Below are 72,089 nucleotides of genomic sequence, written 5' to 3' on the forward strand. Positions count from 1 at the left end.
ACTGTGGTTCTATACTGTCCCTTCAAAAAAAAGTCCATGTCTTTGGAGCAGATGAGCCAAGGTTTGTGTTTTTTCTTCATGGCAGTCACCTCCTTCAACAAGGAAACCCCTCTCTATTACCATTCAACTCCATGTGATAGATATGGACGTATATGTTGTGTCTAAACCCCAAGGTCACCTTCCACCCTGGAAAGATCTATCTTTGAGATTGATGTTTGGAAACCTATTCTGGAAGGAAAACAGAAAACACTTCAGATACCCAATCTTATGGTCACCCAGTTGAGTTCCTCTGCTCTAGCTGGAAGCAATTGATCTGCTGCAGGGATGAGGGAAAGAGCAACATCACTCCATTACCTCGGTATGGGGAATTTAATAAAAGAGGTACTTGTCACATGAGAGAGCTAAAGGAAGAGAAGGCCAAAAGCAGAGTCGTTCCATTTTTTCAAAGTCTCCTGAGTCATCAGCTCTTCCTACTCAGGGGCCAATAAGAGGGCTGCTTCATTATCCCTAAATTGCCCAAATGATGATCTAGCATATGTGGGTTCACTGGAAGCCAGCAAGGAAACTCTGTGCAACCCCCAGGAACACAGGTCATCTCCAAGTCTTCTCTTCTCCATATGATTCATCACCACTAATTCAGTAGATCTACATTTAACAAGGTTTCCAGTCTGTCAAATTAAGGGGAGTTAAATTCCTCAGAATATCACATACATGATAGTCAGAATATGAAATGAAGGCATCTCTGCATAGATGATGTGATTTTGTTGTTAGAAAGGTTTTTAAAAAACTCTTTTAAAGGACTAAAGCTCAAACTGTATAGTTATTCCACCTACCTATGGTTTAGAAGGAAAATCAATGAGTGTGTGGTAGGTATAGAGTGCTGTCTATGGGGTGGGAGGACATGGGTTCAAATTCTAACTCTGACACTACCTGTATGACACTGAATGAGGCCCTTAACCTCTTAAGGCCTCATTTTCCTCATCTATAATAGGGTTAAACGAGATGAATTCTGTGCTCTCTTTCAGCCCCATATCTGCAATCATGGACAGCCCTGTGACAGGGAGTGCTGCATGTACTAGGAGGGGGATATGATTTCCTACTAACTGAGAGGCATATGAGCATACCAAATCCATGTCTGGAGAAACTGAGGAGAGAGAGAATCAATTAGAGAGAGAGAAGTGAGAACTTTTGAATGGCTTTTGGAAGTCCAAGAGTAGCAATCATCCTTCTGGTGCTTTCAAAAGGCTCTCCTTTCCCAGAGCAGCTTTTCAGGTGACTCACCCACCTGGAGAGGGAGCGAGGTGTTCTATTTCAATGATCTGAGAAGCAAGGAACCCTAAGTCTGAAACCCAAGTCTATCACCACTTAGCTGTGTCCCCGTGAGAAAATCACCACCTGTTTCTAGGAGTCAGTTTTCCCTTCCGTAAAATGGCAGAATTCAACTGAAAGAACTCTAGGCTTCCTTCTAACCCTGATATTTGTAATTCTGTGGCTGTATGATTCTAAGTAGCCTGCACTAAGCTAGCAGATTCATCAAATCGCCTTTGGTCTTTCCTGTCCTTTTTACACACACACACACACACACACACACACACACACACACACACACACACACACACTTCCCAACACCCTGCATAACACCCACATATCACAATGCCTCACTTTGCCAAAGGCTGCGCAGATGTTCTCGCCAACACACTTTAGCTTGTCTATAAATATTACTGATGTGCATTCTCGATAATAATAAAGTTCCCAATGATGTAGCACTTCATAGTTTGGAAAGTGCTTTCCTCAGGAAAGCTTTGGGAACAGAGTTTTGTAAAACTTTATGATTCCCATTTTAGAGATGAGGAAATGGAGACTTAGAAGCACTGTGTCTTTCTAGGCTTGTGAGAGTGTAAGGATTCAAATCCAGCCCTCCTGACTCCAGGGCAAATACTTCCAAGGACACTTGGTACCATACTATGGCATGCCGGGATTCCTATAATGCAGTCAAGTTGTCTTTTGCTTTCTCCCCATGTCCTACTGCAGGACATCTTGTGGAAAGTACATGGGATCTGGAGTCAGGTGGCCTGGATTTGAATTCCTTTTGTGAATGGGTTGCTTTACCTTTACCTGAGCCTGAGTTTCTCTGTAAAATGGAGGTCTTGGATTAAATGCCCTTTGAGGTCCCCTCCCAGTTCTAAATCTCTGGTCCAATGAAATCGGGCTCTATCCCAAGGCCCCCGCCCACCCCCCAGCCCCCAGGTCATCATGTCACATGGTAATGATCTGGCTGGCAGCTACAGTGGGACTAACAGTGTCATTCCTTAAGCCGTTTCTATTTTTCCTCAGCCTGATTATTTTAAGCTGCCTAGGAAGCCCCACTGGCCAAACCTAATGTTATCTCCTGTGCACAGTCACTGCCTTGTTAAAAGGCAATCAGAGGAGCTGACTTTAATAAATGTTAACACTCTCAGTACGAAATCTGCCAATTAAAACTCCTGGCCCAGCCCTTTGAAAGCACCATATGGAAAATCCCCTCTGTCTTAATAAGCTCCTGTCATCAGAGCAGAGTAAGGGGTGGGAGGGTCTGGGGGAAGGGAGGGAAGAGACATTGCAACTTTCAGAGAAAAGGAAGGGAGGCAAGTTCCTCCACCTCTCATCTTCATACCAAGCCTACAGCAGGTGACTTAGAGAAGGAGTAATAATGGCCATCCAATGCAGCTGAGGAAGTCTCCAGGTGTAACAACTTTTCATGCCAATGGACCCAGGCTTCCAACGCCGAGAGAGTGGGACTGTCTCTGTTCATCAGCTTTTCCACTTAAATCTCCTTCACGCACAAGTGTCTTTGTGCACACTCATCTATCATAGATGAAAATGCACAGACAATCGTCATCCTCAGTTATTGAGAGACTACTACTATACTATAATAAGGAGGTCAGTGGGCAAAACAGAAAAGAGAGAAGGCCCTAGAATTCAAGGGGAAGCCGGACTTTATTAGACTTATTCCCAAATATATTTACTACGTTTTTCTTGCCCAATTGTCGTCCCAATGCATTATTGCTATCAATAATAATGCCCATCATCTTTGCCCTAAGTGAGGTCTTTGGCAACCTAGGCAATGGGGATTTGTCCCAGTAGCATGCCAATGAGCTCCTGTATCTGTCTAATTAATCACAATATTGAGTTGAATTGAGGGCAGGAGAGCAAAGTCTCTCCTAAATGATCATTTTGATGCTTGGATGTGAAGAAATGTTCCTCAGTTGTCCTTCTCACCAATATTCCCTTTACTTTGGCCTGGCTACAGCAGGAAGGTGACCCTGACTCTGCCTAAATCCTAAATGGCAAGTTGGGAAGACTTTGAACTATGCCATTTAAGAAGCAAATGAAGAGATTTATCTTGCAGGGGCCAATTGGGAAGGGAGAGGAAGAGGAAGTGGAAATGACCCCTGCCTTAAATACCTGAAAGCTGTCATATGTTAGAGAAATTAGATTTGTTTATCTTGGACCTAGGGGACAGAACTAGGACTGATGAGAAGTTAAAAGGAGTCTCCTTTCAGCCCAATATAAAGGAGAAGTTCCTAAAAAGAAAGCTATTCTCACCAGTGGAATAGATTGCCTCAGGAAGTAGTGAGATTTCCATGCCCTGAAGGAAGATTGTTTAAAGTAGGATAATCATTTGTTGGGAGGATGGACTACATGCTATCTGACATCCTTTTTAGCTAAGAGATTCTATGACTCTGTGTTTCCACTTTGGGGAATCCTAGGTTACTGATGGCTGGGAAAGGAGAGAGATTAGATACAGGAAAAACATCTTGGGGGTTAGTTTAGTAGTTCACATGAGTGATAATAAAGACAGGAGCTAAAGTTGTAACTGTGAATGTTAAAAAAGAATATCAGTTATAGAGATGTTATAGAGGTAAACTCAATTAGACTTGGCAATTGATTGGATGGGACAAGGTTAGGGGATGAAGAGGACTCAGTTAGGCACTCAGGGATGTTGAAAGCAGTTAATGCTGAATGTAATGAAATATAATTGTGCCACAAGAAATGACAAGAGTCATGGTTTGAGAGAGACATGTGAAAGAAGAGTTGTATGATCTGATATAGAGTGAAGTGAGCAGAACCAAATGGACAATTGAAAAAGCAACATCGTAAAGACAAATAACTTTGAAAGGACTCTGATCAATGAAATGAACACCCACAATTCTAGAGGACTGGTGGTGAGGCGTACTCCTCACCTCTGGATAGAGAGCCAATATACAATATACAAAAATGTCAATGCTTTAAAATTGCTCTAAGACTTTGGGGACTCTATTTCTGGATAGAGCCAAGGATGGAATTCTTTTAATTGACTATGATTATTTGTTATAAGGGGTTTGTGTTTCTTTTTCTTTTCTAATGAGATCAAAGGAAGAGAAAATACATTTTACCAGGTAAATTTTATAGAATTCAGTTCAATCTCATGCATAGTAACAAACCTACTAAACTCCAGCCACTGGAGTCACAAAGACAAAAAACAATGTAGTTCCTGACCTTCTGGAGGAAATCATCATGTGCACAAATGATTACGGTTTAAAGTAAATTGAGGAGGGCTCAGTCACCCCAAATTAGTGGGGTAAGAAGAAAATGTGCCAGAGAAGGTTTGGCCTGAGTTCAATGCTAAAGGAAGAACAGGACTCTACAACATGATGGAGAGGAAATGCCATCCAAGCCTTATGGCAGGTTTTAAAGAATGCATGAAGTCATGAAATAGAGGATTGAGTTTGGAAAAGAGCTAGCAGTACATTTGAATTAGACTGTAGAATTTGTGAATGGGAGTAATATGAAATAAGGCTGGAAGTGGAAGTGGAAAAATATTCTGGTGGGCCTTTAATGCCAGACTGAAGAGTTTCTACTTTATCCAACACTTAGTACAATGCCTGGCATGTAGTAGGTACTTAATAAATGTTTATTGAATGATTATTCTATAGTCAATAAGAAACCACTGATGGTTTTTGAGCAACAAATAACATGATGAGAGTAATACCTTACAAAAATTATCTTGGCAAATAGGAAAAAAAACACATACAGGGTTATTTCAGTAGTCCAAATGAGTGAGGATTGAAACCTGAGCTATAGTAGGAACTGTGCAAATTTTAAAAAGAGTATTGATTATAGATATGTGGAAGTTAACCCAACAAGCCTTAGCAGTTGATTGGATGCCAAAGGTTGGGATATAAGGAAGAGTAAGTAAATCATTAAGGATGACTCCAATTTTATGAACCTAAGGGATTGTCATAGGGATGATGGTGTCTTTAACAAAAAAACAAAAACAAAAATGGTAGGTTTGGATAAGATTTACAGTGAAAGTTAAACCTTGCCTTCTGCTCTTATAATATTTCAGGCACTATGTTAGAGGATGAGAATACAAAGATAAAAGGTCCCTGAACTCAATGAATTTACATTCTATTTGAGTAAAACAAAATAAACACCAATAATATAATAACATAAAAAATATAGTTTCCAGAAAGGAGGACACTAAAGCCAAAAAAGAGATTATGGAGATTAAAGAGATTAAGAAAGAACCAGATGTTGATCCAGCAAGAGAACCTGGGAAAAAGAAGAAGAGAGTAGCCACTGTTGTGTCAAAAGCTCCAGAGGGGTTAAGGAAACTAAGAATTAATGAGAAAAGGCCATTGGAATTGAGTTTAATAAAACATTGGTTACTCTTGAAAGAATACTTTCATTCAAAAAGTGGGGTCAGAAGCCAGACAGCAAAGTTTGGAGAAGTGACTCAAATAAATGGTTATGCAACACTGATTTTGAGCACACCTCTGTGAGAACCAGCACAGATGTCAAAGATATGTTCTCGGCCCTTGAAGAGTTTATAATTGGGAAGGATATTCTACTCATAGGTAAGCCTGTGACATGGTATATATATAGGATTTTGTGCTGGAGGGCAGTGGCCAGCCTCGAGTTTCTGTATCTTCAACTAAAAAGTCCAGATATTGAGGCTGAAACTCAGGTTCTGACACACACATTTGGATATCTTGGGAAGGGAATGAGACAAAGGGACAAGCCTTTATATAGTGTTTCCAGTATATTAGGTGCTATGCTAAATGATTTCCAAAATACTGTCATTGGATCTTCCCAACAGCCCCATTTTATGGTCCAGGAAGCTGAGGATTCCATAGCACTGTTCTCTTTTGATCCTGGTTCTCTTATTTACATGATCATTTCTTCTCAGACTCTTGCTGGATCAGCATCCATCTGCTGCCTCCTTGTGTGTGGATGTCCCCAGGGATTTACTCTGGGCCTTCCCTAATCTGTCTCTATAATCTCTTTCTTGGTTTTAGTGCCTTCCTTTCTGGAAATCACATTTATTTGGGTTCATTTTGTTTTACTCCAATAGAATGTAAACTCATGGACCTATCCTTTCCCTTCATACTTCCCACATTCTGCCTTGGGTTATAGTTATTTTCTTATATGTCATATATATATAAATTATTTTCCCTACTAGAAATATAAGTACCTGGAGGGCAGTGCCTGACTTATTCATCACTATATTTTTTCAGGTGCCTTGGAAAGAAAAACTTAAGTATTTCAGATGCTTAAAAAATGTTTGTTAAATTGACTTGTTGAAACCAATATTTGACATCACTTTCAATAGACCTGGGGTACCTCAAAATTTTTCTTCTTATCTGAGGGAGAGGTTTGGTAATGTCTCATAGGACAGGGTTGTAGAGTTGAAAGATATTTAATATTTATGTAGTCTAGGAGTTCTTAACCTTTTCTGTATTATGGAACCCTATGATAATCTGGGGGACATGATGAGATAATAGATTAAATATATATATATATATGTTCATATATATATATATTGCTTAGCATAATGCCTGGCACATAGTAAGCACTCTCTCTCTCTCTAAAAAAAATTATATATATATATATACATTTTATTTAATATATATAATATATAGGTGTAGTTTAAATATACATATATAAATATATGCATTGTGTTTATGTATGTGCTATATATGTTTATTCTAATATATATATATATATGTTTATTCCCTTCCTTTTGCTATGGACTCCTTTTCACAATAATGTTTTCAAGTGCACAAAACAAAACACAGAGGCTTATAAAGTAAATAATTATATTGAAATGCAATTAAAATATACACATATATTTGTGTGTGTACTTTTTAAAACTCTTACTTTCTGTCTTAGCAGCAATTTTAAGGCAGAAGAGTGGTAAGGGCTAGACAATTAGGATGAAGTGATTTTTCAGGGTCACATAACTAAGAAGTATCTGAGGCTGGATTGGAACCCAGATCCTCTTGACTGTGGCCCTGGTGCTCTATCCAATGTACTACCTAGCTACCCCAAAGTATATTTTTAAAACACAAATTCCTAGACCCCAAGTTAAGAATCCCCTGGTCTAGACCAAGCACCCCCATTTTACAGAGAGAAAACTGAGGCCCAGGAGAGAAGTGACTTGCTCACTGTTACACAGTGGCAGAGTAGAGAATAAAACCCAGATTTCCTGGTATCTAATCCAGAGACTCTTTTTCAGATTAAGATTCTCAAAGGTTAGAAAGATAAGAAAGCATCGGAGGTAAAGGAAGGGGATGGAAGAAAGCAGGAGAAAGGATGGCAGGACAAATTAAGGGGGGAGGGCACCATCCAGGGTGCTCACTCTCTTGCTAACAATCCTATCGCTGCAATCAAGCAGCAGGAGGGAACCCAGCTGAAAGTATAATCTGTTCCTTTCCCTCTGCCCTGATGAGCCGCCAAGTCCCAAATCAGATCCATCGCTTCCTGGAGTTTTTCCTTTGTTCGGTGGAAATAAATAGGGTTGGCTCACGGGCACCTGGCTGGTTTCCAGCCATGCCAGGAGGAGAAAGGTTGCCTCTGGGAGAAAACACAGCTGTGGAAGAGCTGGCCCCAAGGCTAGAAACCAGGGCCCTGGGATGATCCCTGCAAGTCCAGCCCCTCATTATCTCCAGGAGGCTCGGTGGACCTCCCCAGTGTGACTGGAGCAGAAAGGGCACCGGACTTGGATTTGCAGAGAACCTTGGAGTTGGAGGGGGCCCCAGAGGTCAGAGTCTAACTCACGCCTGAGCAAAGATGTCTCTTCAACAACGTTTCTGTCATCTAGCCTCCAGCTGAATATTCCGAGGAACAGGTAACTCATTACCTCATGAGCAGCCCTTTCCAATTTTGGACAGCTTTAATTGTTAACAAGTTTTCCTTTTTATTGAGTTAAAATCTGCCTCTTGGCAACTTCTATCCATTATTACTAGTTTTGCCCTTTGGGGTCAAACAGAACAATTTCGAATTCCTCTTGCAGGAGGCATCCCATCGGATATTTGAAGACAGTGATCAGGCTTATTTTCCAGGAACCTCCCCCCACTCCAAGTTTTTTTCTCTCCTATAAAGAATAGCATTGACTTTGGAGTCAAAAGGCATCTCAAATGCTCCTCGGATGCTGACTGCTTTTGGGAAGTTAAGCAACCCCTTTATGCCTCAGTTTCCTCATGTGTCAAATGAGGAGATTGCACTAGATGACCTCTGAGGTTCCTTTCAGCTCTAAATCTGTGATTCATGAGTCTATGACTCCAGCTCCTTCCTTGGATCATGGCGTGGCTTGGAGTAGCCCCACCATCCAGGTCATGTTCTTCTAACAATTCCAGTTTGTCAATGGACTCCTTTAAGTGTGGTTTTCCAAACTGAAGACCATACTCCAGATGGGAGATGACCAAGGAAGATGGCAATGGGCCTGTGATTTCCTTTGTTTCAAATGTTCTGGTCCAGTTCATGAAGTTAAGGTTCCCATAAACTCTTTTGACTGCCATGTCACACATTTAACTCACGTTGACCTTGAAATCCACTAGAATCCTCTCATCTCTCTCCTACAAACTGTGCTGGCTTCCTCACTTACTAGGCTTTTTACTCTGGGGACATCACTTCATCTTCTGAGCCTCAGTTTAAAAAAGTGGGAGGAGGGAGAAGAAGAATAGCAAAAACAGTAATAATTTCCCTACTTACCTCAAAGGGTTGTCACGAAGAAGGAAAGAAATTAAATGCTTTATAATCACAATACTGACATAAATATGAACTATTCCTATTATTAATAAGTTGCACAGTGGGAAAAGAGGGCCTTGGAGCTGTGGGAAAGTGATATAAGGCATCTCCAGAGAAGAAATGGGGAGAGACTGTTCTTTCCCAGATGGATGCATTCTTTCAAAGCCGTTTTCTACAAAGCTTGGTTCCAGCAAGAAGTGACAGCAGGAAAGACCACCCCCGTTACTCTTTCTCCATCTCCCTCCTGCCTCCCCATCCCACCCTCCACATGCACCCTGGCTCTGGTTTTCTTGGCTCCCTCTCATTATCAGGAGCAATATCTCTGACTGCAGGGAGGAGGCCCCTGAAGGCAGCCAGCCCCTGCCCCAGTTCTGAAACTCCCAAGCACCATGGAAACAGTGTCACTGAGCACAGTCAAGAGAGGAGGAGGCGGGAGAAGATGAGGAATAAGACTCTTTTCCTAGAGCACCATGCAGGCTCTTTGGAAACAACTATTGCATTATTCCCAGGGTAGGCCAATCTGGTCTGAGTATCAGGGATCAGGGATACAGAACCAAGACTTCAGACTCCTCTGAAAAATGAAGAGTGCACCTTCCCTTCTGCTCCCCACACCACTATTCCCTTCATCAGCAACATAGAATATAGACTATAAACCAGAACGGTGCCTAGGGCATAGAACATTAATGGTACCTTTGAATATAGAAAAGAAGGTTAAAGCTGGAAAGAACAACAAAATTTTAAAGTTGAAAGAGACATAGAAGGTTAGGGATAAAGAAGAACCTTGGAGATCAATTGTCTGGTCCAACCTATTTCAGGGGACCAACATTGCATTTTATTATTTGAAACACAAATGAGACAACCACTCCAGACCTTGATGTTGAGGAAAGAGAACATTCAACATTTAATTCAGTGAAAAGAATTCCAGCTCTCAAGACTCAGCTAGGCTTGCATTCTGCTTCTGCAACTTGCTTCCTGCATGTTCTTCAATATCTCTCTTCCTTCACCAGGGTCTTAGCATCCCCACCTTTAAGATGAGGTGATCTACTGTGTCTCTTCTAGTTCTAAGGTTTTGGTATTCTAAGATTCTAACTAGTATTCTATGATTAGGCTATCTGGGGAACAGGAAATGTGGTACTGGAAGGGATTTGTTTATTCAATTAACTAATTTAACCATCTGTTATTTCTTTATTCAAAGCAAAATTCACGTGGAATAGCATTTAGCTGAGTTAAATTTTGATGAATAAGAGGAGGAATGAGAGAAAATCCAGAGCAAAAGTTACTAGACTGCGTCAGAAGATGCAAGTTTCAGTCATAGCTCTGCTATTTATCAGTTGTGTGACCTTAGGAAAGTCACTTAACTTTTCTGAGATTTGATTTCCTTCCAAGTGAAATAGGACTAATGATAACTCCCTAATGATAACCTCTAGTGGGTTGTAAGGAACAAGTAATGAATGCGAAAGAGCTTTGTAATAAATTAGTATGCAAGCATTCTGTGTATATATAAGTACATAGATTTAAGAATGAGACCATAGAAGTCACCTAATCCAACTAGCTCATTGTGCAGAATAGGAAACTGAATAAGATCCAGTCACATGAAGTGACTTGCTCAGGGTCACACAGGTAGTAAGATGATAGAGCTGAAATTCAAATCCACATCCTCTGACTCCAAATCCATTATTCTTTCCACCTGTCACTATTTATTAAGAGAGCTAGATGTCAGAGTAGAGAAGGATGCTATCTGAATCCTGATTCTAATACCTTCTAGCTATGTGACACTGGGCAAAAGACCTCTTCTCCCAGCCTTAGTTTCCTCATCTTGAAATGTGGAAAATAATAGCACCTACCACACAGGACTGTTTTGAGTATCAAGTGAGATTACAAACGAATAGTGCTTTGAAATCTTAAATTGCTATTTTATATATCAGTCTAGGTACCTATTAGCTATTATCATCATAGACCCATTGGGGCTAAGAAGTGACAGTGGCGCAGTGCTACCAAAAGGGGCACTTGATAGCCAAGCAGCTCTCCCCAAGTCCAATCATGGCCTCACAAGACTCCCTGCTCCTTGTGTGGTAGACAGTCAGACCATGCAAATTATCATGAGATCCCAGAAAAGGGGAAAGATCATTCTTCACAATTACTATGCAAGAGCTCTCATTGAGCACCTGCTGAGAGAGAGAAGGCAGAACAGAAGGCTTATTAAATTATCTACTGCATCACTTAAATGATCGCTAGGATTTGTGGAAGAGTATGTACAGAGCTTTTTAAATTGAAGATCTCTACTCTTCTCTGTTTGGGGTTCCCTTTGGGACCTTTTGAATTCTTTTCTCCCTACATTGATCTATTATAACCTGTCCTGTCTCCACACACATTGTGTGCTGCCAGAAACTGTTGAAAATGCATATTTTGATTACTTTTATGCAGAATAAAACAAACAGATGAGATAGATAAACCAAGAATTAGCTATTCATCATGAAGATCACAGAAGCATAAAATGTAGAAGGTTAGAGTCAGAAGAAGATTTTAAAACATAAGCTGTTAAAGCTGGAAGGGATTTGAGAACAGATAGAGTTGGAAGAATCCTTAAAGTACAAATAGTTCTACCACAATTTGACACTGGACTTAGAGTCAGGAAGTCCTGGCTTTAAATCTTGCCTCAGTTATCTACTAACTGGGTGACCCAAGACAAATTATTTAACATTTCTTAGTCTAAATGCCCTCATTTGTAAAATGGGCATAATAATACCTACCTCACATGGTTGTAAGGATCAAATTAGAATATATATATATATGATGCTTTGTAAATATTAAAACTCTTTACGAAGTTAACTATTTTTAGATATAAGATATTAACAATTACATAAAATAATTATGCATTAGATATAAGAATTATTACATAATAATTATTACTATCTAAGAATTATTTTATAATTCAAGTTCTACCTTTGTTAATTTAGCCATTTGATGTTGATCACTTCCTCTCTTAGATATTCAATTTCATAGAGTCTTGGAGTTGGTATAGACCTCAAAGAGCATTAAGTCCAACAAATACGCAGATAGTAACAAGAAATCTAATTATATAGTAATTATTACCTTTGCATTTTAGAAAAGAAAACTATGCTCTAGAGAAAGAAAGCAACTTATCTAAAAGATCACACTCTTTGTGACAGAACTAAGAATAGATCCGAGGTCTCACATTGTCTATAGCACTTGATACCAAGTTACCGATAGCTGTACACTTTTTGAGGGGCCAGAAATTCCCTTCACCACCATCCTACTTTAAATTACACTGGAGGAATTAATACATGAATCCAGATGGTCAATTGTATCTCTGGAAAGATTTATATCTATAAAAATGCCATAATAAAAATAGTGAGGTGGCTAGGAGGCACAGTAAACAGACTGCTAGGCTCTAGTCAGAGAGACTCATCTTCCCAAGTTCAAATCTGGGTTCAAACACCTACCTGTTTTGCCTCAGTTTCCTCATCTGTAAAAATAATATGAAGAAGGATATGGCAAACTACTCCATTGTCTTTGAGGGCAGGGTCTTTCTTTTTGCTTATATTCCCCCCCCCCCAGCACTTAAAACACAGTACCTGACACATAATAAGGGTTTAATTGACGCTTGTTACCTTGTTTTACCTGGCACTGATGGAACTTCTCATGGTTTTGTGTACTCAGGAGGCCATTCCAAATGCCTGAACCTTAGTTTTCTGAGCCAATAAAATAGCAAGGATAGCTTCAATGCCATTTAAAGACAAGAAGTGGAGCAGCTAGGTGGCTTTGTGTATTAGAGAGTTAGTTTGGGTGTTATGGAGGAAGGGAGAAAAAATGGAGTCTTTTCTCCCCTCAAGTTTAGGACAAGGGATAGAAGGAGTTGATGTTATATGCCCAGAACGTAGAAGGAAGGTGAGATGAATTATTCCCTCCTTCAGTCCTCTCCAAATATGTCTCCTCACTAAACCTGCCTTTTACTCCCCTCTATTAACTGTTTTTGTAGATGCACTTCTTCCCTTGGGGAAAGAGAGATAAATCAGCTCTCTCTCTCTCTTCCACTGTGACTATTTCCTTCACTCACAATGAAGTCATTTGAGGATAGATTACACTCTTTATTCAAAACAATTATTGTCAGCAGTAAACAGGAAGTCTGAAGGGTTAGGGTCTAGAGGAAGGAGGGGAAAGGCCGTCCCTGTCTATCTAAATCTTCCTTCCCTCCCTCCAAAGTTGAGAGACCCGGGCTTGACAGCCTGGCCTCTGAGAGGTTCAGGTTTGGTGAACCCGGGTCTTTGTCACAGCCAAGCAATGTCCAGACCCAGGGTGTCAAGTTTCTGCCACACTTCTTGGGATCTTTGGGGGTATGGGTGGTGATCTGGTTTAAGGAGGGATTTAGTCTTGTGCTCAGGATTCAGTCTCAGACAAGACTTTCCCCTTTGCTAGAGAGAGGGGAGAGAGAGAGAAGAGAGGAGAGAGAGAGGAGAGAGGAGAGAGAGAGAGAGAGAGAGAGAGAGAGAGAGAGAGAGAGAGAGAGAGAGAGAGAGAGAGAGAGAGAGAGAGAACAGTTTCCACTCTTAGTATCTCCTCCTCCCTCCAGATTCTAATCCTCTTGAGCCAGGACTAGAAATGGGAGGACCTGGATTCAAATGTGACCTCAGATACTTCTTAGCTATGGGACCCAAGTCACTTAATCCCAATTGTCTAGTCCTTACTGGTCTTCTGCCTTGGAAGTGACACTATAAGTCAGAAGGTAAGGGTCTAAAAAAAAAGAAGAGATCTCTAAGAATATGTAGTCTTGCCCATACTCAACTAGTAAACAAGAACCTTTCCTAGAGCATCCCTGAGGTATTACCTACTTACTTCACAGGATGGTTGTGATCAAGAATATTTTCTATATTTTTAAGTGATCAGAAATGCCAGTTGTAATGATAAGGATGATGATACTGCTTTGGAACCTTCTCATTGTGGACCAAGGCTTTCATCTCTTGTTTAAATTAGATATGAGGAGAAGGGTCAGAACTTATTACTAGATGGAAAAAATCAATCTACTGCTTCATCCTTTCCTTGTACTTCCTAACCTTAAAGAGATTGATATTGCAAACATCTAATGTCAATGTGCTGAGGGGAGCAAATAAGATAGCCATATTTTTTTGTTTGTTTTCTTTTCTTTTTTAAAACTTTACCTTCCATCTTAGCATCAATGCCAAGGCTCAATTCCAAGGTACAAGAGTAATTAGGGCTAGGCAATTGGGGTAAAGTGACTTGCCTAGGGTTACTCAGCTAGGAAGTATCCAAGATCAAATTTGAACTCAGGACTTCCTGACTCCAGGCCCAGCACTCTAACCCCTGTACAACTTAGCTGACCTACTGACTTAGGTCTTCATGTCAATATAATATGCTATTATCATGATATAAGAAATTATTATTACAGAGAGGCATGACTTACATGAACTAACACAAAGTGAATGAGAATCAGGAAAGCCATGTGCACAATAATTATGACAATATAAAGAGAAAGAATAACAAACTAATCAAAACTAAATGCTGCAAAATTATCATGACCAAAGTTGGTCCCAAAGAAGATACGTGAGAAGATACCATCTTCTTCCACTTCTGTGCAGAAGTAGGGGATTATGGATATAGAACACTGAGTGCAATGTCAGATTTTTTTAATATGTTGTTTGTTTTGCTGAACTTTCTTTTCTCTTTTTTATTTTTCATCATAAGGAATGATTCTCTAGGATAGGGAGAGGGAGGAATACTTGGAAAATGCAGAAGAAGTAAAAACAAAAAAATGTCAACAGCATTTATTATTTTCAAAATTTAAAGTGTACCAGTTGTGGAAAGGCAGGGACATTTGTCTCAGAGAAGAGTTAGATCACTGTAAGAGTTGCCTTGGTAAAAAGAATTTGACTTGCTTTGCTGGGCCTCAAATGGCATGCTAGGACTAAAGGACTAGAGAGACAGATTTCTCTTCCCCTTGTGAAAAACAAATCTCCTAACTAAAGTTTCCCCAAAGTAGAAAGACTATCAAAGTCACTGTCATCGATTTTCAAATAGAGGCTACAAAACCACTTGTCCAAAATATTGGAGAGGAGAATTCCGGTGGGATTAGATTTTCATTATCACTAGCTCTGGGATTCTAGGACCCTTTCTGCATTCTATCAGACCAAGGTTCACTCCCCATCCATGACCTATAGGTGGGGGGAAGCAAGAAATATAATCTCGTCTTAAAGAAGGAAAAGATTTCCCCACTTAAAAGTTGAAGTATTTAAAATCAAAACAAACAAATGAAGTGATACCATGTATAGAAAAAGGCCATTGCTTTTTTTGAGTTGTATTCATGATTTTTAATTTTTTAATAACATTATTTAATATAATACAAAGTAAATAATGTCTTAACTTAGTCAACATTTACTATACAAATATTTATTTTCTCCAAATCTGAACCCGCCAAAAGCCCTCTGAATATATTGTTAGCAGCATAAAATAATTTTAGAAGTAGTAATATATCTGACAAAGTGGAAAGAGCTAGATTTACTTAGGAAATAAAAAGTCATAATTGATTTTTGGAATTATTACTATCAATATTACCCAGTTTGAGTATGTGAATGATTGTGACTGTGGATATGAATGTTTGAAAGTGGTTTATTTGTATGCATTGTTTTTGGTCTTTCTTCAATTCAGTTAAAAAATGTGTGTCTGCCATGGTCAGCACACTATACCAGTTGTTATACATTCAGGGTCAAAATTTAAAAGTACTTGCCCTGAAGAAGCTCACATTCTACAAGAATGACAATATGCATGTGGATAAGATCAAGAAAAGGAGGAAGAAAAAGTAGAAGAAACAATAGCAACTGGGGGGGGGGATTGAGGAAGACTTTACAGAGGAAATAATGCTTAAAGGGGAAAAAAAAAGAACTCAGAGGTAAAGATGACAAAGGAATAGGTTCCAGCCATCTAGGGTTTACATGAAGATACAGAAATGACAGATAGAACATTGAGTTCAAAGAACAACCATGGAGACAATTTGGCTGGAACACAGAATTTCTGGAGAAGAAGAAAATGAAATAAGTCTGGAAAAGTAGATTGGTTCTAAGTTGTGTGCAGGGTTTTAAATGCAGAACAAGATAACTAGTATCTTATTCCTGAGGAAATAGGAAATCATTAAGGTTTCTTGAGCAAAGTATATACATGGTCAGACTAGTGTTTCAGGAATATTAATTTGTCAACTGTGTGGAGAGTGGATTAGAGTAGGGGGAGACTATAAGAAAAAAGACCAATTAAGAGGCCATTGCAATTATCTGATAATGGGATGATCAGGACTCTAGTAAGTAAAAAGTAAGTAAGTAATAAGTAAGGGAATATATGTCAAAGTAAGTAATAAGAAGGGAATATATGAGAGGATCAAGACTTATTGATGAATTGGATATGGAGAATGAAGAGTAAAAGATGGACTTTAAGGTTATGAACTTGAATGAGGGAGGTTGTTGGTGCCCCAAAGAAAAGAAGAGGTTATGTTTGAGTATTTAGAAGGGAAGATAACAACTTCATTTGGGAAATGAGTTTGAAATTGTGAAATATCCAGGTAGAAACATACAACAGGCAATTGGTGGTACATGCCTAGACTTCAGAAAAGAAGCTGGGGACAAAGATGTGGGAGTCAGGTAACTGCATTGATCCCACTCAAGTTAACAGAACAGCTGTTATTTCTGTAGGGTCTAAAGAAAGAGAAGAAGTGAGGCTGAACCTTGTGACCACTGGGATTTAGGATCAGCTGTGAAAATTGAACTATTTGTTTAGGAATTAGAATTGACCCCATATCTGATGACTTATCAACCCCCCTATATACAGAGAAGTTCCTAGCTATCCAGTAACTGGTTTAGTCAGTTTCATTTAGCCAAGGAGAATCTAATCCAAGAAGGCAAAATTATCAAACTTTCCTTATCCTAATGCCATTGTGGTCAATAATAGGGGAGGAACGTAACTTAAGGGCAGGGGAGCTCCATGCTTCCATGTCTCTGAGTAATAAATATCTGATTTATGACCCTTTGGGTATTCTCTATGAGAGCAGACTCTCTAGGGAGAATTTATTAAAAATAGTCATGATAAGAGGAATGATGGCATAGTGAATAGAGAGTCTCCCTCAAAACCAGGAAGTCTCACCTTTAAAATCTATTGATTATGTGACTCTGGGTAGGTCACATAACTAACTTCTCAAGGTTCTAGATAATCCTCTGAGATTATAAATTGCAGAAAAGTGCCAATATGCATGAGTACAAGGGCTTTCCTTCCCCTGGAATCCTCCCAATGAAATCACAGATCTAGTCCCTAATCTCTAATGATGATAATATAATTATATATTTAATATTAATTATTATTTATATGATAATTATCCTCTTAGCTAGCATTTGGTAGTGCTTTAATGTTTGCTCACAGCTTTTCCCATATTATCTCATTGGATTCTTGTGAGAAAGGTTCTACAAATGTTATTATGTCCAATTTACAAATGGAGATACTGAGATTCAGAAAAGCTAAGTGATGACTTACCCAGGGTCATACAGTTTTGTTGTAATCCTAGGTCTGCAGTATAGCAAATAACTAGGGAAAGACTCACATGAGAAAGAGAAAGGAAGGAGAAATGAGCATTGATAGAGCTCCTTCTATGTGCCAGGCATTGTGCTAAAGGCTTTACAAGTATTATCTCCTTTGATCCTCACAACAACCCTAGGAAGTATAATACCTCCATTGAGGCAAAAAGGGATTAAGTGACTTGCCCAGGGACACACTCAGCTAGTAAGTGTCTGAGGCAGTATTTAGGCTCAAGATAAAAAAGACATTCCTAATTAATGATCTGTATTGGTGGAAAGCCTACCTACACTGATGGGTAGATTGATAGGTCAAATTATCAAAGTAGATGCTTCTGTATTAGGGTTGACAAAGAACTTTCACCTCCCTACAATCCTTGATCCTCTTCATAATCCTGTGAGACTAGATGGCTGCTTTATTATTATTATTATTATTATTATTATTATTATTATTATCCTCAGTTTACATTTGGGAAAATTGAAATTCAGAATGAAGTGACTTGAAGTGTCTTGACCAAGGTCATAGAGTCGTGAATGTCAGAATTAGGAGTAAAAGCCAAGACTCTTAAGTTCTCTTTTTACTCCCCAGGGCTGCCTCTCTACAAGTCACATTACAAACCCAAGACAGAAACCTGGGGAACTTAGAGAAAATAATCTTGGTTGTTGCCCAGCTTAACCAAATATGGTGGGAGCTGGGTGGGAGTGGTGAATCATCTTGGGTTCCTAGTTTGAAATGTCTACATTCCTCTTCCCACATCCTTCCTTCCACCTCCAGTATTTTTCAAACAAACAGGCATTAAAAAGTCACCATTGATTTCCAATGCTTGCTACCCCTTTGTGACCACTGGGGGAGGTGTACCTATTAATTATGTACTTGATAAAACAGACAGCTACCCTCACTCTAGCAGGGCTTAGCTAAACAGTTGTAGTAGATACAACTGGGTCATTGGCAGTTGGCAGGGAGAAAGGGCAAGTGGTGGGAAATTATAGGATTTAAGACCTTAGAGATCATCTAGCACAAGCTAGATGATTTTACAGATGGGAAAACTGAGGTCCAGAGAAGGAAAGGTGATTTCCCCAAGCCTGTGCTCAAAAGATTGGGACTAGGAAGAACTTTAGAGATCAGTATGATCATCGTATTTTAATCAAGTGATTGAGAACATCTTGCTTAAACATAGACTCATAGAATTTCAGAACCACAAAAATATAACATTTTAAAATATTATAATTGTTGAAACAGAGGATTTAGAATCTTAGTATCCATGAATTTTTAATTGTATAATCATGTAGTATTAAAGTTGGAGGTGATCTTAAGAATAAGGCTCGAGCCACATTTTTTGAGTTAAGACTTGTTTTGATAAAAATGAAGGGAAACTGAGTTTAAAAAAATAATAATAGTTGAGGGGTGTGTTAAGAGGCTAAAGCTCCTCTAGACTTGTTTAGATTGTTCTTATTTCATTTCTAATGTAGTGTCAATCTATGAAGATAATAGTACTGGCCCACCAAGTGTTAGAAAACATAATTGTAGTTACCACTTCAAAGGTACTTTATGGATCCACAGCACTTTAAACACAATATCTCCTTTGCCAAGTACTTACCCATGCTTAAACAACTAGTGAGAGACAAAACTATTACTAAAATGTAAGCTTTGTGGCTTTCCCTACACCTCTTACCAAGGCATCCAATTTGAGTTGCATTTCCTTGGAGGAGAAGCTATGTTGAGCCATCCAACTTCCTAGTCCTAGTGAGGTCATGCCTTATTAGTCCCTAACATTTGCAAAGTGAATGCCCATGGGTTACAGGTACATTCCAACTGTGGCAAGACTCTGCAGTCTTGGTAGAAGCAAGTGGATCTCACAGGAATCAAATTCCAAAATTTTGTCTTATTTGCTTCTAATCTCACATCACAGGATCCTCCCTTTCCTCCCCCTGGCCCTGACACCTTTTAAGAGTACTTCCAGAACTCTACCAGACTTACGATTCCAAATCTGAGAGTGAGAAACAGTGAGAGAGAGAAAGAAATAGAGAGACAGAGAGACATAAAGACAGAGGCAGAGACAAAGAGAGAGAGAGGGAGGGAAGGAGAGAGAGAGAAAGGACAAAGACAGAGACAGAGACAGACAAACAGAGGAAATCAAGGGCCCAAGGCCAAAAACACAAGATGGCATTATTTTCTGACTCAACCAGCCATCCCTATTGTTCTACCAAACCAGAAGGCACAAAAACCTGGTAGAAAATCATGGGGCAGAAGAGAGCTTGGAGCCAAAGAAACAAGAGGACTATTTAATAAATGTGAAGTTCAAGTCCTCCCACAGCTCCAGGGTTCACTGACACTCATGAGAAGTGGAGAACCATTAGGAGTTTGCATTTGTTTATTATTGTTTATTGATTGATTTTTGCCTCCCAAGAAGAAAGAGGGATTAGAAGAAGAGTTAATTTCTTGTGATGGCTAGTGCCAAGAGCATGGTATAGAACACAAGTGAAAGGAAATAAACACACAAAAGGAAACGAAATGAGAAAAAGAAATTAGTTTATGTCTGACTAAGACTAGGACTAAGGTGACCTTGGGCAAAGCAACGATGTAGGTGAAAAATTGGTATAGTAGAAAGAGTGTTGAGTATCCTGTGTGACCTTGGCTAAATGATTTAACCTCTGTGAGCCTTGGTTTCCTTGTTGATAAACTAAGAGAAAGAAGTAGATTACCATGGCTCATGTCCCTTCCAGCTCTAAAACTAAGCTTGATTTTAGAGTGCTACAGCATATCCAGGTCTTCTGCCTCCAAAGTCACTCCTGTTTTCACTATTTCCTTCCTTCCTATGAGGAGACTGCTCTCCATTTAGAATTTCCTACTTGGGAGGCATTCGAATATCTGGATATAAGGAAAAGAAATTCAATCAGTGCTAACTGCAATTTCTCAGGCACGTCACTTTCTAAAGAGGTCCTTCCTTCCCAGAGTGGGCTTGGAATCATCCCACAGGTTTGAAGTCTGCTTGCAAAGATAAGGTGCATAGGGGAAGGGGATTATATAAAACACATGCAAGTTGCCTGGAGTGATGTCAGAGCCCTTAGATTAATCAGTGTTAAAAATCTAGAAACAACAAGTTCTGGTCAGTAATTATCTGAATCATTGATGATTGTTCTCTGCTACCACCCAACGAATGGCATTTACCTCCACTGAGCAGGGTCGAATGATAGCAGTCACAGCTTCCAGCAAAAAAAAAAAAAAGTCTGGGTTTCCAGAACATCCTTCTGAAAATTCTCCCATTGCAGTTGGTAATGGGAAGGGAGCTGAAAGGCAGCCTCTCCCAGGTCCTACAAACAGCCTGGAAGGGTTTTCCTTTACCTCAAACACAGGTTGCTCTCTCTCCCCATCCTCTGCATCCACCCAAAAGTGTGATGGATTTTACAAATCAAGCTACACTTCCTCCATGAAGTTTCCCCTGACTCCTCTTATCCAGTGATGATTCCCTTTTCTTCAAGCCTTACCAGACTTATAGTTTATACCCCAGTTTGTCCATCTCATTGTCCTCTCAGTTGTGTCCTATCAGTGAGTCCTGATACCATGATTATAGTGTAAACTCCTAAAAGGCAGAGACATCATCTTATATATCTATATTATTCAAGGGACCTGGAACATGGGAAATCATTGGTTCATTAATGGATCTCTGAACACAGGACTGGGAAGCATTGGAAATCTTCTGAAATTGCCAGGTCTACCAAAATTCAGGAGACACACTAATGGCGTAGTGGAGAAAGCACTCACACCAGGAGTGAGGAGACCTGGATTTTAATCCTAGTTTTGCCAGTAACTTTTCATCTGATCTACAAGCTCATTTTCCTCATCTATAAATTGAATTGGTTGGACTTCTCCCCTAAGATTACTTCCAATTCTATTTTTTACATCTTAGGGTTCTTCGCTCTCTGTTAGCCTATGCTTTCTAAACTAAGGTCTCTTCTAGCATTAACATTCTAGACTCTTTGTCTAAGCCCCTTCTTGCTGTGATGCTTTAAAATTTTAATATTCTCTGTCAGCTGTGAAAAGAGTGCTGGACTAGCAGGTAGGAGATCTTGTTTCAGAGCCTGGGTTGGAAACTTACTACCCATATCCCCTTGGGCAAATCATTTATTTCTCTGAGCCTTATTTTCCTCAGATGCAAAATTGAGGTGGAAATAATTGCTCTACTTACAAATTATTTTCAGAAAAGTACTATTCAAGACAAAGTGTTAATCTCTCTATTAGATAGTTTACTTAACTATTTTCAGGAAACATTCTATAGATTGGTATTTGGGTATTTGTTGGCATATATATGCAGTTATACCTAACACTGGAAAGAACTGAGCTTTTTGCCCCAGAGCACTGATACCACATCCCTCTCCCTCCCAACTCTCCCATCCATTTACCTGTGCTGGAGAGCTCTCCCTATACCTTGCCCTCCAATCCTCCAGAGACCCAGGGTACAAATTCTCCCAGCTACCACACTCAAGATTCTATCACCACAATCACTCCATACCTGTCACACTTCCTCCTCCTTTTAACAACAGCTGGGCAAGGACCATGACTTTTTGAGGGATGAAACTCCCCCTCCTGGCACAATTACATTCATGGTTAGATTGTCCTCTGTGATATCTTGCCCTGCCTCCCAAATAAATTTTCCCCAGGTGCAATTTTGGCTAGTTATGATTCTTTGTCAAAGCAAAAGGATCAAAGTTTGTTTTTAAGTAAAATCTTTTAAAACCTCAAAGTGTTATATAAATGATAATAATATAGTAGTATTCATTATAATATTCCTTTCAGCGTTAACATTCTATGTCCTAAAGCTTTGGAAGGCATGTACTTTGCTTAACCCAACTGTGATCCTTACTTGCTTTTAAGATAACCTAATATCCCAGTCTCAGTTTCCTCATCTGCAAAGTGAGCATAATAGCACTTTTCCTACCTGCCTTACAAATATAGTTGTGAGGAAAGCATTTTGCAGGTGTTAAAGTACTATGAAAATGTGAGTTATTATTATTACTGAAGAAGATGACAAATATTCATATTAATAATAATAATCCATTCCAGCTCTTACATTCTGTGAAAACTGAAAATTCAAAGTTTCAGGCTCTTTTAGCCCAAACCATTCACTCAGTTTACATTTCTGGGTTATCAATCCCTGCTGGCTTTTTTACAAAAGCCTTGTCTTACAACAAGCTGAATGCCAAGGTTTTATTTATTGACTTCTAGGGAGATTAGGGGGTAGTAGGAACGTTTTAAGTCAAATTACTTTATATTTTCAGAAGATGTCAGCTAAAGGGATGGTCACAGTAATCCAAATGTAGAAATGTTTAGTTATTAAGAAGCTGCTTCAAATTAATCTGTGGATATTTGCAGCATAGAAATACCCCCTCCCAACACACTTATCTTTGGAGGCACACCTGGCCCTGGAGAAGATTTACACTTGCAAATCCAAAGCTCAAACATGGTAAATGTTTCTGGTTCACTCAAGCTGTCCCCAAAAAAGTGGGGAGGAGGGTGCTCCCTCTTCCCTTCCTAGGGATTTGTTGTCCGCATGAGGGAAGGGGACATTAATGAAGGATTTCTGTAAAAGCCCAGGACTGGTTTGTCATATCTATGAGCCTAATATATAGGAATAGTCACTAATAAGAAAGAGGATTTTTCTGGTCTTGAAAATTTTGAGTTAATGTCATTCTTCAAAGGCATCTTTACAGAATCTCTAGAATTGAAAAGTACCTTAGAGGACATCAATGTTAACCCCTGCTAGAAGACTTCTAGGAATGAGAGCCTACTGCCCCTGAAGACTATAAGATCACAGATTTATAGGTGGAAAAGAATTTAGAGATCATTGATTGATCCAGCTGCCTTATTTGCTTATTAGGAAATGGAGGCATCAAGAGGGTAATTGATTTGCCCAAGTTACACTATTCCCTAGTACTACAGTCCTGGCCAGTCCCTATCATAGTTTGCAGAGCTTCCTGTCTATCTGCATTAACTGCCCTGGGTTGGAAAAAAAATTACTCACTGTTACTTTTTTGTCGCTTTCTGAATCAGCATTCAGTCTGGCACACTTTTCTATGCTGTTGTGGAGAAAACTGTAGAGGAATTAAGGCAAAAATGCTACATCTCATTTGGCCATCTTGACTCTGCCCTGGTAATGCAATTTGGAACTACATTAAAAGAGGCATAGCTTCTAGGGCTGATGTGAAAGTCCAAATGTAATCTATCTTCATCAAACCTCATTTAGGGTATTGTTCATATATCTTATTTTTATATAATCCTTTGTATATTGTCTCTCCCCCATACCATTAAACCATGAGCTCCTGAAGAGCAAGGATTGGGGGGGGGGGGGGCATTGGTTTTATTTTACTTTATTTACTTTTCTTTGAGTACCCAGTACACAGTGCCTGGCACTTATTGGTGCTTAGCATGTGTTTGTTGAGTGGGCTTCTGTAGTCCGTAGTTTAAGAAAGACATTGATGATCTGGAAAGGGTACAAAAGAAAGAAACCAAGGTAGCGAAGGGCCTTCAGTCCTTGTCAAATAAAGTTAGTTCCTAGGAACTGGGGATGTTTAACCTGAATAAAAGAAGACCCTAGAGGTATGTATGATAGCTGTCTTCAGGTAGTTGAAGAGCATTCATGTGAAGGAGAAAAATTAGATTTGTTCTATTTGTCCCCAGAAGGCAGAACCAGAAATAATATGTAGAATTTGCAAAAAAGGCCATTTTAGGCTTGATGTCAGGAAAAACTTCCCAATAATTAGTGATGTCCGAAAGTGGAACTGGCTGCCTTGGGAAGTGATTGGCTCTTCCTCTGTGTAGGTGGGGAGGGAGTCTTCATGCAGAAGAAGCTGGATGATCACACTAAATCAGCTAAATTAATTATTCCTTTGAATTCGATAATCACAGAGGTAACTTCCAAATGTCAAATTATGTGACTCCCCAGTCACTAGTACCTTCCCCAACTCCTTGTTAAAGACTCCCATTTATTTTGTATATACTTATATATGAAAATCAAATAGCCAATCAACAAGCATTTAACAAACTCTAGGTACCTGGAACTGTCCTTCGTGCTGAAGACACAAAGCCAAACAAAAATGAAAAATTTCCAGACTTCAAGGAATTTACATTCTTTTGGGGAGAGTCAATATGTGTGTATAGAATATATATATATATATGTATATATATATATATATAGAATGAATAGATGGATCATGTATATACATACACATATATATTTATATACACATGTGTATATATAGTTATACATACATAGTATGTGAATAATGCAAAATATATTCAAAATAATTCAAAGTAAAATGGGAGGTGGAATAGCCCCTAACAGCTGAAAGAATTAGGAAAGTCTCTTGTAGAATATGGCACTTGAGCTGATTCCAAGGAAAATAAGGTATTTTAAGAAGTAAAAGCTCTCAGCTTTCTCTTTCATAGGATATAATAGCCTTGAGAGTGAGGACTGCCATTTTGGTCTTAGTCAGCCATCTCCTACCACTCTTCCCAGCATATAGTAGGCTTAATAAGTGTGTTAAATGATCAGTTAAATGATCTCAAGGTCCTAAACTATCCAGAATATCCTCCTCTAGATATTCTATGTTTTATTATTATTCTTATAATGTTGCACCCTAACTAAATACTGCAGATAAGATCAGACCAGGACAGAGTATAGTAAGACGGTTGTCAGGCTAGCCATAGGCACAATGCCTCTCTTAATGCAACAGAAGATCACTTTAGTTTGTTTGGCTGGTATATCATGCTTTCAACTCATATTAAACTTGTAGCCTACTAAAATCCTTAGATCTTTTTTTGGAAAACATGTTTCCATCTTGTACTTCTACAATTTAAATTAGTTGCAAAACACACACACTCATACATCCTCTAATGGATTTCCCTTGCATATGAATATAGTATATTAAAAAGATAGAATTTAAGAGATCTGGATTCTGACCCCTATTTCTTTCTTTCTTTCTTTAAACCCTTACCTTCCATCTTAGAATCAATACAATGTATTAGTTCCAAAGCATAATAGTGGAAAGAAGTGGTAATGGAAGTTAAATGACTTGACCAAGGTCATCCAACTAGGAAGTAGCTGAAGCCAGCATTGGAGCCCAAGACTTTCCATCTCTAGGCTTGGCTCTTAATCCACTGAGCTACCTAGCTTCCCTGTTCCATTTGTTTCTGTATGACTTTGAGTAAGTCTCTTCACCCTTTCCAGTTCTTAATTTCCACATCTCTGAAATTTTGATATTTAATTTGATGATTTCTTTGCCCCTTTGACCACTCATATTCTATATTCTGTAATCTAAGGTAACTTCTATGGTTCTATGATGTCACAGTGCCCAAGTGGTCTCTTTAAGTGAGCTGCCATCAGTGTTGATTTGGATCAACAAGGACTATCAGGAAATCAGGCCGTGCCTCATTGAGGGACTCCATGTCGGGCAGAGTTAATCCCAGCTCCATATTTGACTGTGTCTCCAGTAAAAGGTTAGCGGCAAACAATTATGCTCTTGGGGACTCTGTTTCAGGGCAAAGCAAAAAGATCGGTGTCTGCAGTTAGGAAACGAAGTCCCATAAGAGCTCCTTGCCTCCGGCCGCATTTGCCAGAGTCAAAGCAGTTTTGAATTCTATGCCAAGCTCTGTTGCACATTTTCAGCAGTGGTAGCAGGCAGATAGATAAGACTTCAGCCACTCATGGTCGGTCCCCTGTGCCCCAAAGGATCCAGGGACTTTGTTTCCTGGCCTATCTTTGGGCTGTCAGGCTGCAGGAGCCCGCAGGAACCTCTCTGTTAAATGTTTTTATGTGGGATATGAGGAGGAAAAGTAGGAGGCAGGATTTAAAACCAGAGGCAAAAAGAACCTGACCCTTGTTCAAAACTATTTGAGTGGAAGAGAGGGGAAGGAGATACTGGGCCCCTAGGAAAGTAAATGAGGTGGTGCAGTGGATTGGATAGCCAGAGTTAGAGTCAGGAATACCTAATTTCAAATCCTGCCCCAGACACCTACCTACTGGCTGAGTTGCCTTAACTTCCCTGAATCTCAATTTTTTCTGTAAAATGAGGGTTTAAACCCAGTCACCTCCAAACTCTTTTTCAGTTCAAAATCTATCTCCCCGTGATAAGTAGAACAGGGGCCAGGGTGTACTTCAGTGAAAAGACTATTGGATTTGGAATTGGAATTTAAAAGGAACCTGGATTCAAAAACCAGCTCTGTCACCTATTAGCTATGTGACCCTGGACAAGTCACTTAACCCTAATTGCCTAGCCTTTTAACTGCTCTTCTGTCTTGGAATCAATACACAATATTGATCCTAACATGGAAAGTAAGGGTTTAAAGAAACATTGACCAGAGCTAGAGCAACTGAATTCAAATCCTACCTCTGTCACTTCCTACCTGCAACTTTGAACAAGTCACTTCATTTCTCTAGCCTTCAGTTTCCACATGAATATGTTAATTGAGAGGACTGGACTAGATTTGTATTGGCAAACCTATAGCATGCGTGCCAGAATATGTCAGAGGAGACTGCTCCCTTCCCCCTTTCCAAGTGCACCTGAGGATATTTCTCACAGGACCCACTTCTGTGCCCAGCAGCCCAATGGGAGTATTTCCTTCCTCCATGTCTAGGGTAAGGTGGAAGGCTCACATGCAGTGTGAGGGTTGTAGTTTGGGCACTTGGTCTCTAAGGTCTCTAAAAGGTTCACCATCATTGGATTAGATAATCTTCTATGATGCCAAGTATTATTAATTTAAAGAGGGGCAATATAATGCAAATATTACATGAGAAACCTGAGTTTTAGTCTTCTATCATTGCCAGCCAGTTAGATGGCCTAGGGAAGAGAGGGAAGGGAATAAGCATTTATATAATGTTTACTATGTGCCAAGCCCTATGCTAAGCATTTTACAAGTTATTATCCTTATTATTTTACAGTTGAGGAAATTGAGATTGATATAGTTTAAGTGATTTGCTCAAGATAGCTAGTAAGTATTTGAGGCTGGATTTGAACTCAGGATTTCCTGACTTCGAGGCAGGCACTTTATCAGCTGTGCTCAGTGATTTAATCTCTTCTGGGTTTCAGTTTCCTCATTTATAAAATAAATAGGTTTAAAAAGGTTCTTTCTAAGACAACTTCTAGCTATAAGATTTTATGTTCTAAGAATTTTTTCCCAGTTCTGAAATTCTATTTTTAAGGTTGTCAAGTCCCTTCCAGCTCTGACATACTCAGTTCTGTTCCCAAGTTCTTAAATTCCAAGGCCCCTGATACCTCTTACATTCTATTAATCAATCAACAAGCATCCAGACACTGTGGCAGGTCCTGGGTATATAACTACAAAAGTAAGTTTCTGCCTTCAAAGAGTTTGTGTTCTCATGAGAAGACACAAATTGTTCATAGAGGAGTAAATACAGAATAAATAGGAAATAAATGAAAGTTATTTGGGGGAAGGAGAAACTTTCTTTCCTAGTATGTTACTGAATACTTTTATTCTGAACCTAAAAAAAAAAAAGCAATAAGAATCTGGTCTGGGGGCTAGTTGGAGCTAGTACTACAAGTATATGGCTTAGGGGCAGTTAGGTGACTCAGTGGATAGAAACCCGGGTCCTGGGTTCAAATGGGACCTCAGACACTTACTAGCTGTATGGTCTTACGCAATATTTACCTGGAATAACCCCCATTGCCTAGCCCTTGTTGCTCTTGAAACCAATTTTGATTCTAAGATGGAAGGGAGAAGTTAAAAAAAAAAACAAGTATATGGTTCTATACATGGGGGCAGGAGTGAGAACAGACTATTCTAGCTCAGTCATAAGATCATAAAGCAACGTGTTTCAACAGAGTACCAGGCGATCAGGTACAGATTCTAATAAGACAGTTCTAATAAAGCAGTGAAAAGATCACCGAGTGTCAAAGGGAAGAAGGGAGTTAAGCTGCCAACAACAAAAAGAAAAACCTGGTCTGGTACTTGGAGCTGCCTATTCTTAGGATGCCTGTTCTTATCAGCTGGGAGGGTCAGGGTATATAGTCAGTCAGTGCGTTATTAAATATTTATGGAGTATTTACTATGTGCCAGGCACTGTGCTAAGCACTAGGGGAACAACAAAAAAAGACAAAGAATAGCCCCTACCCTCAAGGAATTCCCAGTTTAATGAGAGATACAACAAGCAAAGAAATATGTTCAAAGAAATACTATCTACAGAGTAATACAGACTGGAAGAACCATGCTTGGAAGGCCAGATGGGTTAGATTTCATTTTTCCCTCCAGATTTCTCCATTAAATTTTAGATGATTGGGAGGAAGGGGTATCTAGGATGTCTAAAAATGGCTTCAACTCTGCCTTATTCATCCTAGTTCCATTTAACCACTCATTCAGATTAGCTTTTACAGAGAAACATGTACATCAAGACATATATTAACAAATATTAAAAACTTACTCCCCCAAATCATGGGAGGTGTAATTCTCTCCCCATTTTGTACCACCTCAGGCTCCAGGGAGGGGAAAGGGATTAAATTAATAGTTTAACTCAGTTCCTATAGAGTGGAGTCCCAATTCCAAGCCCAAAAACTCCTTCAGGGTTGAGTGGTGCCCCAGGGCTTCCATGCTGGCCTGGCTTGCTGCACCATCCTGCCTTCAATCTTGGCTCTCAGGCTATCATGGTTCAAATGCCAAGGGCCTATGGGGATCACCTATGGCACCTGAAACTGAGGATGAGAAACAGCATGTAACAGAAACAAACACTTTCAGGTCACTTTCTCAGACTCAGGATAAAAGGGGAAGAGCTGAGATAGGAAGTCCTTCCCCTCTCTCTGACTCAGTTTAAAAGACCATCCATACTTCAAGTGAATGCACAGCAGGAAGGAAGGACCAGAAAGTCTCCATTTTAAAGACAAAGACTTAAGGACGGTTTTCAAGACAAAGGCAGACAATGGAAGGAGGCTTACTCACTTTTGGTAAGACATTCAGAGGACCGCGTGTTAGGCAATATGGGTGTGCTCCAAAGGCCCCCTTAAGAGTGCTTCCATTTTAGGAAAACATGGCATACCCAAACAAGCCTGGCTTGCAACAGGATAAACTGGAAATGATAAACAGAGGAAAGGCACTGAAATTAAGACCAGTTGTAAAAAGGCTTCCTGTAGAAAATAGGATTTTAGTTAGGACTTGAAAGAACCCAGGGACATCAGTAGGCAATGTTGACAAAGGAGGAGCATTCTAGTCCATAAACAACAGCCAAAGAAAATGCCCATATGCAGGAGATGGAGTGTCTCATCCAAGGAAATCAAGGCCAGGGTCACTGGATCCAAAGGTTCATATCAGGAAATATGAAGTATAGGATGTATCACCAGCTGATCTTTGAAAAGCAAAGGCAAAGTGGAATTCTAGGAGAGGTGAGCAACATTGTAAATGTTGTATCTGAAGGACAGCACGTGGTCCACTTCACTAGAATACAGTGCCTGAGGAGAAGTGATATATACATAATCGGCCCTGAACAATATCTTGACTTCTGATTGTGAAGGGCATAAAATAAAATGCCCAACAGAAGAATGTGTTGTCTTAAAAGCAACCGGGTGTTATAAGGAGCTTCTTGAACATTAGATACAGACCCGAGGAGGGGTGAGTCAGGCGTCGCATATTCCCATAACACTAACTCCAAATGCTGTAAGCAAAGAAGTTGTGGTGCAGACTTAGTGAATTTGGGGTTCATTTCACATTCTCCTCCTCTCTCCATGGAATGATCTGGGACCCAGGTTTGGACCCTTTGGACAAGAAGAATATAAAAGTGGTTTTTGAGATGCTCTTGGGGAGCTCCTGAAACTCCAGGGAATTGCCTTACTGACTGCCTTTTTTAAACCTTCTTGCCTACAGTATTTATTTGTTTTTATTCTCTGTACTGTTTTTAAATCACCTCTGAGAATTGCTTCTACCTGAGGGTATTAGAGTGATTTTAGTAAAAGGATTGTTCTTGTCTCTGAGTGGTCCATTGTGCCAGAAATAGGATTGTGACCCCTGACACTGGATAGCAAGAAGAATAGTAGAAACCTTAGTATAAATAAGGAAGTCAGGCAGTAGAGAAATTTTGGGGGAAGTAATAAGTTCAAATCATCTTGACCTGATAAAAGAATCAGTCCTGGAGGAGTCTGGCTTGAGTTTCAATCCCTATTCATGCATGAGGGCAAAGCTGACTATTTCTAATGTAGATTGGGCTCATGACTTATATTGCTTCTTTGGTCTCTGATATAGCTACTAAGAATAATTAATCACTCAAAAACCAAATCCCTCTGTAAACCCAGATTCCTCTGTGGGGGGTCATGACCTGAACTCAGAGATAAGGATAGCATAATTCACAAAGCGATTCCTGAAACCAGTCTATAAGGTAAGTGATGTAACTGATGTTTTTCCCCATTTTTATATAAGAAAAGTATTTCTGAGAAGTTAAATGATTTGCCCAATATTACTGAACTGGTGACTGGGACAGTTAATAAGTCAGGCTATTGACAGAATGTTTTACTTGAATTCTGAAAGATCTGAATTCAACTTCTGCCTCAGTGACTCTTAACAAATCACTTAACTTCTCCTCTGCCTGTTTCCTCATCTGTAAAATGGAGAAAACAATAGCACCTACCTCCCAGGTTTGTTGAAAGAATAAGCTGCAATAATATTTGTGAAAGGCTTTGCAAATCTTAAAATATTGTAGAAAGGCTAGCTAGTAAATAAGTACAGAACTAGTATTCAAAAGAAGACCTCCCAATGCTAAATCCAGAGCTCTTTCAACTATGCCTTGTTGCCCTCTTACAGGTAATAAGAGCTCCCACTTGAGTATGAAGGCCAACAAAGCCAGTTATTAGCTTCATGACTAGGGGCTAGCCCCTTAATGTCTTTGAACCTGTTTCCTCATTTAGAGACAGTTAGCTAACATTGACTGAGCACTGCACCTCAGATCAGAAAAGACACTTCCTCGCTGTGTGACCCTGGATGAGTCACTTAACCTCTGTTTGCCTCAGTCTCCTTATCTGGAAAATGTGGCTAATAATAGCACCTATCTCCAAGGATTATTATGAGGACCAAATAAGGCAATAATTATGAAGTGCCTGACACAAAGTAAGCATCATATAAAAGTTAGTTGTTATAATTGTTGGGGGGAGACTAAGGGAATATAAATTCATTTGAGGGCAGAGACTTTTGTCTTTTTATTTCTAGGGCCTAGCACAAAGCATGAATTTAATAAATGCTTATTTGATTGATGATTGATTGAATGAATAATACTCATGCTACCTGCATTATTCTTGGGGTTGTAGAGAGGAAAGTGTTTTGAAAATTTTAAGATGATATAGAAACATTAATTGATTGCTATGGTTGTTGTCATTTTTGTCATTTACATACAAAGCTTTTTTAAGTCCAAAGATCTCATTTTTCTGAGGATAAAAATGGTGAGTCTGGCAGATTCAGGGCCACTTTGTTGGGAGCTCTCCATTGTACTGATCTAAAATCCTATGACTATGAAGCTGATGTTACCTTCAAAATTCCTTGAATACAACTCAGGTTGCTTTCATCTTCCTTCAGTTTCTGTGATTTTGTCTTGTGCCTTAGGGAATAAAACCGTACCTCATTATATCAGTGGGTTTTGGTTTGTGTTTTGAACTTTTTTCTCCATCACCCCCTGCCCAAGAACTAAGTACTCAACTCAACTTATTGTTCAGTCATTTTTCAATTTTGCCAAACTTTTTATGACCCAATTTGGGGTTTTCTTGGCAAATAGTGATTTGCCATTTCCTTCTCCAGTTCATTTTATAGATGAGGAAACTGAGACAACCAGGGTTAAGTGACTTGCTCAGAGTCATACAACTTCTAAGCACCTGAGACCAGATTTTAATTTGGGTCTTACTGACTCTAGGCCCAGTGCTTTATTCTGTGAGTCACCTTGACCTTGGGGCAGAAAGACAACTGCAAATCCAGGTTCTATTATTCACTACTTTAAGTCACTAGGGAGATATTAACCAAATCACTGTTCCCTCTCATGGTCCCAATTTTCCCATCTGTAAAACAGAGTGACTGGGTTGGATTTCTAAGTTCCCTTCCAATAGTAATGCCTTTGATCATAAAGGCTAAGGGCCACACAGCTGCCAGAGATCATAGATAATGCCATAATGTTCAAGCACCATCCACATTTAGCCTAGAGAAGAGAAGACTTAGAGGAATGTGATCCATTACTTCAAGTATCTGAAAGACTGACATTCATATAGAGATTTGATTTGTTCTGCTTTGCCCTAGAAATGAAAATAGGAGCAATGGGGGATAGTTACAGGGAGTTAGAGAATGGATTCGATATAAGAACATACTTTTTCTAATGCTTAGATATTTTCAACAATACAATGAGCTTCCTCAGAAGTTAATACATTCCTCATAACTGTGTGTAATCCAGAGCTAGATAATTATTAGTAGATAATTATTAGTTAGAGATGCCATAGAAGTCATGCCTCTTGAAGACCCTTCTAGCTCTGGGATTCTCAGACTCTAAGATTCTCTGAAACAGTAGAAATGCTGAAGGGTAGGAGTACATAAAAGTCAAAACAAAGAATTATTAGAAAACTAAATCAGTTGGTCAGTCAATAAGAATTTATTAAGCACCTACTAGGTGCCAAACACTATGCTAAGCACTGAGGATACAAAAAAAGACAAAAAAAATCCCTGTTTATAAGGAGCTCGTAGTCTAATGAGGGAGACAACATGAAAACAACTATGAATAAGCAATGTATATATATATATATATATATATATATATATATACAAAATAAATTAGAGATAATCAATAGAGGAAATGTACTAACAATTAATCATTATAAAAAAGAGGAAGGAAAATCAAGAGCAAAAGAAAGAAAATTGAAGTTTATTGCTTTTTATAAGTTTTTCACAAGTGACTAAGTAATGCTTTGATAATAGAATAATACTTGGAAAAAATTAATTGTAGCATGTAAAAAGTATGAAAGAACATATGAAAATTATAAATATATAAATAATTAAATAAATCCAACTGCACAGTAGAGGATAGAGGAGACATGGGATCATACAATTAAAGTTGGAAGGGATCTTAAAAGTCATCTATCTGCTCCAACCACCTCCTTTTATAGATGACAAAAAAATAAGATGCATAAAGGTTAAGTGTCTTACTCAAGGTCAAGCAATAATTACCATAGCTCAGATTCAAGTCCAAACTCTTTGACTCCAAATCCAGTGTTCTTCTCACTGTATAGCATTGCCTTCCACATAGCTTCATGTAACAAAAAAGGCCATTAGTAACTCAAGCTCACTAGATGTCAGCAATATAGTGGAGCTGTCCACCAAAAGAGCTAATGTGATCTTTGAATGCACCACGAGAACACTAATGTCTAACATAGGGGTAGTTCTAGTTTTCTGCCTTGATCAGATCCCATCTGGAATATTATGTTCAGTTCTGGATGCCATCCTTTAGAAAGAGTATTGATAAATAGAAAGATGACCAGGACAATGAGCATTAGAACAATGCTATTCAATCAGCAGTTGAAAGAATATTTAGACTGAAAAAGAAAAGACTTTGGGGGAATATGATAGCTAGTTTCAAATATCTGAAGGTTTAAATTGGACTTTTTTGCTTCTGACTTTGTCCATGCTATTCCCTAGTCATGGAACATATTCTGTTGTCCCTCTGCCTACTGAATTCTTGCCATCATTTAAATTCTAACTCAAATTCCACCTTCCCTAGGAATATCCCTAGTCAGTAATGGCTTTTCTACCCTCCAAAATTTTGTCTGTATATTTTATGCCCCTATCAACTGTTGTTTTTATTATAATTATTTATGTGTGTGTTATTAATGCTAAAATACTTGCCTGATGCCCCATTGAAGGTGGAGGTGACCTTTGGCACTAGAAGACTATGCCAGTAGAGTAGAAGGGCTGACAGATCATATGCTAAGGCATATAAATCCAAAATAATACACTATGTGTCTCTCATCTGACAACTAGTCACAAAATTACATTGGTCACATCCAATCAAAAATATCTACGAAAGTACAAAATCCTATTTATCTGTATCAGAAGGAGATACTTGAAGTATTAACATATATACATATACATGTATTGTATATGCTATATACAATGGGGTGTATGGGGTGTTCAGGGAGGGGTAGTATCTCAAGTATGGATAGCTTGTCGTGCCATCCTAGGGCAGCTCTCCAACCTCTGACCCTCATCTGACACCCAGCTTTCACTTGTGGCTTCTAGTAGCTGCTAGCATGCGGCAGCGGCCACACCCCAGGGCAACAGCTTCGACAGACCAGCTAAACCTTGTGAGGGTAACCATCGGGTGGTAGACCCCTGGTGAACTAGGGCTTTGCTCACCCAGCATGTGAAGACTGCTTTGGCCGAACAGACGGAAGAAACTAATAAGAAGCTTCAACGGCTGAGATGGCGATGCAGCAAAGCACTGTGGAGTGCTTAGGGCATGTTGGAGCACAAAAGACAACACGGCCATCCAATGCAGCCAGGAAGTCTCCAGGTGTAATGGCTTTTCGTGCCACTGGACCAGGCTTCCAATGCCGAGAGAGTGGGACTGTCTCTGTGTATCGACTTTTCCACTTAAATCTCCTTCATGCACAAGTGTCTTTGTGCACACTCATCTATGATAGATGAAAACGCACAAAGACAATCGTCATCCTCGGTTACCGAGAGACTACTAACAACAATATGCCATAGTTCTATACTATAAGTTCCTTGAAGGCAAGGACTGTTTCTTAATTAAAGTTTATATTTCCCCTGGGTTTTACTATGCCCATAGTAGTTCCTTAATAAATGTCTGTTGAATTAGACTGACTTCTATATGGATACCAATTGATTCCAATTATTTTTTAAAAAGAAAAAATTGAATGTTTTAATTCAAGAGGAAGCACCATCATTGCTTATTCTTTAGCCTAGTCAGTATCTGGGGAGTGGAGAAGAAGGAATTTCTGCCTTAATCTATTGGCCCAAATGAAATGATAAAAGATTCTTTCTGTAGATGTAATCATCCAGTAAATAGCAGCATGTTCACTACTCATGGGAGAGGCATTTTAGAGGGTCTCATCAGCCTGAGCTTCTTATGTCTTTCTCTGCCTTCCTTACCATTAACAAGTGGTGGGAAATATAGATTGTTAGATGTTTACCACTGGGGAAAATTTTGTTATTCTAAAATGTTCTCTGTGATGCGATCTCCCATAAATCTGTGTGTGGAAACACAAAGCATGGCAGCACGGAGAAATGAGATTTTTGTTCTAACTGGAGAATGTGGGGAAGGTGGTCAGAGAAGGGAGGTTTGTAGAATAGATACAGCAACTCTGATGAAGTTATCTCTTTCCTTCAGTTGGGTCACTTAAGAAGGAGTGTTTTTTTTTCTTACCAGGTTTCCAAACTGCATTAGATATAATTTGAGTTGTCAATAGCCTTTTCCCATTTTCCTGTGCTTCATGAGCCAGTGTAAAATGAAAAATCTCTTCTAGTGTAAGAACTCTCTCAAGTATTATAGGAAGGATGATCACCTTTCCAGAAAACCATTTTCCCAAAAGATTATTTGGTTTGGGAATGGAATTTTTATCTTTTTTCTAAGGTAAGACTATAATGAAGTTTCTTTCCTGTGGAGATGGAAGAAAGTGGTAGAAATTGTCTTGTAGGAATAACAGTAAAGAATGTAGATAAATAGGGTCATGTAGACTAGGTGAGTATAGACACACATTCCAACATATGAATTGTCAATGAAGGCACAAAAGAAACATTAGGTAGTAGGCTCACAGTGCTGATTGTAGTTGTTGTAGAATGAGCATTAAAGGGTTCTTTCCCAAGATTATTTAGAGTATCCCTATTGTTTAGCTAAGGATAGAGCAGGTTGAAATATTACTCAGGTAACAAATTGTAGCCAGGTCAAGGACTCAGCACAACTTCACCATGTGTAATGGTATAGAGTCCCATCCTTTTCTTGCTTCTTGTGAAATTCATGGAGCTCAATGGATCTAAGCCCCAGCATGCTATGTAAAGTGCAAAGTAAGGAAGAGAAAACTAATCTGGAGAGATTTCATTAGTGAGTGGAGAACAGTATAAAAAATGTTGGTTTTGAACATGGATTTGAGCCTGTTTCCTGTTTTAACAAGTGTCAAATATGTGGCCAATGGAAGCAAAACAGATTAAAACGTAATTGGGAAGTAGTTCAAATAAAAATGCAATCATATTTAGACAATGGTAATGTGATTTTCTTCTTTTGAAAATGTGGCCCACATGGATAATTATAAAAATTGTAATGGTCCCATTTCTATTTCAGCTTGACACCACTACACTGCTCTACCACTCACTATGCATGTGACCTTGAACAAATAATTTCATCTCTTTAAACATAATTTTTTTCTCATCTGAATGAAGTCATGATAGAGGTGGGGGAGAGTGTCTCTAAGAAGGTTCCTAATCTGTGAGAGAATTGAGAAGATGAGCCAGAAATATGACCCAAATCCATTCTGATCATTGAGAGAACTGTCTATGATATCAGGCCTCAGGTATGTCCACTGAGTACCTATGAGAAGTTTCTGAGGTGTTTCCTTTCCTTCAGAGTTAAGGGACAGTTTTTGGAGGAAAAATTCTACTGGCTAATAACAGTGTTCTTTCCTCCTGAGCCATGGAGATGACTGGTCCATCCTGAATCAAAGAATGTCCCTTCTTTGTTACATAAAATGTATAAAGAATCTCTTTTTCATTTAAATTCTACTCTGGGCATCATCCCCCATGATCATGAACAACTTTGCTATTATGTTTCTGTTTTATTCCTTACTTGATATTGGTAATCAGAGGACTGTCAAGTCAAGGTACTTCTGTCATTACATCTATCCAGAATTTGTTTATGACCTTGATATATGTGTGGGGAATGCCTTGTTGGAGGACAGTCAAAACACAAAAGGCCCTTCTGTCCTCTGCACATTACCACCAATTGTGTAAATTTAAAGGTGTAGTTTTGCTATAGGGCATCATTTGTAAAATAATTTGTCTGTTTCTTTCTTATATTTTCACCAACTGTACCTGCAATATGCAAATATATCTTGCACATATGGATTTTATAGAGATGAGGAGTTAAGCACACTTTCTCAGTCAACTTACCAAGACAAATTTGTGAAGGGAGTGAAGTTTGTATACTACCTTTCTCCTTCTCATCTTGCCACCTCTAGTTCACCTATAACCTCTATCCTGTGGATTCCATCAAAACCTACTCTCAAGGAAAAATCTATAATATAAATAAATAGAAGATGCTGGAAAATAACAGAAAGATGAACTTTAGGCAGCAAAAGAACCTGGATTTAAGTACTAGTTCTGTCATTTACTCTCTGTGTCATTTGATCTATCTGTGCCTCAATTTTCTCAGCTATAAAATGAGACTGCTTATGACTGTTATGAGTATAAAATGAGGAAATAAATGTGAGACTGTATTGTAAATATCGAGTATTACATGCATTTGATATTTGATAAACATCATTTAGATGCCTACTATATAGAGAGCATTGTATTGAGTTCTAGGAGGCATAAACAGATTTGCAGGGCATTATCTCTGTATAGCATTCAACTTAGTAAGCTAAGATTTAGCTCTTCTTCTGAGAAGTGTTCATATTTTCATTAGAAATAGGATATTTTCCATCAAAGAAATTAATATATAATCAATAATCTCTGGACATGAGATGGGAAAATATTTGGGGAGCAGTAATCTTCCTGATGGAAACCAGAGAGGAATTTCCCAACCAGTCCCAATTCCCAATGTATATATTTCAGAGGTCCAACATGTCATCATGTTCCCTTTCCCAGTCCTCCCACTATCTAGGTCTCATCAGCAGCACTGATGAAGAAGAATCACGGAGGCACAGGTGGCCATGGATGGCAGTTGCCCATAAGAACTGCCCATGCGACCATTACTAGGTTTGTATCCCCAAGTGATTGAAAAAAATAAAGATGAAGAACCTATATGAACAAAAATATTTAAAACAGTTCTTTTTGTGATGGCAAAGAATTGGAAAATGGGAGAATATGCATCGCTTGGGGAATGGCTAAGTAAGGCATAGTATATTATTGTCATGGAATATTATTGTTCTATAAAAAATGATGAATAGTAGAATTTCCAAAAAATCTGAAAAGACTTACACAAACTGAATTAAGAGTGAAGTAAGCAGAACCAAGAGAACACTGTACACAGTGACAGCAATATTGTATAATGGATAGCTGTGAACAACTTAGCTATTCTCAGCAATACAGTGATCTAAAACAATCCCAAAGGACTCATGATAAAAAAAAATGCTGCCTGTTGCCAGAGAAAGAACTGATGGTATCTGAATCAAGAGCAAAGAAATTTTTTTCACTTTCTTTCTTAATTATTTTTGTTCAAATTTCCTTCCAGAGAAGGATTAATATGGGGAAATGCTTTATATGATTGTACATGTAAAACCTGTATCAGATTGCTTACCATATCAGGGCAATGATTCAATTTTTAAGGAAAATATTAGAAATTGTTTTTACAATGAAAAAAATGTGAAGGAGGGGGACCTAGCAGTACCAGATCTTAAACTGTACTATAAAGCAGTGGTCATCAAAATAATATGGTACTGACTAAGAGACAGGAGGGTAGATCAGTGGAATAGACTTAGGGTAAATGACCTCAGCAAGTTAGTGTTCAACAAACCCAGATTCCAGGTTTTGGGACAAGAGCTTACTATTTGACAAACACTGCTGGGAAAATTGTAAAACAGTATGGGAAAAATCAGGTATAGATCAACATCTCACGCCTTATATCAAGATAAATTCAAAATGGGTAAATGACTTAAATATAAAGAATGAAATTATAAATTAGGTGAACATAGAATGGTATACTTGTCATATCTGTGGGAAAGAAAGGAATTTAAAAACCAAGCAAGAGGTAGAGAACATTACAAAATATAAAATGAATGAGTTTAATTATATCAGATTTAAAAGGGTTTGTACAAACAAAACCAATGCAACCAAAATTAGAAGGAAACCAACAAACTGGGGGGAAAAATTATAACAAAATTCTCTGACAAAGGTTTAATTTCCCAAATATATAAGGAACTAAGTCAAATTTACAAAAAATCAAGCAATTCCCCAATCAACAAATGGTCGAGGGATATCAATAGACAGTTCTCAGGTGAAGAAATCAAAACTATCAATAATCACATTAAAAAGTGTTCTAAATCCCTCCTGATTAGAGAAATGCAAATCAAAACAACTCTGAGGTTCACACATAGCAGACTGGCCAATATGGCAGCAAAGGGAAGTGATATATGTTTGAGGGGATGTGGCAAAATTGGGACACTAATACACTGCTAGTGGAGTTATGAATCAATCCAACAATTCTGGAGGGCAATTTGGAATTATGCCCAAACGAATTTTAAAAATGCAATCCCAAGATCACCCTCATTATTATATATTAATATATAATTTATATTACAATCCTATATTATTTATTAATTATTTATTGGTATTAAAATTAATGTTATAATAATGTTATTAATTAATATATTAATAATATGGAAATGGGTCTTGATCAGTGACACATGTTAAACCCAGTGGAATTGCATGTCAGATACGGGAAGGGGGTGGGGGCAGGGGAAGGAAAGAACATGAGTTTTGTAACCATGGAAAAATATTCTAAATCATCTAATTTAATAAAATCTAAAAAAAAATGCATGCCCTGTGATCCATACCACTGCTATGATTGTACCCCAAAGAAATAATAAGGAAAAAGACTTGTATATATAAATATATAAAAAATAAAAATATTTACAGCCATGCTCTTTGTGATGGAAAAAATTGGAAAATAAAGGGGTGTCCCTTGATTGGGGAATGGTTGAACAAATTGTGGTATCTGATGGTGATAGAATACTATTATGCTGAAAGGAATAATGAACTATGTGAACTGGAAAGACCTCCGGGAATTAATGCAGAGCAAAATGAGCAGAACCAGAAAAATATTGTACATAGAAACTGAAACATTGTGGAACAATCAAATGTAACAGAATTTTCTACTAGTAGCAATTCAATGATTCAGGATAATGCAGAGGAACTTATGAGAAAGAACACATTCAGAGAAAGAACTGTGGGTGTAGAAACACAGAAGAAAAACATATGAATGATTATGTGGTTTGATGGGGATATGATTAGGGTTTTGGTGTTAAATGATCACTCTATTGCAAATATGAATGATATGGAAACAGGTTTTGAACAATGATATATGCATAACCCAGTGGAATTGCTTACTAGCTTACTAGGGAGAGGCAGGGAAAGAGGGGTAGGGAAAAACATGAGTCATGTAACCATGGAAAAATATTCTAAATAAATAAATTAATTAAAAATAAAAACAAATAAAATTTTACAACAAATTTCTTTTACATGTAATTGGGGGGAAATAAAATACTTATTAAAGAGGAGGGGAACTGCCACCAAATCCTCAGTATAAAGTTCATAAAAGCCAGAGATTTAATGTCACATGACAGTCACAAAACCAAATGCAACCTTAGAGTGCACTAATAGAAGCAGAGTATACAGAACAAAGGAGGTTAAAATGCAAACATAATCTTTCCTGGTCAGTTTCTGAAACACCATATTTTAGGAGAAATATTAACAAAATGGAACTAATCCAGAAGAAGGCATCAAGATTGGTTAAAGGAACTGGAGATGTTTTAGAAAATAGAAAATTTGGGGGCAGCTGGGTGGCTCAGTGGATTGAGAGTCAGGCCTAGAGACGGGAGGTCCTGGGTTCAAATCTGGCCTCAGACACTTCCCAGCTTTGTGACCCTGGGAAAGTCACTTGACCCCCATTGTCTAGCCTTTACCACTCTTCTGCCTTGGAGCCAATAGACAGAAGCATAAGTTTTTTATTTTTCCATTTGAATAAGTTTATTTAGTCAATTTAGAACATTATTCCTTGGTTACAATACTCACATTATTTCCCTCCTTCCCCTCCACCCACTCTTCCTGCAGCCAACATGCAATTTCATTGGGTATTACATGTGTCCTTGATCAGAACCCATTTCCATATTATTGTTTATACTAGGATGTTCATTTAGAGTCTACATCCCCAACAATATGCCTTTAACCTATGTATTCAAGCAGTTGTTTTTCTTTGGTGCTTTTACTCCCATAGTGTTTCCTCTGGATGTGGGTAATGGTTTTTCTCATAGGTTCCTCTGAGTTGTTCAGGGTCACTGCATTGCCACTAATGGAAAAGTCCATTACATTCGATTGTTCCACACTGTATCAGTCTCTGTGTACAATCTTCTCCTGGTTCTGCTCCTCTCACTCTGCATCACTTCCTGGAGGTTGTTCCAGTTCCCATGGAATTCCTCCACTTTATTATTCCTTTGAGCACAATAGTATTCCATCACCAACAGATACCACAATTTGTTCAGCCATTCCCCAATTAAAGGGCAGCACCCCCCATTTTCCAATTTTTGGCCAACACAAAGAGCGCAGCTATGATTCTTATATATAATATATACATGTATATTATATATAACATATATAATATCCTTATACAAGTCCTTTTCCTTATTATCTCTTTGGGGTACAAACCCAGCAGTGCAATGGCTAGATCAAAGGGCAGACAGTCTTTTATAGCCCTTTGGGCATAGTTCCAAATTGCCCTCCAGAATGGTTGGATCAATTCACAACCCCACCAGCAATGAATTAATGTCCCTACTTTGTCACATCCCCTCCAGCATTCATTACTTTCCTTTGCTGTCACATTGGCCAATCTACTAGGTGTGAGGTGATACTTCAGAGTTGTTCTGATTTGCATCTCTCTGATTATAAGAGATTTAGAACACTTTTTCATATGCTTATTAATAGTTTTGATTTCTTTAACTGAAAATTGCCTATTCATGTCCCTTGCCCATTTTTCAATTGGAGAATGGCTTGATTTTTTGTATAACTGGTTTAGCTCTTTAAAAATATGAGTAATTAGACCTTTGTCAGAGGTTTTTCTTATGAAGATTGTTTCCCAATTTGTTGCTTCCCTTCTAATTTTAGTTACATTGGGTTTGTTTGTACAAAAACTTTTTAATTTGATGTAGACAAAATTATTTATTTTACATTTTGTGACTTTCTAAGTCTTGCTTGGTTTTAAAATCTTTCCCTTCCCAAAGGTCTGAAATGTATACTATTCTGTGTTCACCTAAATTACTTATAGTTTCCTTCTTTATATTCAAGTCATTCACCCATTCTGAGTTTATCTTGGTGTGGGGTGTGAGGTGTTGATCCAAACCTAATCTCTCCCACACTGTCTTCTGATTTTCCCAGCAGTTTTAATCAAATAGTGGCTTTTTGTCCCAAAAGTTGGGTTCTTTGGGTTTGTCATAGACTGTCTTGCTGAGGTCATTTACCCCAAGTCTATTCCACTGATCCTCCTTTCTGTCTCTTAGCCAGTACCAAATTGTTTTGATGACCACTGCTTTGTAATATAGTTTGAGATCTGGGACTGCAAGGCTACCTTCCTTTGTATTTTTTTTTCATTATTTCCCTGGATATCCTTGATCCTTTCTTCTTCCAAATGAACTTTGTTATGGTTTTCTCTAATTCAGTAAAATAGTTTTTTGGTAGTTCAATGGGTATGGCACTAAATAGATAAGTTTGGGTAGGATGGTCATTTTTATTATGTTAGCTCGTCCCACCCATGAGCAATCAATGTTTTTCCAATTGTTTAGATCTAGTTTTAATTGTGTGGAGAGTGTTTTGTAGTTGTGTTCATATAGTTCCTGTGTTTGTCTCGGCAGATAGACTCCTAAGTATTTTTAATTGTCTCAGGTGACTTTAAATGGAATTTGTCTTTCTAATTCTTGCTGCTGAACTGGGTTGGAGATATATAGAAATGCTGATGACTTATGTGGATTTATTTTGTATCCTGCAACTTTTCTAAAGTTGTTGATTATTTCGACCAGCTTTTTGGTTGATTCCCTAGGATTCTTTAAGTAAATCATCATATCATCTGCAAAGAGTGACAGCTTGGTCTCCTCAATGCTAATTTTAATACCTTCAATTACTTTTTCTTCTCTAATTGCTACTGCTAGTGTTTCTAGTACAATATTAAATAATAAAGGTGATAATGGGCATCCTTGTTTGACTCCTGATCTTATTGGAAAGGCTTCTAGTTTATCCCCATTGCAGATGATGTTTGCTGATGGTTTCAGATATATACTGTTTATTATTTTTAGGAAAGGCCCTTCTATTCCTATACTTTCTAGTGTTTTCAATAGGAATGGGTGTTGTATTTTATCAGAGGCTTTTTCTGCATCTATTGAGATAATGATGTGATTTTTGTCAGTTTGCTTGTTAATATGGTCAATTATGTGGATAGTTTTCCTAATGTTGAACCATCCTTGCATTCCTGGTATGAATCCTACCTGATCATAGTAAATAACCCTTGTGATGACTTTCTGGAGTCTTTTTGCTAGTATCCCATTTAAGATTTTTGCATCTATATTCATTAGGGAGATTGGCCTATAGTTTTCTTTCTCTGTTTTTGACCTGCCTGGCTTTGGGATCAGTACCATGTTTGTGTCGTAAAATGAATTTGGTAGAACTCCTTCTTGGCTTATTCTGTCAAATAGTTTGTATAATATTGGGATTAGTTGTTCTTTGAATGTTTGATAGAATTCATTTGTGAATCCATCTGGACCTGGGGATTTTTTCTTAGGGAGTTCTTTGATGGCTTGTTCAATTTCTTTTTCTGATATGGGGTTGTTTAGGTAATTTATTTCTTCCTCTGTTAGTCTAGGCAATTTATATTTTTGTAAGTATTCATCCATTTAACCTAGATTGCCATATTTGTTGTCATATAATTGGGCATAGTAGTTTTTAATGATTGCCTTGATTTCCTCTTCATTAGAGGTGAGGTCTCCCTTTTCATCTTGGATACTGTCAATTTGTTTTTTTTCTTTCCTTTTTTAAATTAGACTGACTAGTACTTTGTCTATTTTATTTGTTTTTCCAAAGTACCAGCTTCTAGTCTTATTTATTAAATCAAGAGTTCTTTGACTTTCAATTTTATTAATTTCTCCTTTGATTTTTAGGATCTCTAATTTAGTCTTCATATGAGGATTTTTAATTTGTTCGCTTTCTAGTTTTTTTTAAATTTGCATGCCCAATTCATTGACCTCTGCCCTTATTAATTTGTTAATATATGAACTCAAGGATATAAATTTTCCTCTGAGTACTGCTTTGGCTGCATCCCATTAGTTTTTGAAAGGATGTCTCATCATTGTCATTTTCTTCAATGAAGTTATTAATTGTTTCTATGATTTGTTCTTTAACCGGTTTTGGAGAATCATATTGTTTAATTTCCAATTAATTTTTGATTTACCTCTCCATGTACCCTTACTTTAAAGATTAAAAATTTAGGAAACTGAGGCAGGAAGGAATTAGTTTCTCTCTGCAAGGAGTATTATATTTTTAGAGGTTTATTGAAGATTAATGATTAAAGAATGTACAAGCAAGAAAAGCACATGCTAGGTGGGCCGTGAGGCCCATCCAACTTTCACTCACATCATGAGACCCATCTGTTTGCCAGTGGAGCCAGGAAGAGAAGAGGGCCTGCTGTGGGCGGAGACCCTCTAAATAATCATTTTGCTCCCAGCTCATTTGAGAATTCAGTGAGATTAGAGGGTATTCTGGGAGCTAGCAAGGACTCCTGGGGAATGGAGTCCAGAGTTCAAATCTCAATTTTACATTCCCCCCCCACCCCCGTTTGATCCTCTGGGAAAAAGGACTTCCCCAAAGGATCATAAAAACATAATCAATTTAAAGATTACAATAATTTGAGGATAAGAGGAAAAAAAGAACAAAACCAATAACTGCTGGATGCATTGACAGACAAAAAGCCAGTTAGGGGGCAGTCCCCTTTGGCATGAAAGTATAGATACAAATAAATGTTCAATCAACTACACCTAAAGTTCATTTTTGTGCAGCTTGTGATCTGGAGACTTCTGTGTCTTCTCCAACAGTTCAGTTCTGGATTCAGAGAAGTAGCATCTTTCTTTACCTAAAATTCTTCTCAAAAGGAATTTAAACTTTGCAATTTAAATAATGATATTTTTTTCATTCCCCCCATTAAGAGGGTGATTAAAAAAACAGGATCACTTAGGGATGCATGGCTGAGGTATGAGGTATATGAATCAATTGGCAAGAGATATTAAAAAGATATCAGAAAAATCCAAATAAAAAGAAAAAACTCTGGATGAAAATATAGACTATCAAAGTCTTATGTGTAAAAATTCTAAGTAAAAAGAAAAATAAATCTATAACAGGCCCTTGAATCAGGGCCCAATTAATTACAATAGCAAACAAACACACTATCATATTTTACATAAGTTATTGTATGACATTTAAAAGCCTATGAATTGATGGATAATTGTCACAATTTTTACAAACGTAGCAAGCTTTCAACCTTGGTAATAAACATATTTTTAAACAAAGTAAAACTCATCTTGGGTTTAGAACATCATGAAGAAATCTATATATCATTCTGGTGGAAGTAAAATAGTGAACTGAAGAGTATAAATAAAGGGGTGCTCCTTTTTTGGAGGCCTTTTTAGGGGTACAAATGCCCTGAGATTAACTGCCCCAACTTCCATTCACATATTTAGAAATGTGGGAAGGCTGGGGGTTATAATTGCCAACTGTAAAAATTAAAATTTTAGGAAACTGAGACAGGAAGGAATTAGTTTCTCTCTGCAAGGAGTATTATATTTTTAGAGGTTTATTGAAGATTAATGATTAAAGAATATACAAGTAAGAAAAGCACATGCTAGATGGGCCATGAGGCCCACCCAACTTTCACTCATATCATGAGACCCCTCTGTTTGCCAGTGGAGCCAGGAAGAGAAGAGGGCCTGCTGTGGGCGGAGACCCTCTAAATAATCATTTTGCTCCCGGCCCATTTGAGAATTCGGTGAGATTAGAGGGCATTCTGGGAGCTAGCAAGGACTCCTGGGGAATGGAGTCCAGAGTTCAAATCTCAATTTTACATTCCTAATTATTATTTTCATTGCATTATGATCTGAGAGGGTTGTATTTATTATTTCTGCCCTTTTGCACTTGTTTGCAATGTTTTTATGCCCTAATACATGGTCAATTTTTGTGAATGTACCATGTGCTGCTGAAAAGGTGGATTCCTTTTTGTCCCTATTTATTTTTCTCCACATGTCTACTAACTCTAATTTTTCTAAGCTTTCATTCATTTCCCTTACCTCTTTCTTATTTATTTTTTTGGTTTGATTTATCTAGTTCAGATAGAGGAAGGTTCAGGTCTCCCACTAGTATAGTTTTTCTGTCTATTTCATACTTGAGCCCCTCTAGTTTCTCTTTTAGAAATTTGGATGCTATGCCATTTGGTGCATACATGTTGAGTACAGATATATCCTCGTTGTCTATACTGCCTTTTATCAGGATGTTATTACCTTCCCTATCTCTTTTAACTAGATTTATTTTTACTTTGGCTTTGTCAGATATCATGATTGCAACTCCTGCCTTCTTTTTATCAATTGATGCCCAGTAGATTTGGCTCCATCCTCTTACTTTAAAAAAAAAAGGAAAATAGAAAATTTCGAAAACTCATAATAGCTTTCTTTAAATACTTGAAAACTGTCATGTGGAAGTGAGTTTAGATTTGTTTTTCTAACACAGTAAGATCTGGGACTAATGGAAGGAAGCTATAGAGAAGCAGGTTTCAGGTCAGTATGAAGTCCTGAAGCTTAGAGCTGTCCACCAAGAGAATGAACTGAATCAGTACCTACAAACACAAAGAATGTGTTTAGGTAGAGGTTTGATGAATTTGTTAAGTATCATAAAGAGAATGTTTTCTTTAAGTACAGATTGGACTACAAACCCTTCAAGATCTCTTTCCAGCTCTGAGATCCTATGAATTCTCAGGATGCAAATTCAATAGCAACTGTAGTAGCTCCTGCATCCTGTTCCCATTCATATGTTTCTGCCATGTTTAACCCCAATTCCAGCTTTCCTAATATCTGTTCCTTGTCATCATCAGTATTACCAAGTATTTATTAAATGGCTACTATGTTCCATCTACTGTAGTAAATATTTGGAATACAAAGAAATACAAAAACACAGTCCCTGCCTTCACAACTCATATTCTAATTTAATTCAATGCCATAAGCATTTATTAAGTGCCTGCTCTGTGCCAAACATTACACTAAATACTGAAGATACAAAGAAATGCAGAAATTCAGAGTATACCTTCATGGGGCTCTCATTTTAAAAACAGACAACATGCAAACAGCTATATGCATACAAGATGTACAGAGGAAATGGAAGATAATCTCAGGAGGAAGGCAATGGATGGGGAGGGGAGACCAGGAAAGACTTCTTGCTGAAACTGGGATCGATACTACATCCTAAGGAAACAAGGAAAGCTAAGAGTCAGAGGTGAAAAGGGAGAACAGTCCCTAAATTTCTGGTCCCTGCTTTGGTCAGATGAACTTTCTTAGTATCATGTAAGACTTTGCTGGTGAGCAAATTATTGATGCCCTCTAAAGCACTCTGTAGTGACTGAGATGAAGCAACATGGTCTCCAAGGCTCAGTAGCTCTTCTGCCTGTTCCTTCTCTGGTGCTTAACCCTATGCCAGGAACACCATTCCTCCTCCACTCCAACTACTGGCCTCCCTGGGTTTCTTTGAAGTCTGAACTCAAATGCCATCTTTTACTGGAAGCTTTCCTCAGCCCCTCCTAATTCTAGTGTTTTCCATCTGTTAATTATTTCCTGTTTATTCTGTACATAGTTTGCTTTGTATATATTTGTCTGTATGTTGTCCTTCCATTTACATGTAAGTTTCTTGAGGACAGGGACTGTCTTTTGCCTCTTTTTTTTATGTTCACTGTTTAGTGCAGTGCCTAGCATTTAGTAGACACTTAATAAATATTTGTTGATTGATTTATTAATCTCAAGAATAAAGAAGTGGGTAATGATGATTTAATAAACTCTTTCATCCAAACTGCACCCCTTCCCAAACATGCCCATTTGATTCAGAGCTGCCAGGGTATTTAGCTGCCAGCTACACAAAAGAATCAACAAATTCCATTAATTTATTTTAATTTACTCCAGTCTCCCTCTCAAATTATAATTAATTGGGAGTGGGAGTAGATAATGAAGGTAAACAGAGAGCTATGTCCTTGCTAAAAGGCATAGCTAACTTAAAGAATGTCCTATTTAAATATAAACCCTCCACAGGCACTTTCCCACTTTGCTCCCACTTTCTCTGCATCCCATTAGTCCTGTAAATATTTGGCCTGAGCTGGGATGTTTCTGTGAAATCATGAATCAGATATAAGCCCAGTAGGAACAGGCAGGGATTTCAGGAGAGAATGTTATGCAGGGAAAAGAACATTAGATTAGAAGTCAGAAAACTTGGGTTCAATCCCCAACTCTGACACTTGTTAGCTATATAACTTTGAACAAGTCATTTAGCCTATCCAGGCCTTGGTGTCTCATCTGTAAAATGGGGATGATTATCCTCACCCTACTTGCCTCCAAGGTCTATTGTGAGAATAAAATTAGATAACAGAGAACACTTTGTAATTATTAAATGTGAGTTATTACCATGGAAACCAGCTACTGGCTGAAATTCTCCTCATTGTTGGAGAAAGCCACTCCTATTCCTCTAGCATTGTTTCCACCACTTTCCTTTCCCTCTCAAGTATCCATGGCAATTCTTCATTCTCTATAGCATTCATCAAAGCAATTCAAGGCCATTGGGCAAATAGACAAGACAAGTCAGTTCTAGTCCTGGATGTACCATTAATTTAGCGAGTGTACTTGGGAAAGTCAAGTCATCTCTGCTGTGAGCCTTATTTTCTTCCTCTATAAATCCAAGGAGAATATTTGGTCTCTTTCCTTCAGGACTCCCCCTACCCTACTCCATCCTCCACACAACTACTAAGATGATTTTCCTAAAGTATAGATCACATAAGTTACTATCCTATTCAACAAAGCCTGATGGCTCCCTATTGCTTCTAGAATCAAATAATAAATTACAAAATGAGGATATTGTTAAGGTCATTCATCCTGCAGGTGTTTTAGATGGGAAGACTTCTGACATTCCATCCAGCTCTGAGAAGCTATGACCCTGTGTGACATTTAAAACCCTTCACAATCAAGCTCCAGATTTTTTCCAAGCTGATGATATCTTTCTTCCTCACATATGCTTTCCATTCTAGGCAAACAAGTGTATTGGCTGTCATACTAATACATACCTACATAACATCATACCTCTCGTGTCTGCCTTTGCACTGGCTGTGCCCTAGACCTGGAATGTTTTCCCTCTTCTCCTTTGCTTCTGGGAACTCCAATCTTCCTTAGAAGAATGAATGAATGAGCCTTTATTAAGTACTTAATATGTGCCAAGCTCTATGCTTTAAGACTTAGCTGCTCTTGTTTCGGAGATATAATACAATGGAGATATAATGACAAAATCTCCTCAAGAATTTATTCCTTCCCACCACTCCCAGCAGAAAGTAAGCTCCTTGAGGGCAGGAACTATTTCATTTTTTGTTTTGTATACCCAGTGCCTTACCCATAGTAGGTGTTTAATGAATGCTTACTAAATTCAATTGATTCTAACTCCCTGATTCCCCCAGTCAAAAAAAGCTTTCTGGAGTGAGGAATTCTGTTTTCAGCTCTTAAACACTTTGTCGTATTTTGTTTTGTATCACAGTTTCAGGGACTAGACAAATGGCCCAGAATTGAAAAGAAGAAAAGTAACCTCAGTGGCCTTTGGGAAATTATGTAGTGTTTCCAATGATCCCACATTTCTCCCTGAAACATAATTCTATTCTTTTTTTTAATGTACCCTTCTATTTGCACTCTGAGTTCATCAGCTTGCTCTCTCTGTAGGTAAATGGTATTTTTCATCATAAATCTTTTGGAATTGTTTTGGATCATTGTCTAGATCAGAGCAGCTAAGAAAGACCTAGCCTTTTAACATCAATATTCTTCTAGAAATGTGGTATAAATGTGAGTTATGAAATACCACCATCTATAAAGAATGATAAGTCATAGGTCACCAGAAGGACAATGAAGAGCCAAGTGGATGAGCAGACAAAAACATATCATCAATAAAGAATTTTACAGGAGGAGCTGTGTAAATGACATCATGAGAGAAATGATCAGAAAAAAGAGGTAGGTTCGTCAGGTAGTAAGAGAGAGAGAGAGAGATAAGTGATGGGCAGCCAGAATAATCTAAAGGAAGTCCCCTGGAATGTTAGGCAAAGACTCTGAGAAAGGTTTACAGGAAGAGAAAGTTGACAAGGGATGAGAATGCATAAGGGGGTTCAAATCTTCCCCACCTGAGAGGGAAAGACCACATTGATCTATCAAGGAAAAACTTTTAAGTCTATTATGTGCCAGGCATTGCAAAAGACCTAGAACTATAAAAACAATGAATGAGGGGCAGTGAAGTGGCTCTGCAGAAGTGTCTCCAGTCCTGGAAGTGAGAAGTCCTAGGTTCAAATTTAGCATCAGACACCTCCTAGTTGTATGACCCTGGGCAAGTCACCTAACCCCCACTGCCTAATGAGAGGTTACCACTCTTCTGCTTTGGAACCAATATATAGTATTGATTCTAAGAGGGAAGGGAAGGTTTTTTGTTTTGTTTTGTTTTTAGGAATGAAAGAATGTTGACTCAAAAGGGGCTTATATCCTAATAAGGAAGACAAACAAAAAATACATACATAAGTATATTCAGGTTAAATTAGAGGGAAAGCACAACATAATTGAATACAAGTTGGAAAAGGGAGAAATTTGTATTTGGGGGGATCAGGAAAGACTTTATGTAGAAAATGGACCTTAAGCTGTATTTTGAAGGAAGAAAGGGATTCTAGGAAGTGAAGAGGGAAAAGGAATGCATTTTAGGCATTGGGAATGAATGGTCAATACAGGCACCAAGACAGGAGATGAGAATTGTGTGTGCAAAGCAGAGGACAGTGTGACTGGACTGCAAAGTGAGAGAAGAGTAATGTCCAATGGGACTGGAAAGATAGACTGGGGTCAAGTTGTGAAGGGCTTCTAAAATTAAACAGAGTTTATATTCTATCCTGGAAGCAATAGGGAACCCCTGGAACTGACTGCGTAGGGCAGTGAAATGGTCAGTTCTGAATTTAAGGAAAATCATTTTGTCAGCCTTGTATAGGATAGACTAGAATGATAAGAAACTTGAGGCAGAGAAAACAAAGTATCATGATTATGTCTGCTTGTTCTGTATGTGTGTCTGTCTCTGTGTCTCTTGTGTCTCTGTGGGTGTCTCTCTCTGTGTGCCTCTCTGTCTCTGTGTCTCTGTATCTGTCTGTCTGTCTGACTGTCTCCTTGTCTCACTCATCTTTTTATGTCATCTACATTAAGCACAGGATTTTGAACATAATAAGTGCTTAATACATATTTGATGAATGGATAGTGGCAACCTAGTCTTCAACCACCATTAAGACTATGAAACACTTCCAGAACTACACCACCAGATCTGGCCTTCCCAGGCTTCCAAATCCAGTCTCCTTGTGGTTATGAGTAGAACACAATGGTAAGTGTACTGTGTTTGGACTCAGGAGGCCTGGGTTAAATTTCTGAATGTGTCATTTGCTACCCCAGAAATCTTGGACAAGTCACTTATGCTCTCTTGGCCTCAGTGACTTCAGGAATCATTTTGCCAGCCTCCATCCTTCTTGTTCACTGCAATGGGCCAAAATAAATATTTAATCCTGGGATATTAAGAGTTTGAAAATTCCCAGAAAATTATGCCCAGAGAGTTATAAATTGTATGTACCCTTAGACCTAGCATTGCTGGTTCTGTTTCCTAAGAAAATCAGTTAAAAAGCAAAAAAACCTATACATTCCAAAAAAGCTTTAGTGACTCTCTTTTGGGGGGTAAAGAACTGGAAATTGAGGGAATGCCCATTAATTGGGATCAGCTAGACAAATTGTGGCACTGATTGTGATGAAATACTACTGCACCTTAAAAAATGACGAGCAGGCTGATATTCTTAAAATATATTTTATTTATAGATATATTTGCATGTATAAATATATATAAAGTATACTTCAAAATTTCTTAATTTTTCTTAATTTCTTAAAAATAATTTTCTTAAATTTTTAAAAAGAAGTAATGAAAAGCAAAATGGCTAGAACCAAGAAAACCTTATATATAGACACAGAATGAATATTTGAAGAATGACTTGTGAATGTTCACCTCCAGAAAATGAACTGAAAAATAGAAACATGAAAGACATCATATACACATATATTTACTATATACCATATGCAATATAGTATGCATACTATATAATATACATATATTTGCTATATATAATATAAAAATATAGTATATATATAGTGTCTCATTTTTCTATTTATACATTGTATACACATTTATATATGATACAATTTTAATATAATGACATGATATTATATATAAGTATATGTAAATATGCTATTTACGCATTCCATATATATGTATCTTTTTGTCAGGTGATACTTTTTATGGTGTGGGGAGGAGAGGGAAGAGCTAAGCTAACTGGGAATAAAATAATAATAATAATAATAATAACACGCTCTTTTATCATATTTCCATGTTTCTAGAACTAAATGAATAATAAATTATATTTTGATGCATAGAGTAAGTACTCCATATGTCCAGAAATAGAAGCCTATGTTCAAGGAGCTTACATTCTATGGGGGTGGGGGGTGATAAAGAGGGAAATAATACACATATGTATGTGTATGTGAATATATGTGTATGTGTTTGCACAGAGTACATGCATATATGTGTGTATATATATGTATGTGTTTTGTGCATATCTTTAACATGTTGTGATATTTGTATATGTATGTGTACCTTTGGGCTGAAGAGCAGGCAATTGCATTTCACTCCTCCCCCAGAATTCTTCAGTACCTTTAAGGGGCTTGGAGATGTCCAGGCTATCTACAAATGGCAAAGCCCTTGCCCTCAATGATTAAAGGAAAACAGAAAGAAAGAAAGAAGGTACAGAGAAAAAAAAAGGAAAAGAAGAGGGCAAAAAGGTATCCAGGGATCATATATGGAGTCAGAAAAGACAAAAAGGTCATCTCCTTTCCAATGCCCTCATTTTACACATAAGGAAAGCAAGGTTCAGTGAACTGACTGTCTTGTCCAGGTTACACCCCTAATAGGGACCATGGACAGAGTAGCTAGAAGGAGAAAATCAAACATCCATCTTGCCCTTTTCTCTATCTCTGGAGCTCAGGGATCTGGCTTTTCTCCCTCTCACAGGAATCTTCACCTAGCCTAATTGCATGTGGGTCCCAGCCAGGAAGGGGGCTTCTATCCCTGACTCTAGGCTAGCAACCAGGGCACTGAGCCAGATGCCTGCAGACCCTGGAGCCACCCACAATGCACTTGCTCTATTAATTACCCGTCCATTTGACTAATTCTGGCCTATTCTCCCCCTCTCCCTTCTGGGTGCCAGAAATAAGCCTCATCTGTGTAATAACCATGAGGAGGAGGGAGAAGATTGTGACAGGAACCTTTTCCTCATCTCTCCACCCCACCATATTTTCTCTACCTAGGGAACAATGGAAATTCTGAGACTAGCGGAATGTTATTATGGAAGAAAACCACAAGATGGCAGCATCCCCAAACATTCTGGGCTCAAACAGTGCAAATGAACTATAAAATTATGTAGTCTCTTGAACCTCGGTCATCTACTAACTGTGGGATCCTGAACAAGTCATTTCACCTCTCTCAGACTCAGTTTCCTCATATGTAAAATGAGGATAATAAGAGCACTTACCTCAAGGATTGGGAGTTGGGTTTTTTTAAGGATGAAGTGAGATAATCTGTGTAAAGCACTTTGTAAACCTTAAAGTTACATAAATAATTTATATAGATAACATATAATTTAATTTAATTATATAAATGTTCATGATTATTATTAGATGATCATTAAGCTCCCTCAGGATTTAAATGCAGAGTGTTCCTGATTCCAAAACCATCCAGTCTGCCACCCAACTCCCTCCCCCTCATTTTACAGAGGCAGAAATTGAGCCCCAGAGAGGGAAAGTGGCGTTGTGATTCAGATTCAAAGCTGGAACTGAAATTCACATTTTCTCACTGCCAGGCCAGTGCTTTCCTCGCCTGCACCAGCCTTCCCCAATCCAGACTCTGTTATGGCCGATTCAAATATCTCACTTTGGTCACAAGGCTCTTGGTGTCCTCTGTCCTCAGTGGGCTCGGGTGTAAATAGAAGAAGAGGTCACAAAGACAGGGTGATCCAATTATTCTTATCCTCCCCTCCCCAGTATTCACTGCTTAATAAATATTTGCAAAACAATAATGAAAATAGAGTTCACTCTTATGTACCTGAGAAAGACAAATGAACCAAGGCTGACCAGGTCAAGCTGGCACTCCCTGTTCAAGATGAAAAGAAAAGAGACGCTCTTTTTCAATTTGACAGTTAACAAAATAGAGCATGTTTAGCCATATCAAGGGAAAGACATTCAGAGTAGGGAAAGGGTATAGTAGTGTTGGCTCAGCTAGCCTGCCTCGGTGCTGTCCATGGTGGTTTATGTGTCCATCTGAAGGGATCCTCTGGGGTGTGCTTCTGACTTGTAAGATCTATCTGCCATGCCAACCCTCTTTGCCCATAGGTAAGTTTCTCCCGGGGAGGAGGGGGGCAATTTTGGAGAGAAATCCACGCTGGCCAGCCTTTGCTCTCTCAGCTGTGCCCCCAGTCAGGACCTTCACTTTCCCTTTGCTTTTCAGCTGCCTGTTGTGTTGCCTTCCCCCATTAGAATGTAAACCCTATGAGGGCAGATTCTTTCTTTTTGCTTGTATTTGTATCCCCAGCACTTGAAGCACAGTGCCTGCCATCTAGTAATGGTTTAGTAAGTGCTTGTTGTCTTGCTTTGTCTGATGCTGCCGGAACTCCTTGTGGCTTGGTGTACTCAGGATGCCACTCTAAAAGCCTGAGCTTTAGTTCTCTCCCAAGGATAGTTTCAATACCATTTAAACAAAAACTGGGGCAGCTAGGTGCCATAAGAGATGAGGTCCTGGGTTCAAATATGGCCTCAGATATGTCCTAGCTGTGTGACCCTGGGCAAGTCACTTAACCCCATTGCCTAGTCCTTACCACTCTTCTGCCTTGGAACCAATACACAGTATTGATTCCAAGATGGAAGGTTTAAAAAAAAAAGACAAGAATTAGGACAGCCCAGTCAGTGGAGGAATGATGCTACTGGTAGTTAATTTCATGTGTCTTAGGGCTTTATATCCATTATATCCGTTGATTATCACCACTCCCAATCTATAAGATAGATAGCATAAATACTATTGTGCCAATTTCAGATGCAAAGGGAATAAGATTCAGAGAGTGGAAGTAATTTGCCTAAAGACAGATTACCTGACACAGGTGTGGAGCTGCAGTAACTAATTCACTTAACCTGCCCTGGAGTCTGGAAAACCTGAATTGAGTCCTAGCTGTGGGACTCTGGACAAGTCACTTAATCACTGTCTGATTCTGTTTCTCTATCTGTAAAATGGGGATATAGCACCTACCTTCTAGGAGTATTGTGAGAATAAAATGTAATGATCCTTGCAATATTCTTTTCAAATCTTAAAATGCTATATTAGTGCTAGCCATGAAGTCATATAACCAGTAGATGATTAAACCTGGACTTGAAGCTGGGTCTTCTATACCAGAAGTGTCAGACATTTGTCCTACTTGGCCCATTGTGACTGCAACATTCCCCAGTGATGGGAGCCAGGTTCAGATGTAATAGGGAGGGGAACTATTTAACAAAATAAATACAAATGCAGTAGAACACAGGCTATGTTAGCATGTGGTTCTTCTAAGACCAGAAGTCAAGATGACCCAGATCAGTCCCAGAGGAAAGCAGAACAAATACATCTCTTCCTCTTTTACAAAGGTGGAAGATTAGGGTGTGAAACGTTGCTTATCCTAATGTCTATAATATGCTGGTTAGCTTCCTTCAACTGTTTTTTTTCCTTTTTTATTCTTTGTTATAAGGAATTGGAATTGAATTGGATGAGGTGAAGTGGTATAATCAGGATACATTTAGTTATATAAAAACAAAATCATTTCGTATATTTTGGAGTTATATAAAGTATATTAGGAAGGTCTCCACACCCAACTTCCCAACTACAGCTATAGAGTCAAGTAAAAAAAAGGGAACAAGTTCTCCTAACTGTCAGGATGAGAGGAGTTAGGAATCAGGGAGAAAGATGGATAAGAAAGGAGTCAGCCAGGTGTAGAAATGGAAACCCACATTGTATAAAACACCATCAGCCAACAAGCAGTTACATAGCTTCCATCTGAATACCTCCAGTTGTGGGGAACTCAATGCCTATTCAGGCAGCTTATTTAATCCTTGAAGAACTATATTTCCTAATTAAGAATTACACTGGCTTAGAGTAAGAAGATCTGGATTTGAATATCTGCTTCCATACTTACTAGTACTATATGATGCTGGACAAATGATTTCTCAAAGTCTCAGTTTCCTCCTCTGCAAAATGGGGTTATTCTAGCAACTGCCTCAAGGTCATTATGATGTTCTATAAACTTTATACAGGGGGCAGCTGGGTAGCTCAGTGGTTTGAGAGCCAGACCTAGAGATGGGAGGTCCTAGGTTCAAATTTAGCCTCAGACACTTCCTAGCTGTGTAACCCTGGGCAAGTCACTTGACCCCCATTGCCTAGCCCTTACCACTCTTCTGCCTTGGAACCAATACACAGTATTGATTCTAAAACAGAAGGTAAAGGTTAAAAAAATAAACTTTATACAGCTGAATATGTACATTAGTTTTAGTGATTATTATTAATAATATCTGTATTCTTTTCTAGGCTTGTAGAAAGTGTTTTCAGTCCCAGGATGCCACCCAGAGGATTTAAGAAGTCACTACATAGGAAGGGAACTGATAACATCATGGCATCTCATAGCAGGAATCCCTCTACAACATTCCCAACAAGCAGCATCCAGTATCTTCTTTTTTTTTATTTATTTATTTGTAAACCCTTACCTTCCATCTTGGAGTCAATACTGTGTATTGGCTCCAAGGCAGAAGAGTGGTAAGGGCTAGGCAATGGGGGTCAAGTGACTTGCCCAGGGTCACACAGCTAGGCCAGTCTCTTCTTGAAGACATTCTGGGGACAGGGAACACACTACATATATGTACTGAAGCAGCCTCTTCCAGATATGGACAGTTCTCATTTTTAAGGAGTTAGGTTGTGGTTTTCTTTGGGGGAGGGGGCACAGGATTTCCTTTCTTTGAAGTCAAATTCTTCTTCTCCCTGATTTCCCCAAATTGATCTTAGTTCTCCCCTCTGGGACCAAACAAATCAAATCTAATCCCTATTTCATGTGACTGGCCTTGAAATATTGATAGACAACTATTATCCTTAAGTTTTCTCTTGTCCAGATGAAGCAATCCAAGGTTCTTCAACAGATCCTTTTATGTGGTGGTATATATAGTAAATGTTTGACAACCGGCTTCTTGTGGGGTTGAGGAAAGTACTCAAAACATACTTTCAAATTTAATCTCCATTATGAACAGATTCAACATCATCTTAAGTCTAGGTATATTCAGCAAAAAAGTAAAGCAAGCTTTGATGCAAAGTCTTTGCCCATTCTCAAGGTGTCAATGCCAACAATGAAAATTTAACAACCAGCTCCCAAGAGTTGGCAACACACTGCTGCATATGTGATGTGGTTTCAAGTCCCTCACTTTCCCAGTCGCTAGACATTACAGTTTGTTAAGACAGAGAACAATTTTCCTTGTTTTTTCTTTCCATCCTTCATTTTTCCTTCCTTATTTTTTGCCTTCTTTCTGTCTTTCCTTTATTTTGAACACTAGGTTTCTCTGCCCCATGCACACATGTTTTTAGGCTCCCATCTCACACTATTAGATAATAGATTTGATTAAAGCTTGCAGGCTACCAAAAAAAAACCCAAGTCTTTTCATAGGAACTGCTTTCATGTCAAGTCCCCACTATCCTGCATTCAATTCATTTTCTTGCAAGAAGTATTTATTTGTTGTTTTTTTTTTTTTAATTTTTAAACCCTTACCTTCCATCTTGGAATCAATATTGTGTATTGGTTCAAAGGCAGAAGAGTGGTAAGGGCTAGGCAATGGGGGTTAAGTGACTTGCCCAGGGTCATACAGCTAGGAAGTGTCTGAGGCCAGATTTGAACCCAGGACCTCCCGTCTCTAGGCCTGGCTCTCAATCCACTGAGCTACCCAGCTGCCCCCACAAGAAGTATTTATTAAACACCCACTGTATAATATGCAAGATAAACAAGTAAATACAAAGTAATAAGGAGATGGAGAAAAAGCTTGATCAACTGAGATTAGGAAAGACTTCTTGTTGTATATAAGCTAGAAAGGAGGGATTCCAAGAGGCAAGGTGAAGGAGAGAGGGAGTGTTCTGAATGTGAAAAAGATAAAAGGTCATGTATGGAGAATATAAAATAGGACAGTTTGGCTGGAGCATAGAGTACATGAGGGAAACTAATGTGAACCATGTCTGAAAGAAAATCTAGAGGCAAACTGAAGATCTTGAATGCTAATCAGAGGAGTTCATATTTATTATAGATGTAATAGAAAAGCAACTGAAGCTTCTTGAGGAAGAAAAGGAAGGAAAGAAGGATCAAAGGAAGAGATGAAAGGAGGGAGGGGAGATAGGGAAGAGAGGGAGGAAGGAAGGATGGGAGGAACAAAGGAAGTAACAAAGGAATGAAGGAATGAACAAAGGAAAGAGCAAAGGAAGGGATGGAAGGAGGGAGGGATGGTAGGGACGAGAGAGAGGGAGGAAGGATGGGAGAAAGGAAGGGAGGGGAAGAGGGAAGATGGAAGGGGAGAAGGAAAAACAGAAGGAAGAAACAAAGGATGGAAAGAACAAAGGAAAGAGGAAGGGAAGGAGGGACATAAGCATTTTTAAGCACCTACTATCATGATGGCACTGTATTGAAAGATTTACTAATGCCATCTCATTTGAGCTTCACAACTGCCCTGGAAGATATGATTCCCATTTTGCAGTTAAGGAAACTGGGAGAGGCAAAAATTAAGAGACTTGACCAAGGTCATAAAACAGGAAGTATATGAGACCAGATTGAACTCGGGTCTTTCTGACACCAGACCCAGAATTCTATTCACTGCACCAGCTGGCAGGAGAGCGATATAGTCGCATCTGAGCTTAAGAATATGAATTTGTCAGTAGTGTGGAAGGTGGATTGTAGAAGGAAGAGCTTTATGGAGCAGGGATTAAGAAGCTATTGCAAGTTCAGATCAGGAAGATGAGGGTCTGACTAGAGTAGTGGCCATATTTAGCAAGAAAGATGAGAGCAGATACAATAGATTTTTTGGAGGCAGAATCCACTACAATTGGCTACTGATTGGATATGGAGGGAGGACGGGGAAGAGTCGTGGAAAACTCTGAAGTTGCCGATCCTGAAATATCTGCGCCCCCTTACAGAAACAGAGAGAAGCTGAGTGGAGGCTCATGTTTCAGGATAAATACAATGAGTTCTGATTTGGTTGTACTGAATTGGGGACATCCAAGCAAGTGATGTAGGAATGAGCTTCAGAGAAATGAGGGCTGGATATATAGGTCAGGGAGTCATCAGCCTACAGATGACAACGGAACTAATTGGAACCGATGAGATGCCCAAGAAGGAAAAAGAAAAGGGTTCAGGGCAGAGCCCTGGTACACAGCCTTAATAAGGAACAGGACAGGAGCGAGTATTCAGCAAAGGAGACTAAAAGCGAAGGACCCCGGCTCGGCTCGTCAGAGGAGGTCCTCGCTCAAGGGATATTTAGCAGCTCTCCTTCCGCTTTCCTTTCCTAGCTTGAGGCGGGGAGAGAACCGGCTCTCAGCAAAGGTGCAAATGAGGCATCATTCATCTCAAAATAAAGTCTGCCTCACAGAATATGGAAAGGCCTTTCAAAAGCAAGATTCCAAACTTGGAGAGACTTTCTAATACCAAAAATAGAATGCTAACGCTTGAAGGAATTTTTGAACACTCTTCCCAATAGACACTGTTGTGACCAGCTGTAGGGATGCCAGTTTACCACTAGATGACACTATTTATCAGTCAACAAGCATTTAAGTGCTTACTATTTACCTCCAGCATGTTTGAGGTCAGTCATTGAATCCAGGGGGTGTCTGCTCCAAGAATGTGTAGGCTTCCCTCAGGGGAATGGGTGGATGGGAACAAATTTGTCCCAAAAGCCGTGAAGATGCCGTGGAGTGCTGAGAGCTTGGTCAGCCATAGAAGACACCAAGATCTCCCACTGCATCCCATGCCATCTCTTGTGGTCCTGGCTCTGTCTTGTAGCACTGGACTTTGATGTGTCTGGAAGAGAGTGAGGCTGATGACAATGTGCAACTCTGCCGCACTTAAATCCAATTCACTTACAACTCAAGACAGCATCCATGATGCTGTTGGTCCTCTTCAAAAAGAAGGATGGACAACAAACTATGTGCCTATGTGCTAAGTTCTAAAGATATAAAGAAGCAAAAGCAGGACCTCTGCTTTCAAGAAGTTTACATTCTAATACAGAAATAACTAGGTACATACAAGATGGAGTGGGAGAAGTAAGGGGGCTTAGTGGATAGAGTGCCAGACCTAGAGTCAGAAGGACCTGGATTCAAATCTGGTCTCTGACACTTTCTAGCTGTGTGATCCCAGGCATGTCACTTAGCCCCAATTGCCAAGTCTTCTGCCTTGGAACTGATACTTGATTTTGATTTTAAGACAGTAAGTATGGTTTGGGTTTTTTTTATAAATGATACTGATAGAGAGATGATACATATAAAGGAGTGGTCACCAGGGAAGAGTGGAAAAGAATTTGGGCCTGGGAAGTGCCAGGGAGAGTAGGCAGAGCCAGTTGGTACATCCTTTCCAGAAGCAATAATAATATTGATTTGGTTCAAGTTCCCAGAACAAGAAATAGAAAGAAGAGGAGAAAGTAGTGAGTGCAGGGCAAGTGTCAAAAAGATAGTTGAGATGGGATATGAAATATGATCTGATAGTATGGCAATATTGATTTGATTATTGTTTCCTAAGCAAGATGTGATGGGTGAAGGAAGTGAAAATAGCAGAGAATATGTTGATAAAGAATTTTTGTTCGTCCTTTGTTTCAGAGGACAGTGACATTATAGTGATGTTGACTCATGGGTGTGAATTGAGTTTGAGAGAGTTTCACCAAGTTGTCAGCTTACTCTCTCTTACCAAGTCATTAATGCCCAGTGACAAGACAAAAGTCAGGATGACTGGCAATGGCCAGGCATGCAGAGAATGACCTTGGCATCACTGATGTCTGATGGTGCTCTAATTGCTCCATAGCACCTATTTCAGCTGCCTTCGTGGCCTTTGGAACAAATTGTTCTCATCAGTCCATTCCACGAGAGCAAGCCTTCACCTGCTTGGGATAGACATCCCTCCAACTCTGCAACGGGTTTGAAGTTACCCTTAGTTACCTTTAACCTGGTTTAGTCCATCTGCCAAGGCAGTTTTGCCCAGGTGTGGCTGTTGTACATGCTACAGCTTCTTGGAACCACAGATGAGAGCTGGGTAAAAGGTACATACCAAAAGTGGATGAGCAGCCCTGAAAAGGGCTTGGCAATCTCTCACACCAGAGGTTCTAGTCCTCTCTGAATATCCCTTCATATACAGTATGGCTGAAGTTTTTCTGAGGGCTGATTTGAAGTTTAGGGAGCTTAGGAAGATAAGGTCCAGCAGGCATGCCAGTGTGCAATAAGGAAGCAGAACAAGGTCCCTGGGAGATAGGGCAAGAATCACATATGAGCACAGAAAGAGAGTACTAGATAAAATCTAGCTCAGAAAGCCAAGGCCCTGCCATCACATATGAGGAAGAGGCTAAAGTAACCTTGATCTGGGGTGCCTAGGTCCCCAGAATAACATATTCTGGAATCTCACAGTGACCATCATAATGAAGACCCAGAAGCAAGCCTTTACAAAGGGAAGGCATCTGAATGAGTCACAGACTTCTAGAACTTTTATGCTGAATAAGAACTTGGATACCACATGTTCTAACTTCTTCACTTTGCAGATGAGACAAAGAGAGAGAAAGGCATTGATTTGCCCAATATAACAAAGCTAGGTAGTAGCAGAAATAGACCTAGAAATCAGGTATCTGGATTCTTAGTACCATCTGCCATACCACATTGCCTCCACTAAACCTGATGAAAACAGGAAGGTAGACATGGTAGATATGTTCAAAATAATGAATGCCAATAGTCATTTGGATGGGGAACACATTTATTGGGTAACTATTTCATCTCTATCCTCTAATTTGTGACTTTTTATGTTTACTCCATAAGAGTCAACCAAATCCTTCAGGGCTAATGGTGGCTCTTCTTTTTTTTCATAATTGCCCTCTTACTCTGTATGACCTGAAAAATAAGAGTAAGAATTTATGAGGGAGTAATGGGCACAACAGGATCTAGGAAAGAATAGTTAAAAATCAAGACTCGTGAGGAGATTCATTACTGTGGATGGTCCAGCTGTCCACAGGGTCAGGAGACCTTGACTGGTGTGACAGGTTTGGCGAATAACAGGAGACAGTTAACGTTTCAACCTGCAGTTCAGGCTTCACAGAAAACTGTTCCACCTTTTTTCAGGCTTAGCTTTATTTTTATGCCCTCAGTAGTTACATAGATACTTGGCACAAAGTTTCATTTTTCACATACACACTTCCTTACAGATAATTGGATAAGTCATACATAACTTTTAACAAATTGTTTGACTAACATTCTATGATTATTCTATATACTATATTTCTATAGATTATAACAACAAACATGAAGCTTTATAAAAGATGAATGTTTTCTCATCACAGGCAGCATGGCTAGGAGTCAGTTCCCCATTAACCCATGAGGTATTCAGACATGAGGTTAAGCTAAGAGTGATTATCCATTAATCAAGATACATAATCAATCAGAGATTTCTTAGGAGATAATCAACAAAATACTGTTGCCAGGTCTACATTAATAAACATAACCCAGTTTTAAGTTTTATTTCAATATCAGGCTTTAATTTTCTAATGCTTCACTAAGGTTTCCAAGACATATTGCCTGGCCAACAGTTAGCAAAAACAATCCATTGAGGTGGGGTGGAACGTACCAGCCTCTCCAAGGAAGGCAATAAATATACTTGTCATCCCTGACCTATACATGGGGGTGGGGAATCCAAGCACAGTTTTGTTAGAAGTTTTTATACCTAAAAAGGGGTCCCAAATAAGTGGGTACATAGGAATCCTTAGATTTAACTTTGTAAGTAGAATCTCTTGGCAATATTCTGGGGGGATGGAGTGGGACATCTGTTTCAACCCTGCAGGCATTTTGCTCTCATCTATTTTCGCTAGGACTGGATAAGAATAATAATCGTAACAATTCCAAAAATATAGAGATGTTAATAAAAGAAGAGTCACTCAGGGGGATCTCACTGGATGTTTCCATCCTTCCTGGGGGCCACTTTGCAATCCCCGGGTTCCACCTGTGACCATGTCAGACAGCGTGGACTTGATGGCTCCTAGCAATTCATCTTTTGTATTTTGTCCAATAGTGGGCACTTAATAAAAGATTGTTTATTGGATGGGTAGATGGATAGATGATTGGGATGGATTGATGGATTGATGGATGGATGGAATAAATGAATGGAAAAGTATGGAACCTCTTACTCCAAAGGATCTAGTGCCCAGTCTCCCCAAACTCTTAAGAGAATTGATCCTATAAAAAGATTAGGCACTTTGGTTTTCCAAGCCCCTTCATTCAATAAGGAAAAAATTGAAGTTTTGCCCATGTTCTTCCTTGGGAATGCCATTCTCTATCCCCTTCCACTTAGTCAAATCCAACTTTTAGGATCCAGTTTAAATCCCATTTCCTCCAGGAAACCTACCTACTCTAATTCACCTACAGTAATCTCCCTTCTCAGAAGTCTTATATCATAGATTGACCCATGCAATCTAAACTTGATGTTATACTAATCTATCTTGCCCTCTGATTCAGGTGAATAGGTCTTGTCTACTGAATGAAACCCTGCAAGGTCAGAGGAACTGCTTTCTCTATTTCTGCATTGGTGAACATTTTCAAGATCACATGCCCAAAGTGAAATTTCAAACTACCTGTGAGCCCCCTAAGTTACCCCAGACAGTGGAGGGATAAAGTGCTTACATTGGGCAGCTGTATGTGAATTTTAGATTTTCTCCACCCTGTTTAATCTTAGAAATTTAGCAGAATGTTTACACCCCCACTTAAGGATTAACTGTGAGTAGGATGACCTATGACCAACATGTGCTAGCAAGTGACAAATAAGAAACAACTGACAGACCCCCTGGGCTGTCCTAAGTCTAGCTTAAGCTACCATTGGTACATGTGAGATTCAGGAAGAGATGTAAAGAACTGTCTATATATTTCGCATCACTTCCTCTCTTGGCTCTCTCTCTCACAGAGACGTTGGGCTCAGCAGTGTGGGGAACTTGTGAAGGCTTTCTTAGCATACTTGGTGAGTGGGTGAGGCTGATTCCTCCTTTCCTTTACCTCCTAAAGCGCTATCCTCCTAGGAGACCCCTCATCTCGGAGAAGGCCTCGTGGCTGGTAGCTCAGCTAGATTGAGAAGGGCCCTTGGCCATGGCCTCTGAACTCCTGCCTGGCTCAGCCCAGGCTGGAGCAGTTTAAATTCTCTTTTCTCCCTCTCTCTTCTTCTTAATATCTAGTCATAAAGTTCCTTACCTGCTCACTCTCTCCATCACTATTGCTGCTGCTGCTGCTGCTGTCAGTTTCACTACTGGCATCCTCCTGTAAGGGAGAGGAAGATGCTGAAATTGTTCAGGACAACCTATTGAGTCCCTTGTTACCCATCACAAGTCTTTCCTCTTTCCCACCTTAGCAGTGCCTCCCCTCCCCACCACATCACATGGAAGAATCCCAGAAAAGAAGTCTATTGTGGTGAATATTATTGAATTTGAGGTCAAGAAACCCAGGTTTAAATTCCCACCTCTGACACTAGCTGGAAGACCATAGACAGGTCATTTAACTGCTCTGAGACTCAGTTTACTTCTTTGTAAGAAGGGAATAGTAATATCTGCTGTGTTCATAGTTGAAAAGCACTATGAAAATAGCAGTTTTTATTTTAAAAGAACTAGATTCTACTCTTTGCTCTATCACCAACTGATTCTATGATCCTCAGTCACTTCCCCCTTTGAGCCTTAGTTTCCTCTGAAAAATAAGAGGTTTGAAACAAATAATCTACAAAGTCCCTTCCAGCTCTGACACTGTGTTTTTATTTCGGAAGTCCTTTCCAGATATGAAATTTTGTCTCATGATCCTATGTGACCCTACTATAAAGATTTCTAAGAGCTTGTTGAAGGTACCTGAATGTCAATGGTCTGTCCTCCTACCCTGGGTAGGTACCACAGTGACCACTTTCCCATTTATAGGAGAAACAGGGATCCCAAAACCTTAACAACCTGTTGAATGGTTTAAAGGAGAAGGGAAAGAACTCTAATTGTCAGCCTGGGTGGGAATTCAGTTAAATATTAGTCCAGTTAAATGATCAGGTTCAGGAACCCAAGAGCATGAACAGATTCCTGGGTACAGTGTAGACCATAATCTTTTATCTCCTACACAATGAAGTCACCTCAGAAGGAGGGCTTTCCCTCACACCAAATGAGGGCAGTTCAATCTCAACAAAAGAGATAATAAAATAAGCCATGGGGACAGTCCTGGTCTTTACTTTCCCCATGCTGACCATCTGCACTCACCCTTAGTTCCAGCTTCTGTAGCTGTGGCCGAATATCATCCTTCTTACTTTTTACCTTCATCTTTTCTTTCTCCTGCTCTTTTCCCTTGTGTTTGTCATCATGTTTGCCAAACCCTACAGTTGGAGGCAGGGATAGTGGAGGAAGAGCAAAGAGAAAATCATAGTGCAAAAAGAGCTAGATTTAGTATGAGAGGACTTAGGTTTAAATCCAGGCTTTGTTTCTTATTGCCTCTGTGACCTTGGACAAGTCAACTAACATCTCTATATCTGTTTCTTTAACTAAAAAATAAAGGGGTTTGACTGGATGACCTTAAAGCTCTGAATCTGTGCTTCTATGCTAGAAATAAGGACAGTCTGCTTGCCCCGTATACAAAAAATATTGTAATTCTACTTTAGCTCATAGGATTTAAGAACTATGAGGGATCATAAATAGGATTTGGTGGTCCAACTCACCCATATTACAGATGAGAAAACTGAGACCCTAAAAAGGAAGTGGCTTGTCCAGGATCACACAGATGATCAGTACTCAAGTCCTCTGACTCCAGATTCTTTGTTCTCTCCACTACATTCATGTTACTTACACCCAGCTGTTCTCCTGAATTAGGAGGTGTCTTGGCATAATAGAAAGAACATTAGATCTGAATTTGGGAGACCTGGGTTCAACATGGACAATGTAGGTAAATCACCTCCTTTTCCTGGATTGGATAAGTGCTTAATAAATATCTCTCAAAGTGAATTAGGCCCCAATCAGTCCTAAAAAATTTCTTATGATACTTCAAAATCTCAATCATTCAGGAATGTTCTAGATCATGGCATAACTTCCTGAGGATCTTCACCTCCTTACCTCAAAAAAACCTAATAGATCTGAAACTCTTTTGAGAAAAGTTGTAAAAATTTGCTTTAAGAATCCCACAATGGGGGCAGCTAGGTAGCTCAGTGGACTGAGAGCCAGGCCTAGAGACAGGAGGTCCTAGGTTCAAATCTGGCCTCAGACACTTCCCAGCTGTGTGACCCTGGGCAAGTCACTTGAGCCCCATTGCCTCGCCCTTACCACTCTTCTGCCTTGGAACCAATACACAATATTGACTCCAAGACGGAAGGTAAGGGTTAAAAAAAAAAAGAATCCCACAAAATCAAGTGCCCTCAAAACTCACATTTCAAAACAGATGCCATCTTGCTTGAGATTCCTGTTGTCTACTGATAGAGACCTGCATGAAGGAAAGCCCAGTACAGGGTGTTAGGAGCAAGGATCTTTGGAGAACTGCTTAGGTTTCAGGCCTCCTGTTTCAAGGCTGCCACATTAGTGTTCAGACTAGGTAAGTCATTAGCCTTGGGGAACTAAGGATGGAAATGAAGCCAGAAGGGCTTCCCTCCAGTGGAGAGGACTTTGCAGAAAGATTGGTCCAGGTCACAGGACATACATCATTGTGGCCACCAGCTCCTCAAGTTCTATGGAATATTGATCATCCCTCTGTGGATCCACTTAAAACTAAATTCCTACATCAGTTGGTATGAGCCAATACAGTCATTCTCCAGAAATTTCCCCCCCTTATTCAATTGTCCCATGGCATTCAAGTCATTCCAAGCAGATGAATGGCTCTGAAGCTGTGAGAAAGAGCCAGAAAGGCAGATCTAGAATTAGAAAGCTTCAAAATGAATAATAAAGTTGAAGTTTGAGAAGAAGGGCATCATGATATTCTCCAACCAATCTCCTTAGAACAGGGGAATCGGTTTTCATGACCTCTTTGTAATGTCCTGTATGACCTTGGGAAAATCATTTGCCCTATCTGAGCCTATTTTCACAACAATAATATAGGGGGAAAGTTTGGCTCGATGTTTCTAAATTATTTTCCAAATTGAATGTGCAATGTTCTAAGGTGTCTTCTAGCCCTGGAAAGTTATGGATATGCATAATTCTACTAAGGCAAAATGCAGGTTAAAGAATCAATTTAATGGGCATTGGTGAATCTTAATTGCCTCTTGGTTGGTAGAGAAGGATGGAAGGGATGGGACAGGAGCACAGCAATTATGAAAAGGGACACCATTCTCCTTGCAGCTGTTTGGGAAGAAGTACCTCTGCCCACCAGAGTAGTAGGAAATGATGAGATCCTAGAAACAGGAAGGAACAACAATCTCCTGGGTATCAAAGTAACAGAAGTAAATCAAATTTCTCTCCAAGTTCTGCTCTGAGATGGTGTGAGGAAGAGGATGAATTTAGGCCAGGGACCAACTTAAAACCCACCTTTTAAAATTTCCTTACAATCTGATTGGATTCTTAACTCAAGGTGGAATTCCAGATCCATTTATATGCCACTTTTTTAAAGTGGCAAGAACTTCTTTTCGATCTTGGTCATTGGGAATGTACCCTTCCCACCTCCACTTTTATTTTCATGTCTACTTCTACCTAGAATCAAGTGCTTCCAGCCCAGTGGCAGCAAAAGCCCATAGAAAAGAAGAAACATCCACTTACCTTACTGAGAAGTAGAGGAATGAGTTGCTCTCTCCACAGCCAGTTGACAAATGTTTCCTCAATGCTGATTTTGTCCTTTTATAGTGTCTTCTTTGATCTCTTCCTTCAAAAGTGGAAGAACTGGTTATCTCAGCATTCTAAGGAATCTTAGTCTGATGGGGACCAATATTCCTATGAAAGCCTTGGGTGTAATTTCTCCCCCCCCCCTTTTGTCGCCTTCCTGCCCTCAGACCACCAATTATGTTCCAACTATGACACATATTGAAATGGACTGGTTAAGAAATTCTAGCCAATGCCCAAAGGGTGCTAAAAGACTATCTGCCCTTTGGTCCAGCCATAGCACTGCTGGCTTTGTACACCAAAGAGATAATAAGGAAAAAGGCTTGTACAAAAATATTCATAGCTGCACTCTTTATGGTGGCAAAAAAAAATGGAAAATGAGGGGATGCTCTTCAATTGGGGAATGGCTAAAGAAATTGTGGTATCTGTTGGTGATGGAATACTATTGTGCTCAAAGGAATAATAAAGTGGAGGAATTCCATGGCGACTGGAACGACCTCCAGGAAGTGATGCAGAGCGAGAGGAGCAGAACCAGGAGAACATTGTACACAGAGACTGATACACTGTGGTACAATCGAAGGTAATGGACTTCTCCATTAGTGGCAATGCAATGTCCCTGAACAATTTGGAGGGACCTATGAGAAAGAACACTATCCACATTCAGAGCAAAAACTGTGGGAGTAGAAACACCGAAGAAAAACAACTGCTTGATCACATGAATCGAGAGGATATGGCTGGGGATGTAGACTCTAAATGAACATCCTAATGCAAACATCAACAACATGGAAATGGGTTTTGATCAAGAACACATGTAATACCCAATGAAAATTGCATGTTGGCTGCAAGAAGGGTGGGTGGAGGAGAGGGAGGGAAATAATGTGATTCTTATAACCAAGGAATAATGTTCTAAATTGACTAAATACATTAATTAAAATAAATAAATAAAATGTTTCAACAAAAAAAGAAAAATTCTAGCCAAAAGAAGCTAAGGGGTTGCTAGCTGCCTATCCCACACTAAGAATCTCATTCACACATTTCAGTTAGTGGCAGAATTTATTAGAGTGAACTCTTCTCATTCAATCTCTTTGGTGGGACAAGTGCACAGTGGGGAAACAGACAATTAATGCATGTAAAACAACTGTAGCAATTATAACAGTACCAAGACAATGGCAGTCGGGGTGTAAAGAAAGAGCTATGGATGTAGAATTGGAAGAACTGAGTTCGAAACTTATTTTAGGTACTTCCAAGATATGTGACATTAGACAAGTAATTTCCCCACATTGACTCTCAGTTTCCCCATTGTAAAGTGGTAATAATAATAATAATCACAATTAAACTGCTAACCTTACAGGGTTGATGGGGGAACGCTCATTTCATGAGCTGCAAAATGTTAGCAGAAATGTCAGCTACAGTTTTTATTTTCTTTAAAGATCACCAACTCAGTAGAACAGAAGTTTCTTGAAGGAAAGCACTATCACATTACTATCTTTGTACCATAGCACAGTTGTTATTGTTGTTCAGTCATTTCACTTGTGTCTGATTCTTTGAGACCTCACCTCATTTGGGGTTGTCTTGGCGAAGATACTGGAGTGATTTGCCATTTCCTTCTCCAGCTCATTTTACAGATGAGGAAACTGAGGCAAAAAGGGTTAAGGGATTTGGTCACACATCCAAGGCAGGATTTGAATTCAGGAAGATGAGTCTTCTTGACTCTAAGCCTGAAACTCTTTCCATTGTGCCACCTACCTGCCCCACATGGCACAAAGTATTATTTAACAAATGCTTGATGAGCTGAAATGACTTGAAATAATTTTTAAGCTTTAGAACATCTCAGAGGCCCATCCCTGGCTACTTACTCTCTAAAAGCCAAGTTAGGAAGGAAAGATGACTGTGGCGCCGACTTTCTCTGCAGACATGCTGATAGGCAGTTTTATTCGTGAACAGGAAGGCTAATATTAAAAGCACATCAGTGCCTTATCTTTCTTTCCTTCTCTCAAGAAATTGAGGGAGAAACTGACTCTGGTCATGGTTCCCCCTCCCATTCATCCCTTAACCAACAAAGAGAAAGTCTATTGAAAAACACAATAAGTAAAAAAAGAAGAATTAAAGAGGAGAAATCACAGGGTACACTTGAGTCGGCTTGAGTCAGCTTGTGTGAGCTTATTTTAAAATTTTCAATGTGAACAATTATATCTCAGAAATCAGCAACTACTACTATAAATCAGGGCTTAATTTATTGTGATTGTTTAGATTTAAAGCAATGGAGAAAGTGTTAATGATGCAGGTTAAAAGAAAAATGTTGTGCATATATATATATATAATACATATATATATATATATATATATATACACACACACACACACACACACACACATATATATATAAGCATTTGCCAACATACTCCTGATAAGATCAGTTATATCATAAGGGGATGTGGAGCTGTACATGGAAGATATCTGAGCTTTATATTCTCTTTTATGTTGAGTTTTCACCTATCAAAATATAAACTTCTTGAGAGAAGGGACCATCTTGTTTTCTTGATTTTGTATTCCCAGTGCTTAGTCCAGGACCTGGCATACTAAGCATTTCATAATTTTTATAAGTTCCACCTTGACTTCCTGTATCTGACACAGCATCTAGAATAATGCTGAACATAGCATAAAATCTAAGATGTTGGAGCTAGGAGAACACTAGGAAATCCTCTAATCAAGGGCAGCTAGTAACTAACACAATGGATTGAGCACCAAGCTTGACATCAGGAAGACCTGGGTTTAAATCTGGCCTCAGAAACTTCCTAGCTGTGTGACCCTGGGCAAGTCAGTTCACCTTAATTGTGAGAGAGGAAAGAAACAAAGACAGAAGTAAAGAAACAAAGAGAAGGAAGGAAGGAAGGAAGGAAGGAAGGAAGGAAGGAAGGAAGGAAGGAAGGAAGGAAGGAAGGAAGGAACGAACGAACGAACGAACGAAGAGAGAGAGAGAACTTCTAGTCCACACATATAAGGCAATTGAAGTCTCAGATAGGAAAATAATTTGCCCAAGATAATACCATGGTTAGTGACAGA

At 38.9% G+C, this 72,089-nt stretch overlaps 1 long non-coding RNA gene across 1 annotated transcript; it reads left to right on the plus strand.

Moving 5' to 3' along the window:
- The first annotated feature begins 25,974 nt into the window (after window positions 1–25,974).
- LOC130456378 (uncharacterized) lies at window positions 25,975–59,447 on the plus strand. The gene is made up of 3 exons (XR_008915147.1): window positions 25,975–26,127; window positions 57,559–57,693; window positions 58,134–59,447. It is a non-coding gene; the product is annotated as an uncharacterized LOC130456378 (long non-coding RNA).
- Window positions 59,448–72,089: the final 12,642 nt, after the last annotated feature.

Source organism: Monodelphis domestica, chromosome 1 (genome assembly GCF_027887165.1).
Source record: "Monodelphis domestica isolate mMonDom1 chromosome 1, mMonDom1.pri, whole genome shotgun sequence".
NCBI lineage: Eukaryota > Metazoa > Chordata > Mammalia > Didelphimorphia > Didelphidae > Monodelphis > Monodelphis domestica.